This window comes from Nicotiana tabacum, chromosome 22 (assembly GCF_000715075.1).
Source record: "Nicotiana tabacum cultivar K326 chromosome 22, ASM71507v2, whole genome shotgun sequence".
Classification (NCBI taxonomy): Eukaryota; Viridiplantae; Streptophyta; class Magnoliopsida; order Solanales; family Solanaceae; genus Nicotiana; species Nicotiana tabacum.
Genome location: NC_134101.1, coordinates 44609338 through 44681426, shown reverse-complemented (window position 1 = coordinate 44681426; position 72089 = coordinate 44609338). Strand labels below are relative to the sequence as shown.

Sequence of the window (72089 nt, the reverse complement as noted above, 5' to 3'; positions counted from 1 at the left end):
ATATTAGGGTTAGGGGTCGGATTTAGGACAGTTAAAGGGGAGGGGAACCCCTCCCTTTAGAGACGGGTCTCTAAGGTTAGGGGAAACGTCACTAGCACCTAATTTTTGACTATATTTGAATTTTTATCACTTTATACTATGTAATTACTTTTTGATATTTAATATATATATATATATATATATATATATATATAGCTTTGTTATATTTTTTTATATAGAGTAAAAAATAAAAATAATTTAAAAGGTCAAATTATTACTATTAATATTATTTTTATCTTTTATCTTTATTTTTAAAATAAAATAGATTAAAAACGAATTTTTTTTAATTTTAGGATGGGAATAAAATAATAGAAAAATTAAAAGCATGGAATAAAAAAGTAAAAATAAAAGTAGGTGGAAATTATTTATTTTTTTAAAGTAAAAGAAAGTGAAAAATTTTAAAAATAAAAGTAAAAGAATGTGAAAATTTAAAAAATAAAAAGTAAAAGAAGTTTTAATTAAAAAATAAAAATAAAGGTAGCTGATTTTTTTTTAAAAAAAGTAAAAAAAGGTGAGATAGGTGAAAATAAAAAAAAAGGAAAGTAAAATAAGTGAAAAATAAAAAAAGTAAAAATTGGGATCAGGTTGCACGCTGCAGCAGGTATTGTATAGCGCTGAGTGATTGAGTGTGGTGAGCACAGTGAGAGAGAATGCGAGACAATGAGATTGAGTACTCTAAGAGAGTGTGAGTACATGAGTGCAATCTATGAGATACACTGCATTGACATGCACACATGACATATATGCATAAAGATGTATTTTTCTCATGTTGTACGGTATCACATTATTCATGATTTCTCACACACGTTGACAGATGGGCATAGTGATGCATTTATTTTACACTGGTTATCTGGGAAAGAAAATGAGATATTTTATTTATTATTGAAAGGATTTTGAAAAAATTAATGTTCTCAAATTATTCATATTTTTGGCAACTTCGACAAACGATTTGGGTTTTCACTGATGTATTTGAAAGGAAGAACTATTATTTTTGAAATCATGATTTGGCTGAGCATTTTATCTCTGTGTTTCTTATGGTATTATTTGCTTCATGTTGTTATGGACTGTTGTGGACTAGTGATTTTGGACCCGACCTTGGTAGAAGCTCGTCATTACTTTCAACCTAAGGCTAGGTTTGTTATTTACTCAATACATGGGGTCGGTTGTACTGATACTGCACTTTTGCACATTGCGTGCAGATATTGGTTGTCGTTGTGGCTGTGTTCGATGGTTTCCGGATTTGAAGATGTACCTACGTTCCTGTTGTAGCTGTCTCTTGTTCAGTGTAGACTTAGATTTATAAAATCTCTTTTTATGTATTATTCAAACAAACTATATATTTATTTCATTTCCACTTTGTATACTCTATTCTTAGAAGCTCATGATTTGTACTACCAGTTCTTGGGGAAATGTATTGGTTTTAGATATTTTCTTTTAAATAATTGTCATTGTAATTGAATAGTTGGTAATTGGCTTACCTAACGGGTTGGGTTAGGTGCCATCACGACTAGTTGGATTTTGGGTCGTGACAGTTTCGGGGTACACCATTCCCGACCTTTTATTGCTTTCAATAAAGAAGTAGTTTAGAATTTTGTTACAATAACTCACGAAACTTTCCTAGTGCAAACTGGTGCAGAAAAATTTCGTTCATTCGTTTGTTTGTTTTGGTGTATGAGTAGATTTTACCTCGAGGCACAGGGTTCGAGATGACCAAAAGAAGAAGTCTCAATTCAAAATAAAAAAAAAGAAAAAATAGGTGAATCCAAAATGCAAAAGCAGTTGAAAAGATGTGGAATGCTCAAGACATGACTGAAGCCACGAGCATTGGAGTCCTGTTTTGATTAGAAGAAGCTATACAGCAATGAACTAGCACTTACAGCTAGCGAGCATCAAGGTTTAGATTAGAGTCTAAACGAAGAACTAGTCAAGACTCAAGATCAAGTTTCAAAAGACTCATAGATAGGAATCTTGTAACTCATAGCTAATAGGCTTGTTTAGTTTCTTTTTTTATAATAGCAGGACCGCGGACCGGAGCCTCGACAGAACCTCACTCGACTCCTCAACTCATCATTCCACCATTCTCATTGAACTACACGTGACTTGATTCCCCTATAACCCGGGATATGTACGTTGTCCAAAACCAAGACTCGGTTGCACTTTATCTTTTATTTCTTTTCCTTTTGAATAACGGTTTGGTCAAAAATTAGTCACATGGCTCACCTAATCTTTGTCTGAAAACTCTTCATGTTTTCAAGCAAAGAGGGGCAGCTCTGAGCACCTAATTTTTGACTATATTTGAATTTTTACCACCTTCTACTATGTAATTATTTTTAGAAATTTAATATATATATTTTTAGCTTTGTTATATTTTTTTTTATATAGGGTAAGAATTAAAAATAATTTAAAAGGTCAAATTATTACTATTAGTATTATTTTTATTTTTTATCTTTATTTTTAAAATAAAATAGATTAAAAAACGAAAAAATTATTATTTTTTAATTTTCGGATGGGGATAAAATAATAAAAAAAATTAAAAGTATGGAATAAAAAAGTAAAAGTAAAAGTAGGTGGAAATTACTTTTTAAAAAAAGTAAAAGAAAGTGAAAAATAAAAAAATAAAAGTAAAAGAATGTGGAAATTTAAAAAATTAAAAGTAAAAGAAGTTTTAATTAAAAAAATAAAAGTAAATATAGCTGATTTTTTTTAAAAAAAAGTAAAAGAAAGTAGAAATTAAAAAAAAGAAAAGTAAGATAGGTGAAAATTAAAAAAAAGAGTAAAATAAGTGAAAAATTTTAAAAAGTAAAGGAAAGTGAGAATTATTTTCTTAAAAAAAAGACGAAAAATGGGAAGTGAAAAATTTTTTTAATTAAAAAATAATAAAATAAAAAATAAAAAATTGAAACAATTTCGATTTTTTTTCTATAAATAGAAGAGAAATGCGAGGAGAGAGGGGGAGGGAGAAGGAGAAAAAAAGAAGGGAGGAGAGAATTGAGAGAAATTATTTTTTCTTCTTCTACGCTAAGGGAATTTCTACTCGTGTCATTCTGTCTTCGTCTTTCTTTCAAACAATCCAGCAAGTCATCACCCCAAAACCCAACAAAAATACTTCATAACATCCTTTTTTACACGCCAAAAAGTAGAGTCAATAGTCGAGGTCGAGGATTCCGTTGGAGCTCTGTTCACTAGGTTTGATGTTATTCGTCGCTTATGCTTGTTCGATGTTCGTCTGAATTATTGTACATGTTCTTGGAGACTCATTTAATTGGAAATTTTGCATTAAAGCTCTATTATTTTTATCTTATTTCATGTGATTTTATTTATTTGCCTTTAAACTTTATAAATAATAATGTAAGTTAGTCCTTAAATGCTATATGCTTAATCATGTTTTTGGAAATATGGTATTCAAACTTGCTTTAAAGTTGGGAAGATTTGGACCCTAATGAGTTTGGGTTTCAATTGTTGGGTTGTAGGTTATTGGTATATGATGGTTTATTTATTCAAATATCTAAAATCATACACTTCTTCCACAAGTAATTCCATAATTCATGGCCTTCATAATAATCTCAAACTTAGGAAAGAAATAAATCATGAATACGCTAGAATGCTTTAGGCGTACTCATAATTAATTGAATAATCTTGATTATGTATACATTCGTGTGACATAATTACGATTCCCAAAACTAAAATCATGATATGCGTTCGCGCAACTTTGGGCGAAACAACCTTAAATATAATAAAAATGCTATTAATTGCGTGCACGTACACGTGACATGATTTGGCACAATAAACAAAACGGATTCACACATTCACATGATTCGTTTCAAAGATAATTTCATATTTTAATATAAAAGCGGACAGATAAAACATGAAAACTAATAAATCACAGTTTATCTAAAATAAATTCAAGCCTAGTTGTAGTCAATAAAGCGACCGTGCTAAAACCACGGGACTCGGGGAATGCCTTACACCTTCTTTCCGGTCAACAGAATTCCTTACCCGGACTTTATTTACGCAGACCAATAATAATAGAGTCAAACCTTCCTTTAACTAGGGATTCAAAAAAAAGGTGACTTGGAACACCCAAAAAATCAATTCCAAGTGGCGACTATGTAAATAAAATAATCCATATTCAAATTTGTCACTTTAATTGGAAAACTCCTTTAACCCACAACAATCCATAACACATACATCTTTTTGAGGGGTATAAAAGGGGTGTGACAGTGCCGGACCCTTGGATCAAAGAAGTGAAGGGCAACGATTTATCGTTACTAAAACGACGTAGTTTTGGTTATTAGGAGTTGGATCGGACTGGGAGTTGGTGGGGATTGGGCTGGGTTGAAGTGGGACTAGGCCTCTGAAATACCTGCCCAGTTGTGAATGAAGAGCAAATGACCTCTTTTCCTTTCTTTCCTTTCCTTTTTTTTTTGATTTTTAATTTATAAACAAAATACTTAGCATAATAAATTAAATCTTAACTCAAGTCTAATTTGTAAAATTAACCTATTTACCTATTTTCTAACACTTAACTAATCAATTAATTTTAAAATGTGCACTAATAAAAGAAAATCCTTAATTCAAGACTAAAAATCTAAAAATGTAACTAAATGCTATGCCAAGAAGAATTGAACATTTTTATGGTATTCTTTTTTATGATTTTAAGATATTAAATATGCAACTAAATGCAAACAATAATTAACAAAAAAATCCTAGAAATTCTATAAAAAAAATTAAAAATTAGAAAATTTTATTTTTTGTGGACTTTGTAGGAATGTTTTTGTAGGGCAAAATTATGTGCTCATATATATATATATATATATATATATATATATATATATATATATATATATATATATATATATATATATAATGAATGAAATAGGTGTAACCAAATGTCATGTGTTGTGCGTACGGTTCTTTGAGGAACTTCCCGAAATGTATTCCATATATTCTTGGATTCTTCAGACAGATTAAGGCAAAATGATCTATTTGTCTTTACTTGGACATTTTTGGTTGTGTACAGTGTACTATACAGCCATAATTATCTCTCATAGTTCCATTAAATGTAACAATCAGAATTTATTAAATATTTGACAAAGACCAAAAAGTGCTCACTTTTAACAAACTTAGAGGACAAAAATTACTCAGGAATATATTTAAGCGACCAGTTAAACCTACCCCTAAATGTAAGTGACAGTTTTTTTTTCATTTTCTCACATCTTATGCATCTTGTTAGCAAACATAAGCAATAAGAGAGTTAATGCAAGATCATTAAGAACCAAAACATAGAAGCATGTCTATAACCAAAAAGTTCCTTTGTACATATTTACATTTTATAGTGATTAATTTTTGATGTACTCCATGTTATAGCAGGCCTCGCCCCATCGGGGTTTCCATGAATCGTAATACCTTCATTGTTAGGATCGGGAATCCGGATAGTGCGGAATATAGCCAAATAACGGTATAATGGCAATAACAAAGACAATGGAAGTTGATAACAATGACAATTAAAGTAGATAAAGAAGACACAAATTTAACGTGGTTCGGTCAAAGTGATTTACTATAACAATAAGAGTACAAAAGAGAGTGCAAAATTAGAGTAAATACTCTAATTAATCCCAAATACCCTAAGACAATAACTTCACAAGATCACTCTAAAGAAAGGGTTCACACAAGTGCTTCCCAACACTAACTCTCATACAAAACACTCTTAATAAAGGAAGAAAGGAAGAAACAAGAATTGAAGACAAGTCTTGTTGGTGTGTCTAAAATGAACTAATTGCCTTCCCTTTTATAGGCAAAAAAGTCTTGGCCTCTTAGATGTAAAAAAAGAGATACAACTTGTGCAAATGATGTCCACCACATAATGCAATATTTTTGGGTCCCAAAGAATATTGCCAACAAAATCTATACTTTGCAAAGATGCTTATGCTTATGTAGATGGACTCCATTAGCCAAAATATTGGCCATAATTATAAATCTCCACATTGGCCTAATTTTGGCTAATATAGTAAATTTGTTCCACCTTCTCCGCAAAAGTCCCAATGGGCATATGTAAAAATTTAATGCCATCAAAATCAGACAAGTTGTCTGATACCGAAACTGTACTAGGGCCTATAACAGTGGAGCCCAATAAAGTATACAACGAACCAAATCTGTTTGCTTTCATGATCACAAGAGCATTTTTAAAAAAAATTAAAACTCCACCTTCACTAGTGAATTTGCACCCAAGGGATTCTAAAGTGCCCAAAGATATGAGATTTTTCTTCAACTCAAGAACATATCTAACATCGGTGAGAGTTCTCACCACATCATCGTGCATTCTGACCCGAATTGTACCTTTGTCAATAACGTTACAAATAACATTGTTACCTAGTTGGACAACTCCACCTGCAACTGAATCATATGTAGAAAACAAGTCCCTGCTAGGACACATATAATATGAACAACCAGAATCTAAAATCCACTCATTGTCTAATCTGAAACTAGTTTCAGTTGCTAGAAATATAGTTCCCTCAATCTCATCAGTTGCTACACTAGATTCGGCGATGTCAGTATTTTTGTGCTCATTTTTTCTTTCTTTATGCTTTTCTTTATTTTTCAGTTTATAGCATTCAGAGATATTGTGACCTTTCTTATGACAATAGCGACACTCTAAATTATTGTATCTGGAATTGGAGTCGGATTTTCCCCTAACAAACAAGCCAACTCCCGCTTGAGTTCCACTAGCTTCCCCAGTAATATCACTATCTATCTGTTCTTTTAATTTTAAGATAGATTTAATATCCTTATAAGAGATATTATCCTTTACATAAAGCATATTATCTCTTATATACTTAAAAGATGGGGGTAGAGAACAAAGCAGTAACACGACTTGATTCTCATCTTTAATTTCAGCATCTATATTACTCAAATCCATAAGAATGAAATCAAAGGTGTCAAGATGAGAGAGAATAGAGGTACATTCACCCATACGAATTGTATAAAGTTTCTGCTTCGGGTAAAGTCTATTTTCCACCGTCTGCTTCATATATAAGGTTTTCAATTTTTTCCACATGCCTTTGGCTGTGGTTTCTACAGAAACTTCACTTAAAACCTCATTTGAGAGATTTAAAATGATAACTGCTTTTGCCCTTTTGTCTATGACGGCAAACTCCTCATCCATCATTTTATCTGGCTTCTTCTCCTTTACTTGCAATGTCAAGTCTAAACCATCCTGAATTAGGATAGCTTCCATCTTTAATTGTCACATTCCGAAGTTTGCACTTCAGTCAAATTTCTCAACATAGGTCTTTGTTAAAGTCATTTTGGCTATCGAAACTAACCCGGTTAGATCCGGCTCTGATACCAATTTGTTAGGATCGGTAACCCGGGTAGTGCGGAATATAGCCGAATAACGATATAATAGCAATAACAAAGACAATGAAAGTTGATAACAACGACAATTAAAGTAGATAAAGAAGACATAAATTTAAAGTGGTTCGGTCAAAGTGACCTATGTCCACAAGCGGATAGGAGCAATTTACTATAACAATAAGAGTACAAAAGAGAATACAAAATTAGAGTAAACACTCTAATTAATCCCAAATACCCTAAGAGAAGAACCTCACAAGATCACTCCAAAGAAAGGGTTCACACAGGTGCTTCCCAACACTAACTCTAATACAAAACACTCTTAATAAAGGAAGAAACAAGAATTGAAGACAAGTCCTGTTGGTGTGTCTAAAATGTAATTGCCTTCCTTTTTATAGGCAAAAAAGTCTTGGCTTATTAGGTGTAAAAAAAGAGATACAACTTGTGCAAATGATGTCCACCACATAATGCAATATTTTTGGGTCCCAAAGAATATTGCCAACAAAGTCTACACTTTGCAAAGATGCTTATGCTTGTGTGAGATGGACTCCATTAGCCAAAATATTGGCCATAATTACATTCATCCACTTGGGCAATTTTAACACACTAGTGCTAAAATGTGCACTTTGTTTTTATTTTTAAACAATAAAATGTACTCCCTTCAACTTCAAGCACTACAATAATTAATCATATATGATACATATAAGTCCAGTATCAAATCAGTTGGGTTTTCTACTCCACATAATTGGAGAAAGAATTATATTACAAATGCATCCGAAATGCAAGTTGAGTTGTGATGCAATGGCGGCAAATGATGTAGCAGTGGAACATTCAGTTTTTCCAGTTAGAAAAATATTGTTATTAAGGAAGAACGGAAGGTGCAATCATACGGGTGTTGTATGATTCACAGTGTCGACATTTCTGCCCGATAATGTGGAAGAATACTTCGGTTGTATCATTACAGTCATTACATAGAATCCAAACCTGCAAAGTAATCAGTTTACATGAATTCAGCATAGTTGATGTAAGAAGCAAATATGTGCCGAGGATGACAAAAATTGAAGCCTAAGGTAGTTCACTTCGATTATTTTTTATAGTATAAAATTATAAATATAACAAGTCCGCATTTATCATCTCAGCTTCATATATGCTAAAAAGATGCATTAAGGGGCTGCAGAACCTTAAACACCGACTGCATCCCTGTTGAGCCCTCTGGAATAGACTGTCAAAACAGTTAAAGGCCACCAAATATATATATGGGGTTAAGAAAAAACCAGAAGTACCTTCTTGTATCTAAGATCGTCAGGCATGATTGTCTCTTCAATCTGAAAGAGAAGATTTGGAAGTTGAGGCAGGATATGAGTTCTAGGTGTACAAGATTCTTGAAAACAAGTTAAACATAACACTATTTTCAAGTTGATGCATTAGTACTCTACTCCCTAGGAAATGAAATATCCTCTACTGTCATATAACTATAGGGGAGCTAAAGCTAAAGTCCACTTAACACTGCTGTAGTAATATTTTCAAGACTTTGACTCTTGATTATGAATGCATGCAATAAGGTCAATGAATACTCCAGAAATAACTTCTTCTCTTTTCCATTTTTCTTTTTCTTTTCTTGTGAGAAGAGGGGAGTTAGGAATTTATCTACAAGAACAGAACATTTATTCAACAGAAACCAACCAAAGTAACTAGGAGTCTCGCAAGATAAAATGATAAGCAAAAAAAATACATGGAAATGAGTACCATCCCAATAACCATAAGTTCATCTTGGGAGATACAAGTTTAATAACACCATTTTGTTCCAGCACAAACTTTGTTAACTGATACTAGAAAACCAAAAAGGTTTTGAAGCACTTCCAAACATTTGCAAGCATGCTAAACCTGTTCTAAGGTTTGAGCCCTTTTGAAGTGACAGAAAATTTTGAAATATGCTTAGGAAGAGTAATTAACCTTTGCTAAGCTTTCATGCCTGCAGAGAATTTCTACAAAAAAGACATGAATCCTCAAGAAATTGATTCCTATCAACCTCAAACAGTTATAATTGCAAAACTAATGCCAGAGGCGGACTCAGAATTTGAAGGTCGCGGGTGCACTTTTGGATTCAACCAAAATCTTCTTTGTATATACGGTTCCCACTACTAATATATCACTATTTTCTAAGAACATATACATGTATACATGGAATTTTTGCTGAACTTTACGGGTGCCAATGATCCCTCACTTGACTAATGCTCTACCTACTATATAAGTTTGACCATTAAGAAATAACAACTATTTGAGCTTGTTTAAAAAAAAAAAGGTAATTGGCCATGCACAATTCGTTAAGCATGGGTTTTTTACATGATAATATGCATCCTCTGGAAATTGGACTCGACCGACCTCCTAGAGTTTAATATGCACCAGCTCGAAGAACCTACCTCCTCATCCATTCTTCTCCAAGCTCTGGACATATCTATGATTGATCTGGAACATATGGGACAGCAGCATCTGAGTTCCAGATAGAATGAAAGTCAGATAACATAAAATTTTCCCTTTTATGTAATGAGGACTAAACGAACAGTAGAAATAAATAAAATAAACTGATTACTTGTCACGCTTTATCATCTCGTGATAGCACTCAGTGTGCATCGTGTGCCCACATTTCAGTACTGTTGTGTCCTTAAGAGAATCAAAGAGATACTGCATTTCAAAGATTATGGCAGCATGAATGAAAAGAATTGGCGGTAGAATCCACAGCAAAAGAATACACTTAATATACAATACCTCATAACAAATAGGACAATGATGCCGCATGGAGTTCTCTACACATGAGTGGTTATTACGTAAACTAATTGAATAGCAAGAGCCTACAGAATGCACGGCATAAGGTGAATTAGCAATAGCATTTGCAGCAATGAAATCATAAAGATAGAAGTGGCGACACCATAATTTGAATGCCTCTTGTTGAGAGAATACCAAAAAGAGAAGGAAGAAAAGTAAAAGTTCTGAGTCTAGCTGGAAAATTTCCTTGCAAGAGAAACAAACTTGAAAAGCTTTAGTATTTTCTCCATCTTTATCTTCTCTGCTTGCACTGTACAACCAACTAATGGAGATTAACAACAACAACCCAGTATAATCTCACTAGTGGAGTCTGAGGAGGGTAATGTGTACGTAGACCTTACCCCTACCCTGGGGTAGAGAGATTGTTTCCGATAGACCATCGGCTCCCTCCCTCCAAAAACTCTCCACCTTGCTCTTGGGGTGACTCGAACTCACAACCTCTTGGTTGGAAGTGGAGGGTGCTTACCACTAGAGCAACCCACTCTTGTCCAAAACATACTTAAATGGAGTTTCACAACGAGAACTCTAGCAAATACTGGGACAAAACTCCAATATTCCACACTTCGAAAGGGAGAAAAAGACAGAATGAAAATATATAAGAACACCAAAATATGTTTGTGGCAATGGTGTTTCAACTAGTATCAAGTGTATAAATAAAATCTGTAACATTTACGGTGATAATTTTCTAGTAGTGTATACAATAAAGCAAAGAATACAAAGTTCCATGCTTCTAATCTACAAGCACGCTCCCAAATAAAGAAACTGGATTAAATGTTAGATGTACAACCTGAACCAACGAATAGTAGCTATAGAGTAATATATAGACAATATGGTTGTTCTTAAGACGATGATCTGAGCAAAAGATAAATTAATCACTGCACTGCCCCATGATTTTAATCACTAGTAATTCTTTCTTCATTCCCACAGGACAAGTCAATAATTAGGAATGAATAAAGAACAGTGTAAAGGATAAGATCCAATGAACTCCCGTAGTTAGAGAATCACATATACCTTCACGCTTTAGCAAAAGACGAAAAATCAAAGAAACATATAACAAATTTAAGAAAAACAGAGAAGAAAATTTCCATGGAGCCTCAAGTTACAATAATAGGAAATTGTAATGCGCACCACATCTATTGCAGTGAAAAAAGTTCTCATTGCCACCAACTCTGCGCAAAAGATAATATTCTAATTAGCAGACGTCCAAGCACCAAAGTATTAGTATCAGATAAAGCTACCAATGCACGGAGATATATTGTAGTATTTTACACTGACCTGCAGATTCCACAATCATCACAATGAAACTGCCCTTTGTCTAACTGAAACAATGGAATTATAGAAATAAGTACATCGAAAAGATAATTTCTAAAAATGTCAAAATCCTAAAGAACTATGGGCATTGAACTAATATAAGGATTAGGGATAATAATGAATTTCGTTCAGTAGAACCACAGGATAATTACATCATCATCATAGAATTTGCACACTTCACAGAAGTATTCTCCCATATTTACACCACAATTTGTACAAACACGAGCAACCTAAATTGGAAACAAGAAATACATTAGATCATCAATTCAAATAGCACCAAATAAGAAGAAATAGACTATATTCAAATCAAGAGACGCACCGGCTGTTCTGTATCACAAACTGAGCAAATGACCTGAAGTGCAAAATGAACACATAACTCATGTAAGAATTTCTAAAGCTTAATATAGAAGAAAAATAAGAAGCAAATACAATGGAAGAAAAATAACTACTAGTATGCGATTATTACCTGCTTGACATCATTTCGAACTAACTCATGTCGATCAAATACATTGTGCAACGAGCTCTAATGAAATAAACACGGCGCAAATGTGACAAACTATCATCAGATATATAATACAGCATTCACCAGTGAGTAAATTTAAGACTCCAAAAGCGATAGTCTAATAAAGTTACCGTAGCTTCATTGTGACAATGGCGACAGTCAAAGACTTCATTGCAACAAGGTGCCCTGATCCTGCATCTTCTCCTGTAGTGCTTGCATCTATATCGCATATATAGCCACGAATCATCAATTAAATTAATCAGGATACCATGTGACTTTAAGACAAACAAATATTACAGCTTATAAATCTGTTGTTAAAAAATACACACATTAAGCATGCATAAATATACATTTTGTTTTTCGTACCCATAACCCATTTTACCAAAATCAAGCCGTTCATTGCAGGAGTCTTCCATATTTGCAGTGAAACGTACACCCACCACCCCCAAATGTTAATCTAGCTGAAGGAGAATTGACAGAGGAATAGGTGGGGTGGGGGGTCTAAGAGGAGACAAAAGGGGATAGGCTCAAAACCCAACATTCAATCAAACTGAAAATGCCATCTCCTAAATGAGAAGGACCTTTATATGCAGGGATATAATTATTGAGACTACCCAATTCAAATATTGCAATAATAATACCATAAATGGAAATAAGCAAATATCCAAAAGGGGGTGGGGAGAGGATAAGGTAGTTAATTGGCTCGCGGGGTATGGGAGACAAAACGACAAGCACCGTTAATTGGCGAATAGTGAAACCAAACTCGAGGGAAAATAAAGGACGTTATAACGCTGTTATGGGCATTTAAACAAACAGTTTTGATACGCAAAGCCACTGACCAAGGTAGTTGGTTGACAGTTGACATTCCCCTAGTGAAAAATGCTTACCCGCGCACCAATTTCAACATTTAACAGTTATATATAAATTAAAATAACTATTCAATTTATTTAATCATATTTAAATAAAAAAAAATTGTGTCCTGCACCATTAGTTTGACGTAAACATAAATGTGTTATAAGAAAAATCAAATTATGGTGGATGTCTACTCTTCCTCCATGATCTTCTCAAATGCTTAATGACATATTCAATGACATATTTTTCTTCACTTTTCATGCCTATATAAAGGCCTTGTAATAGATAGGAAAATATACACAATTGAAGAAGAAAATCTCTTCTTTCTCTCTATCTCCATTTCTTGTTCATGTTTTACTAAATTGCTTTTATTTCATAACAACATGTCTTGTTCATGTTTTACTAAGTTGCTTTTATTTTATAACACGTTATCAGCACGAATTGCTCATTTCATGATCTTTTACGTCAAGACTATGTAAATTATAAGCAGGCAATGAAATCAAGTACAATAAAAAATGTCTTGAATGATAATACAAAGATAAGTTTTACATCCATCTAAACACATTCATACTTTCATATCTTTGCATTAACTTTATGTGCAGTGTTTAGTAAAAATATTTTTTTCAATTGTATCCAGTGAAATAAAGAACTGAAAAGGTATATCTTTATTTGCTACATCTCTTATAGGACAAAGATAATATTCCAATGTATATCCAATGTATAATATTCCAATAGATAATTATTAAGGTAATTTAGTAATAATATTTTTACCATAACACGATGTATTTCATTGAAAGCAAAATTGGCATATATCCTAATAAAATACATCATGTTATGCCAACGCATTATCTATCAACACATTATGGCCTAACATGCCTTTATATGGGTAAAGCATTGGGTTTGAGTCCTAATGACCTAGCATGCCTTTATATGGGTAAGACATTGGGTTTGAGTCCTAATGCACCATATTGATAATAATAATAACTAAAGAAAAAATAATATAATTTTCATGAAAAAGCATGAAGCTTGTCCCACTTGATTTGCTCCATTCTTGAAGTGAATGTGATAGCAGTGCATGATAAGTCTAAATAAAGATAAGTGGTTGACCAATGAATGTGGGCGTGTGAAAGGCCAAAATAATAATAGTTATCACTATGGTAATTATAAAAGAGAGAAATTCTTTGAAGAGAATGTGACTTGTGATAAACATTGAGATTGCATACTCATTCCTGAAAGTGAATGTGGAAATATATATATGATAAAGATTATGCATAATAATGTACTTGTGCATAGTTGGATAAATACTACAACTCACCTCTAAGGGAGGTTTGAGATAAAGAAAAATAATGAATATTATTGTATAGTTACATGAATATATCATTGGTCGCATGCATGTGATACGCCAAAAAAATATTTTGTCATGCCTTATGAAAGTTATTAAAAGCAAAATTAAAGCAAGAAATTATTTTGCTTGTGATGATTTTGAACATGACAATTATTATGATATGATTCTCTTTGTGAAGGAGACATTCATTATATGGATGGTGTGACAAAAGATCTTGTAGTACAAAAGCAGTTAAGAGTTCTGAAAGAACTAATTTGTTACTACCCGGATGAATTAAATTGTTCATGACATTAATATTGTAGTAAGTATCAAAAGAAATATTTTGATTTACAAATATATTAGCCAAAATGGTTGGCATATTGAGACTATAAATGAAAAGAAGATTGAATATCTCTATAATCATACCGGGTAAATATGAAAGGTTACCTGACTTTTCTTCTATTTGTACTATACAAGTATAAGCATGATGATGCAATCACAAGCCACAAGTAAACTAGAGGTTTACTGAAATAAATATTAGTTGGCATGACCGGTTGACCATCTCGGTTCAATTATGATGCGAAAAAATTAATTGAGAATTATATTGGCATATATTGAAGAAATATAAGATTCTTCAAGAATTTTCTTGTGCTGCTTATTCTCATGATATACCAGTTAAGGTTGGGATTGAATCCTTTGAAATCTGGAACGAATAAAAGGTGATAAATATATGGGCCGAGTCACCTTCCATGTGGACCGTTTACTATTATATGATTTTAATAGATGCATCTATTATATGGTCACATGTGCATTTGTTATCAACTTGTAGTTTGGCTTTTGCAAGATTGATTGCTCAAATTATTAGAGCACAGTTCCAGAATATAAATTATGATGATTTATCTTGATAATACTGGTTTAAATCCAAATTGGTTTAGCAGAAATTGTATGCCTCCAATTATATCTAAACGATGGGTTATGAGAACAAAATTGCCAAAATAAATTTTGGTATATGATGTATTATTTAATATACAACAGCACTTGTACGCATCTAGCCAAGTTATGATAAGTTCTCCCTATCACAATCGGTTCAGGGTCAGGAACCAAATAATTTTCATCTAGAAATATGAATGTGCTATATGATTTAATTATTCCACCACAATGCACAAAGATTGATCCCCAAATAAGGCTAGGGATATGAGTTGGTGATCTTAATAATAAGGGAGAAAATGGGAAGCTGAAAAAGTAATGCATGTAATGAATTATTATGAGTACATCGAGATCCTCGCACGAGAAAATGTGAACTTGAAGTTCAAGTGATAATTCATTTGTAAAATATTGCCAGACGTATTTGCTGACCCAAAGCTAAATGTCATATTCAGCTGCTAATGCTCCAAATAAAATAAAGTTCACAATGAATAGAGTCCATGGCATACATAAAGCATAATAGACTAATCGGTTCCAAAGATAAAACTCCTTGAAGAAGGAGAGGAGCAAATGTTCAAGATGGTCATAATAAGGAGTCAAGTGCTCTAGAAGAGCACCACGACATAACACTTCATAAGACCTCATGGGAGAGGTTCAGGTACCTGAAAATAATAAGATAAAGAGATCTCAATAAGTTATGTCTTTATTGGGTAATAGTAGAACCGATATAAAATGATCGTCGACGATATTGTTAATATAATGTAGCGCTCAATATTATTAATATTGACGAGGATCTTGAGATCAAATCTGTCATGAAATTTAGACAGATAAATGATTGGCCAAATGAAAAATACGCAATGAAAATTGATTTCACCTAAAAAATATGAAGTTGGACGGATAGTCCCAACACCTGAAAGTATAAAGACAGTGGAGGTATAAATGTGTTCTTGTGCGGAAAAAAAAAGGTCAAGTCGATAGACATAAAGACGACTTGTGTCACAAGAAGATTTGTAAATATCCTGGCATTGATTATATAGAGACATGTTCTCTTGTGGTGGATGTCGCCATTTCAGGTTTTAATCTGGCAATACAAGAAAAACGTGATATGCGTATAATGAAAATCATTGAAGGATTTAAATTGTTCTGAAGCATATTAAGATTTTCAAGAAATTTATTAAATAAAGTTTCAAAAATCCTTATACGGATTGAAACAATCAGGGCGCATGTGGTATAATCGCCTGAGTGAGTACCTGTTGAAAGAAGAGTACAAGAATGATTCAATTTGTTCTTGTGTCTTTATAAAAAGATCTGGATCTAAATTTGTTATAATCACCGTGTATGTTGATGATTTAAATATCATTGGAACTCCCTGGGAGCTTCCTAAAGTAGTAGACTATTTAAATAAAGGATTTGAAATGAAAGATCTTGGAAAGATAAAATTTTGTCTTGGTCTACAAATTGAGTATATGAAAGATGAAATTTTTGTCCATCAATCAACATACACTAAAATGATTTTAAAACGATTTTATATGGATAAAGCACATCCATTCCGACCTCATGAAAATAATAAAGAGCTTTTTGGTCCCGATATACCATATCTTAGTGCAATTGGTGCACTAATATATCTTTCTAACATTACAAGGTCTGACATAACTTTTTCAGTTAATGTCTTAACAAGATATAGCTCTACTCCTACAAGGAGACATTGGAATGGAATCAAACACATACTGCGGTATCTAAAAGGGACTACCGCTATGGGATTATTTTATGGCAATGATTGCAGTTCTGATCTTGTTGGTTATGCCGATGCTGGGTATTTATGACCCACAAAAGGTTTGATCTCAACCAGGCTATGTGTTTACATATGGAGGCACTGTCATATCTTGGCGATCGACTAAGCAATCAATCGTGGCTACTTCATCTAATCATGCTGAGATAATTGCTATTCATGAAGCAAGTCGAGAATGTGTATGGTTGAGGTCTATAATACACCTTATTCGAAACAAATGTGGTTTGAAGTGTGACAAACTACCCACAATTTTGTATGAAGACAATGCAACATGCGTAGCCCAATTGAAGGGAGGATTCATAAAAGAGGATATGACAAAGCACATTTCACCAAAATTATTTTTCACACATGATCTTCAAAAGAATGGTGATATCAATGTGCAATAGATCCGTTCAAGTGATAATATGGCTGATTTGTTCACCAAATCTCTACCGACGTCAACCTTCAAGAAACTAGTGTACAAGATTGGGATGCGAAGGTTCAAGGATGTGAATTGATGCTCTCATCAGGGGGAGTTAATACGCGTTGTACTCTTTTTTTCTTACAAGGTTTTGTCCCACTGAGTTTTCCTTACAAGGTTTTTAACGAGTCAACCAAAAGGCGTATTACTAAACATGTGTACTCTTTTTCCTTCACTAGGATTTTTTTGCCATAGGGTTTTTTCCTAATAAGGTTTTAACGAGGCACATTATCTATGGACATCCAAGGGGGAGTGTTATAAGAAAAATCAAATTATGGTGGATGTCTACTCTTCCTCCATGATCTTCTCAAATGCTTAATGACATATTCAATGACATATTTCTATGCTTAATGACATATTCAATGACATATTTTTCTTCACTTTTCATGCCTATATAAAGGCCTTGTAATAGATAGGAAAATATACACAATTGAAGAAGAAAATCTCTTCTTTCTCTCTATCTCCATTTCTTGTTCATGTTTTACTAAATTGCTTTTATTTCATAACAACATGTCTTGTTCATGTTTTACTAAGTTGCTTTTATTTTATAACACGTTATCAGCACGAATTGCTCATTTCATGATCTTCTACGTCAAGACTATGTAAATTAACCAACTTCGACAAACACATGCATAAATACCGTAGGAAAATTCTGATCATACTAAATAATTATAGCATGCAATTTTCCAAATTTATGATAAACTAACTTGGAGCTGTATTAATATATACTTTCAATTGTAATTTCGTTACCTCTATTTCTGAGTTGAACAGTAACAGTTTTCATTAGTGTACCACTGGATTGCGTGATGGATGAAATGGAATTCAGATTTGAGCATTGTTTCCGTTTCTTAAATTGTGTTTAGTTCATTACAATTTACAATAGTGAAGTTTTTATTGTTATTTACATGAGTGATATGTACATATAAGATAAAAATGAACTATATATATGATTTCCCCAGCGTAGGACCAAACTGCACAATTGACTGGGTAACAGCTCCAATTTAAGACCTCTCCAATCTTGGGGAAGCCAAGTAATGATCCCAAGAAACCTCTATACCGATCTCCCTTGCTCATTAGATTCCACATTCATCCTCAAAACAGAAGCAGGAATATCTCTGGATAGGATGACATTTCCGTCAACATCTACTGTGCCATGTGCAGCAAGACCACGATCCATCACAATTCTGCAGAATCCTGGATCCTCCTCGCCTCCTAATCTTACACCATAATATCTCAGATGATCCATAATACTGTTACCAGCCACTGACCTGGGAGTATTTTAGAAAATTAGCATACAGGGCAACATCTCTAAGCAAAATTCAGTAAGTTTTCCACTACAGAAAAGACGATGAGAAAGAGGCTGTCCAGCCTCTTCTTTGGTAACGTAACTGAACATGTTTCACATTGTATTATAGCGTCTGGCTATGAGATACTCAAAATCAATAATTAAGTAAGAAGAAATAATTAACTTCTGTGAGCATCCTTCTGAACTACTATCTCCGAACTGAATCGTAAGACCTATATCAGTTCAGGAGGGTTGACTTGAATAATCTTCAGTTTTACCATTGAAGGTTGTGTATTATTTTTGAAATATGAAAGTAATAGTTTTATAAACTAAATTAAACTACACCAATCACCAATAATTGAATAAAAGAATGATAAAGAGTAATTAAAAGATCAAGGTGAATGAAGAATGTCGACTACCAGATATATAGCAGTTAGGTCAAACAAAATAGGAATGAGGTAATCCCTTTTAAGGATTAGCTTCAGAACCATCTGACAACAGTAAAACAATTATTTTATTTTTCTTAGAAACAACAAGTAAGCTCCCTACAAATGTGATTGTTCAAAAGAGAAAAAACACCCTTCACTTTTCTTTCCTAATTTAGTAGGACAAAGTATCAACTCTTTTACAACTTAGCTTTCATCTTTATCCTTTCTGTCCCTTTTTTTTCGTTCCAGGTGAACTTTTTTGTGCTAGTGCTTCACAGGCACTTTACAGTTTTATTCTTCACAATTTTGTAGAATGAACACTCCCCTTTTTCTAAAAGATTGTAAGTAAGTAAATAGATTTCAGCAACAAGAGTGTGCTGAGAACACTGTTTTTGAGTTTTGACTAAAGAAAGAGAAACAATATCCATATTTTGACAATGACGCAGTGTGCCCATATCTAATAACTTGTTATAATCATTTCTCCTCTGTTTTTATCTAACCAGCATGAACTATCTTTACTATATACCGATTTGCAGATGTCTCATAAATTATAAGCCCGAGAGAAGTTACCTGCTACAAGAAGGGTCTTCCCCAGAATCATCACAGACCTTTTCAACTGTATAAGCAAGAATTCCAAGGCCAACGTTATGGAGCCAGACCTGCAATATCAGTGATTCCAATTAAAAGAAAAAAAGCCAAGAATTAATTTATGACAACAACCATTAAATTGATGAAACTTACAAAACGAATGACAGCTTACTTTCAATTTATTTGAGCAGAAAATGGAATTGCAAACAACAGACAACATAAAAATATATAATAATCTTTAAAAGGATAGCAAGAGTTCAAGCACAAGTCAACACTCTTCTGCTTGTTACACTGTTATCTTCAAAACATATATTTGCACTTTTGAATAGCCAAATCACTTACTCAAGACTTTCACTAAAGAGCTATCTCATTCCTTAAAACTTTTCCAGGTACTGAAATGATATAGCTAGATTTCATGCAGTTAATAAGGCAGAAAATATTTGAGTTATGCTTGTAAAACAGTTACCTCTGTAGGAAAATGATGATAAGTTTTTTGAGGGAAATACTGATAGTACGGGGGCAGATGAGGCACAATATCATGTTCATGTGTGACACGAATCGTGTTTGGCACCCGTTTGCTATAGTAGGACACAAAAGCAGCATTGCCAATTCGAGGTTGTCCAAATGTCATAACTGAAACATTCTGCGAGCCAAGATTTACCTGGAATAAACATACATAAATAAATCAATAGAACTCCACTAGCCATTTTTTCTTTTCTTATAGGTTCTTGTTATGTCACAAGATCCATCGAACAATGTGTACAATTCCACCTTTTCTAATTATAAGTACAAGCATCCACAATTGATCAATTAAAAAAAAAGTAATACAGAGAAAACACATCGTTTCAAGTCATAATTCATAAGCAAAGTAGGAAATTGAGACATGTAAATATTCCTAAGGGAGTGCAAAAGCAATAATGATTACAAGGGTATTCTATAACCAGAGCTATCAAATTGGAAAAGCAAGTCAAAATATATGGACGACAAGAAGTTATAGTATAAAGTAGCAGCAAGTTTTTAAAACATACTGTGAGATCCAATCCACAAAAAGCAGCCATGGCCCCTCCCATTGAATGCCCTGTCACCATAATAGGAATGTCTCCATACAGCTTTTTTGCTGTTTTAACAGCACTTAGCACTCCAGGGCGTAATGTTGTATTGTGGTAAGCAGAATAAAATCCATGATGCACCTGTAAGATGCAAAACTGACTATAATCTTCCTGCAGAAACGAAGGTTAATACAAAAATCAGAAGCAGAAGAGATTTAAATGTTGTACACTCACCATTGCATCTTCTGTTCCAGGATAATCTATATCAAGCTGCTTCCAGTATAGATCCTCAATCCAATTCTGTATGCTGTATCCAAAAAGTTAGCACGTGAACTTAGTTATCAGTATGTTGAATATGCATACGACACAGTGCAACTTTCTACATGAGCAGATCGACCAGTGGATATCCGTTTAAGCATAATCACACAACATGATCAAAGAGAATCTCTTGAGCAACACTTCACAACTTAGACCTGAAGGGTCTAGTCAACTTACCAGTCTCTCCACATAAAATACTACATAGATTCCCGCATAACTTGTGCAGGTATTATTTATGAGGAAAACAAAAAGAAGCAACCAAAAATTAATGTTGATTTTTATGTGGAGATTAAATCTCCTCAAATCCCAACCAAACATGTATAAACAAAAGCTGCTTTTTTTTAGGAGATTATATCTCGTAACACCCCAGCCAAACGACCCCCAAAAGTTTTTCCTTTCAAGAAAAATGGTTTTGAGCTGGAGTAATGTAGGATCACTAGTATATATTCTTAAGATATCCATCTCAATAAATTAGTCTGGCTTCTTATCTGCAAAATAAGACATATTCTATTCACCATATAGCCAAATTAAACATATGAGTATGGTTCAGTAGAATGAAACCTGGTTCCTTGAGTGCCTCGGAAAGCAATTACAATGGCATTAAGATCTGGAGCCACTCCCACAAATGCCTGCAATGGATATGAATAATTAAAACCAAACTAGTTCCTCTGAGTGAGAGCAAAACATGCTTTTGCACTATTTGATATTCACCTGTAGACATCGCTTCACATCAACAATGAGCTCTATAATTTGAAACCCCTGCATAGGATGACGGCTTGGACAAATTAATCATATAAGAAAAATACACCATGAAATTTACATAAAGCTTCTCTTCAACCTGAAGAATATATACACAACAAGCCGAATAAAATACCTTCGTCAAATCATCACATCTTGGGCATGTCCAAGTAAATAGTTCTGTCAAATCTGAGATATAGACCTACAAAAAAGAGGTCATTTTGTTAAACTCTAGGTGACAGCAATCCAGCAAGAAAGTCACAAGAATGGATATAATGTTCCCCTGTTAAAATAGCCTGAACTGGTAAAGTATGGAATATATTAAATGCAAATCACATACAGCAAAGATGAGTAAGAAGAGTTCAAGGAATATAGAAGTTATAACTACACAGAAAGAAATTGGAAAAATTGGGATTTCGGTCCCTCTTTTATTGACAAAGTCCACTTTTGGCCATCATGATATCCAGCTAAGCACATCAACCATTTATCGAAAAGAAGTAAGTGATTAACCTTCAATTAAAAGATTTCTGCCCTCTATCCTACTCATTTATTCAAAATATAACCAAAACTGACCGTTGCAGCATATTCCACTAATATGGTTGCAAGCGTATGATTGTAGATTGTCCTTCGATCCTCCACTTTGAGTTCTACAACCAAAAAGAAACTTAACTGTGAGTAGCTATCTATGAATATGTTATCATAACCAACGGTGTCAATTATCACTTTACAAATATAATGCAGTTGTGGAATAATTTATTGTCACGCACAAAAATTACATTGAAATAAATAGCAAACAAGTGATGCCTGTACAATCCTATCTAGGTACCCATTGTTACCTCGTCATTTTAATTTCTCTTTGGAACATTTGAGTGCTTTATTTGGAGCTTTCATATCCATTTGTCCGTAGCCATAGCTCAAAGTATCCATAGACGCCACTATGTATCTGTTGATCCATAGTGGAAATTACTTTTTCCATCTCGGTAACTCAACCCAACAATAAGCTTACAAAGTATAAGCAATATGCCCAGTGTCTCAGCTGAAATATCCATATATGGAGGTTTAAACTTGTATCTCGGCCGAAATAGCAGTCTTGGTCATAAGCTTCATTAAATTGTTGTCTTCCTCTTGCATCCTAAAACATTCCTAGCCCATTCTTTTTCCAAGTCATGAAATAGTCTCGTCTTGGTTAAAAATGCATTACCAAGGCTCAAAGAGAACAAACTCAAGTATCTCCAATTTATGCCTGAGGATTACTAAAATGTGTGTTGATCTCAATTTTCAGGCCAGGAAGTCCATGAATGAGCAACAAAGGGAAATGTAAACCAATGTTAACTTGGGTCTATAGCAACTGTTCGAGGGGGTCTTGATAAGAGTTTATATATCAATTCGGTAATAATCAAGAGGGTGCGCAAGAAAGAAAAGAGATGATGTTAGTAGAGGAACTATTGAGCTTGTCTTGTCCTTAGTCCTTACAGTTGACTAATGTTACTGAATCGAGTTACTTGGTTTATGCAACAACTAATTTGTTTCTAAGGATGTTCTGTAGTTCAATAAAGAATTTTCTTAGAATAGTCACTTTGTAATTTATTGTAAGACCATATGTTCATATCTGTAAGGGGTCATTTGGTATGATCTGCAGAGCGGTGAAATTTCCTCAAAATTTCTAGAAGCAGCAAAATCTTGTAAACTATCCCTTTCTTTTAACGAACGCCATTTAGTTAGAGAAAAGGGACCTCAGCTTACAAATACATATGGACTCAGGGATTGCCCATCAAGATATCTTTCTTCTCATGGAGAATACGCAAAAATAATCTTGGGATAAAAATTTAGTACAGCCTTGTCCCCTGTTTGGTTACGTTATCCCATGATTAAAATTAGTACCGGGATAACTTACACCTGCCAGATCGTGGAATAGTAATCCCAGGATAAAGCAGTAAAATTGACAATCCCAAAATTAATACTCCACTACATACCAAACAATCAATAAGAAATAATACCAGGATAATTAATCCTAACATAACTAATACAGTATAAATTATCCCTGCATAACTAACCCTAGCATAACTTGTCTTCAAACCAAACGACCCCTAACATATCTCTTTTTTTCTTATCTAACGAGATATCCAGTATCCAATTTTTTTATTTTTGTTTTGAAGTATTTCCCACTGTAATACATCTAGTACTGCATGTGATTTGCTTGAAAAAATAGTTGTGAGAATCTACCTACTTTAAAGTGTTTTGTTTAATTCTTCAGAAGAAGAAAAAAATGAAGTCTGTATACAGTTAAAATGTATGTATTGGTTAATACGCTGCAACAGATGTAGAACAGAATCCTACTACCATGTCTGACAGTACGACTTTGAATTATGCTAATTTCAAATATCATAGCCTTATCTTGTGCATTAATATTGATTATTGGTGTGTACAATACTTTTGAAATAAAAGGCGATCATTTTATACATTAAGACCGAAGGTTTTCTTGTCAAAACAAAATCTAATCTCAGCTTCCATAACAAAAGCACAGTACATAGAAACTCAGTTCCATCTTCAATCAATATACTAACAATCCCTAAAATATAATCCGAAGATACTATGAGCTCCCTTAATTCCTATTAGACATAATTGTATTACATATACAGTCCAATTAGATGTATTGCAACTCACAACATTAGCATTTTAAAAATTCAAATCAACACAGGTAGTATAGGAGTAGCAATTATGATTACCTCTACCAGTTGAATAGGCAATTAAGCAGGTGATTATAACCATCTTTAATAAAGTTCTTCCATCCATAACCTCTAGAAGCTAAATTCTGGAAAAATTTTAGATGCAGGGAAGATAAGAAGGAACGAACAAGGAAGAAAGGTCAAATATTTTGGCCTCAATATTTTATGTCCAGTAGGCGTTAGGTGCTTTCGTGCACTCGTGGATTTCCCCCTTTATAAATAAGGGTCGCCTTTGGAAAACGCCGTGATGCGGTGGTTAAACAGAGTGTTTGCTCGCCGTTAACGTCTTCGTGATATCGCTTTGCCAGGGTCGGATCGGTCTTTCCCTGCCTGTGCACGTTAGTTTACCCCACGTGAAAACGTTTTGCTTGGCCAAGTTAGCTTTTTGAAAATATACTTTTTGCTCGAAAATAAATTATGTTTAACTAATTAGTTTATGAGCAACAATTAATGTTTGATCTCGTGATTCTAAATATATATATTTTTTCAAAAAAATATTTTGTGAATAAACTATTTTTTCTGCTTTTTAAAATCTGCTTCTGTTTTTTTACTCAAAAGTAGGGGTGTACAAATCGAACCGGAAAACCGTACCAAACCGAAAAGTCAAACCAAGCCTATTAAAAAATCCGACTAGGTTTGGTTTGGTTTGATTTGGTTGGTATTGAGTAAAAAAAATTGAATCAAACCGACATATAAATATATAATTTTTGTATATACTTTTAAGATTTTATATAGAATTTTCTTTAAAAAATGTCTAAAAATATTTGGGATTCTCTTGCGGGATATAATATTTAAGGGCAAAATTTATTTATAGCCACACTCGGGCCAAACTTAAAACATCTAGTAGCCAAAAATTATAATATACATTTTATAGGCTAAAAATAATTCAGCGGCTAGCCACCAAATTTGACAAACTAGAGTTTGTCGGAATGGACAGCTGCCCACCGATATTGACAAACAGAGGATTTAACTATGTCCTTTCTCTTTCCCCTGTTTTCTCATCAGTTGGAGAAAGGAAAATTTATAAGAAAAAATATGTTTTTCTTCAATAAATTTCCTATTTTTCCCAAAAAATTCAAATATCCCACAAAATAAGAATGATCAACAAGATGATCGGAGCAGAAGGGGGTGGAAGACGTAGTTTTATTTGAGAATTATAAAGATGTTTGCTTTATTGGTTAAAGGTAAAATCTTGCAGAAAGATATCTTGGGGTTTTATGAATTTTCTGGTGAAATCTTGAGGCTTGTTCTGCTTTTCAGTAAAATAAGTAGCTGGGGAGTTCTGCTTTTCAGAATTTTGCTCTCTTTATTTGTTTGTTTAACCGTGAAGCACGGCAATTAACTAGAGGACACGTATAACCATTTACATTATTTTTCATTTGCAAGAATTGTGATTTTTAGTGTCAATAAATAATACTCCCAATGAAAATATTAGAAGTATGAATTAAGGAGAATTACATCAATCACCAATGTTGTCAATTGGCAAATTTTGTGAGGGACCAAACAATTATTTTCTTGACAAGCTATAATCTTTTTTGGCTTACATGGTTTCATCAAATTATAAAGAAGAGGAAATTTATGAAAAAGAAGAATATAATTCTGGTTATAACTTTTAAATTCAGATATGCAATTGGTCATTTGATTTTTCAATTATGTCTTGGTAAGTGGTAGTGTACAAGGCAGGAATGTGGTGGAAAGTATATACAAAATAGACTGTCAATATACAAAAAATATTCAAAATAGACTATCACTGTACAATTTATATACAATAGACTGTCACTATACAAAATATATACAAAAAATATACTAAATAAACTGTCACTATACAAAATATATACAATAGACCGTCACTATACAAAATATGTACTAAATAGACTGTCAATATACAATTTATATACAATAGATTGTGACTATGCAAAATAGACTGTCACTATACAAAATATATACAAAATAGACTGTCACTATACAAAAAATATACAAAATAGACTGTCACTATATAAAAAATATATAAAATAGACTGTCACTATACAAAAAATATACAAAATAGACTGTCAATATACAAAAAATATACAAAATAGATATTTCGGGTTATTAGATGCAATAAGTTTGAACCGAAGGGCCATTTCGCGTAAGTGGGTAAAAACATGGGTTATTAAAAATTTGAGAGGCTATAGAGGGTGGTTTTCTCAATATTTAATAGTATATGAAGTGTTTCATATCTATTAACCTTAAATAATAGGTTGTACGACCACTTTCTCATCAAGTGTTACTGAAATGCGTCAATCTCTTTATTCTTCTCTATTCATATCAAATGTTAAGATCTATTAAATTTTTATATATTTTTCGAATGTGAAGTGATTATTATTATTTAGGTATCATATTGATTTTTATGTTTAATTACTAAATTCGGATAACCTTGAAAGTGTACATCAACAAAAACTTATTGTCACGCGACTAAAAAAATAACTATTATGTGTTACTAAAAAATTCTTCCATGAGAATATTTTAATAGATAATATGTTTGTCAAATTTTTATATTTTTACTAAACGTATACTAACTTATAAAAAATTTAACAAAGTAAGATTAAAATAATATTTAAGTAACAAAAAACCCGACAAAACCAAATCAATTCAAACCGATATGGTTGGTTTGATTTGGTTTTGATAAAAAATGAACTAATCCGGTCCATGTACACCCCTACTCTAAAGCATTTTTTTTTACTTCTAAAACTTCGCCAAACATTTTAACTTTGAAAAAAATAATTTTGGTAATATCAAAAATATTTTTGGCCAAAAAGAAAGTTTGGCCAGACATGCTATAAGTTATTACGTATATAATTTTAAACGTTATAATCAATTTTCCTTATTTTGATTCATTTGTAATTAAAATTTAACCAAATCATGAAATCTTCGTAATATTATGAAATGGTTCGTGTGCATAAATTAATGAATTCTAATTTTTGTTACATAGACCTCCTGCGAATCCTTTAATTCTGACAAATCACAATTATGTGAAACTGAAGCATCCTAAATGATAGGAACGAATAGAAATAAGAATTTACTGATCATACTTAGATTAAAAAATCGAAAGATCGAATTGCATTAGAGTTCTTATTAGTTCCAATTTAGCTCATCAATTGAATCAGTTCACGAGCTAAATTTGAACGTCATGTCATGAGTATAATATTTCGTTGCATTTGTTAAAATATTTATTAAAATCTCAACTGTTGAAATTAATTAATTATATATAGAGAGAGAGAAGAGGGATTATTAAATAAGAAAAAAAAAACTCCCCATATGTATGAACTTTATACCCAGAAGCGGATCTAGAAATTGAAGTATATGGGTTTCTACCGCAATTTTAAGTCAATATATTACAATAACCGAATTAAGGAACGAGTATCAATATCCAACATATATTTAGAAAATAACAAAAACACTTGAAGACAACATATGAATATAAACAACATCATTACAATTGCACTGGACGACTAGTCATATTTTGAAAACGATCAATGATCGCATCATTAGGTACACTTTCAAATACTTCATCCTCTATATAACAAACTAAACAATCATTAAAAAATTCATCACCAATTCTGCTTCGCAAGTCATTTTTAACGTGCTTCATCGAAGAAAAAGCTCTTTCTACCGTTGCAGTAGCGACAGGCAATATCAGACTTAACTTTACAAACAAATAAACAAGTCTCCAAGTCATGTGCAAATTTGTTTTAACCAATGTCTTTGAAAGATCTCCAAGTCTCTTCAAGTTAGAGAATTCATTGCCCGCCTCTCGCACATAGTCAATATAGATGTCAAGCTCAAAACTAACATCCTCAAGCATAGAATCAGTGAACTCATTCGGTAGTGTGTAGCAAGTTTCATAATCTTATCTTTATCATAATTTGCAAAAGAATTATCTGGACTCAAACTAGCCATACCAAGAAGTAGATCAGTATTCACTTCATTGAAACGATTGTTAAGCTCCGAAAGTTGCAAATCAATAATAGCATAGAAAACCTCCACACACAAATGATAAAGAATATGTAACACTTGATTTCTTACGCTTTGACTTTCCACGAACATAATCCATATCCATTTCGGGGATCATAATACCATGCTTGACACAAAATAAAGAGACGTCTCTTATCAAAAAATTCCATCTAGAATCTCTCATATCTTGTAATTGTCTCTTTGCGAAACCAACAAGCTTCATTGCACTTATAGTATCTTGATTTTTTTTTTTGCAAAGCCATATTTAAATCATATGTAAGTGCCAATACTTTCAACATTAAATGTAACATATACACAAAGTCATAGGATCTTATGTCATCCACTAGATTTTTTGTCATTGATCTCTCATGATAATTTGAACTGTCAATTGTAAGAACTCCAAGTACATGAACAATTGATGAGAATAAACTAATAAAATTACACACTGTCTTAAAATGAGAACCCCACCGAGTATCACCTGCCCTTTGAAGTCCAAGTTCTTGATTTAAACCGCTTCCTGTATGAACTTCACCAAACACTAGTAATTCCTCTAATTTTTCTGCTTGATCATCTCGAAGCATCTCCCTACGCTTAAAAGAACCTCCAACAATATTTAAAATATTTACAAGAATATCAAAAAATTGTTCGGTCTCATAATATTTTATTGCAACAAGTACAAGAGTTAATTGCAATTGATGAGCAAAACAATGTATGCAATATGCTGAAGGAGTATCATTCATAATCAAAGTTTTAAGACCATTAATTTCTCCTTGCATGTTACTAGCTCCATCATAACCTTGTCCCCGTATTTGAGATTTACTCAATGAATGTTCCAAAAGCAAAGAATAAACTGCTTCTTTTAATGACTTTGTAGATGTATCTTTAACATGAGCAATGCTAAGGAATCGCTCAATAACTTTACCCTTTTTGTTGACATAACGTAAAATAAGCGCCATTTGTTCCTTATGAGAGACATCCTTAGACTCATCAACCAATGTCCCAAAGCAATCCTCGTTCAAGTCTTCAACAACTATTTTTAATGTTTCTTTCGCACAAGAACTCACAATATCTTTTTGTATATTTGGACAAATTATAATATCATTTTTTGGAGCATTTTCTAATACAACTTTCTTTACATTATCCTTCTTATTTGTATACTACTTTAAGAGATCCAAGAAGTTGCCTCTTCTTGTAGAAGTTTCATGTTCATCGTGACCCCGAAAAGGCATTCCTTCTTTCAAAAGATACCTTGCAACATCAATTGAGACATTCAGGCGAACCCGATACTCACTTTTCGTTTTCTCGGATTGCTTATCAAAAGATGTTAAAATAGATTGTGCTTGATTCGATAAATCTAGCATCATCTTGAAACACCAATTATGAATACTATTCACTTTACTCACATGTGCGTTAAACCTCTCTATACCTTTATTCCAAGCCTTAAACCCAACTTTTGTAAAAGAAGCACTTACTTTTTCCCCATATCATCCTATCTCATCTTTAAACATATAACAACATAAGCAAAATGCTATATTTTCTTTAATATTGTATTCTAACCATCCAGAATATGAAGTTTTAAACCATTCCGGATTAAAATGACGCAATTTTTCACCAAAAATTATTTTTGGAAAAATAAAATTGCGAGGCCGACAAAGCTCTTTTTGAATGTAATGTCTTCTCACTCGGTCACGCAGATTAGGAGGAAATTCTGAAATTTATTTTCTTTCACCACGATCAGGTTTAAGAAGATTCTGATCCAATATAATATCTTTGTGTGATGGTTGGAAAGAATTGACATTATCATTAATCACTGGACAGGAAGGAGAGCTTAGCGAAGGAGAACTAGAAGTAGAACATGAAGAGGTTTGCGGCTTGAAAAATTTCTTGATCATATCGAGTCTCACTAAAATGCCCTACAAATCATAAGACACAAATTAAATATTACAGATGAATATAAGAGGAAAATAGTTAAGAAATATTATTTTATATAATATAATATAAGAGAAAAATAGTTATAAAAAAAAAATGAAGGAAGGAGAGGACCTACACTGGATCACTGCTTGTCTTTGATAGGCACAGAAGAAAAGTCAAGATTGAAGAAGAACGAAGGTCGAAGAACTAGTGGCTTGCAAGATTGAAGAAGAACGAAACCCTAACTTCTTTTTTTTTTGTTTTGGGGACATTTTGATGTGATTGTTTCTTTTTAGGTTCACTTTAGTCATCTATTATTATTTAAAAAATAGACTAAAGTGGAAGTTGTACTAACTTGACAGAAAGGGAGCAATATTTGTGTGTTTGATGTTTTTCCTTAGTGGAAGTACTGCTCAAAAACTTTGGTTTTTATCTATTTAATAAAAAAGACTTATGGGGACTCGAACTTGCATCAGCAAGAAGGGAAGCGAGCCACATCCGGGTTTCAAGATTTACCACTGGACCAGAAATGCATTTTGGAACTGGGTTCCCATATAATTATTGTTATATATTCAATAGATTTCTTAATACAAATATAGGATCTACACAAAAGCTATTGGGTTCCCGGTAACCCATACATAATACTGTATGTTAGCCCCTGTTTATACCTACTTGGTTCATTAGGTATAAAAATAATGTTGCTATTGCTAAGCCTAATCTTTAATTAAAAGTCTGCCAATAGTTATTATAAGTGGATACATGCCAATTTTCTGTGAAAATAGCATGAGCTAGTTAGTTTTTGGATTGGTAATCGAAAAATAGCAAACGTTAGCAAAGTCATTGAAAAATAGTCATTGTTTTGCTGAAAGTTCCGGCATAATATGCTGGATTATGGAGCTACTGCGTATAAACTTCTAGCATATTATGTTGTAACTCCAACACACGAAAAGTTCTAGCGTAATATGAAATTCCAGCACATTATGCCCGAATCTCATATGTAAAAAATTCGAACTCCAACATATTATGCTGGAAATTTTCTGGATTTTAAGGGTGTTTTTGTTCAGATTTTATCATTACATGAAAAAGTGACTAAATTTCGATTATTTTTGAAACTATAGGTATTTTCAATTACCAGTTATAAATATGGCTATTTCTATTTCCCCCTAATTTCCCTTCATAAATGACACCAAGTAGCCATTATAAAGGCATGCTATTTAGAAATTAGTCAATGTATTCTAAATTTCAGTTTTTTAGTTCGATTTCTCGGGACACAAATATCCTAAGTTATAATGAGATTAAGTTTTTTAGTTCAAATTTTCAGGACAAAATAAGTATTGGCTAATCCTTAAATAGCAGCTCAAGAAAGGCTGTTTGTGCACTTCCCCTTTTTTCTGGCTTCTTTCTCAATTGGACTAAAGCCCATTCTAAGTTGGCATACGTGGCTCAGCCCATAAACCTATCGGCGCTAAATTGCAGATCACCCACAAGTGGCGGGAAGTTTCATTTCCTAATGTAATGTGCTCAACAGTCGGCACGTTACCTCAAATTATCAAAAAGGAAAAAATCTGCTGATTTGGTTCCTTCACCAAGCCGCTACTTATATATTCCGAACCTAGAAAACTCTCTAGTTAGACGGCGAGTTCCCCTTTAGATTCAGGTGAGAAACCCCCGAATAGGAGCCATGGGTAAACACTCGAGATCCAAATCCTCGTCGTCGGAGCCTCCATCGGATAGTTCGGAGGAGGAACAAGTCCAGGATCAGGTCAATGAGGAAGAAGACGAAGAGGAGCTCGAGGCCGTCGCGAGGACTGCTGAGGACTCCGACGAGGAGGACAATGACGCCGCCACCGACGTGGCAGACCAAGACGATGGGGATAATGAGGTATGTTAATTAATTGTTGGTATTAGGGTTTCTTTTCTTAGGTTTTGGTGGGTCTGCCGAATTAATGCCTGATAACATGTCTCATTCTACTAATGTGTGGGCATGCTAGGGTTTTATTAGACTGAAGTTGTTTTTTCAAGCATAAATGCACATTCTTCAAATGATGTATAAGTTTGAGCAGCTTTCATGTTTTGACAAGCTTTAAGGCTATTTATTTTTTAAGTGACCTGGTTATGCTATGCTACCTGTAGGAAGAGGTTGCAGCCAATGAAATATCCAAGCGCGAAAAGGCCAGGTTGAAAGAGATGGAGAGGATCAAGAAGAAGAAAATACAAGAAATGTTGGATTCACAGAATGCTGCCATTGATGCTGACATGGTATCTCATTCAGAATATTTGTTGCTGGACCTTTTGTGTTCTGTTTTAGTTAAGAGTTTGTTCAATGCTGACGTATCTGTGGCAGGACAACAAGGGAAAGGGGCGACTGAAGTATCTCTTGCAGCAAACTGAGCTATTTGCACATTTTGCCAAAAGCGAGCAGTCTACCTCTCAAAAGAAGACAAAGGGAAGGTATGAGTAACTTCCTATGAGTAACTTAGTTTGATCCTTTTTTTGTTGTTAGCTTTGCTGAATTTGCAGCTGATCCCAGAGACTTATAAAGCTTGATTACCCAGAGCAATGCGTTTTGGCTAATCAGCTAGAATTTCTTTGTTATTTTATGTTAAGGTGCATGGAGTGAGCGATATGGATCTGAGGTTCAAGCGAGAAGAAAAATATATTAAAGTCTTTTATGTTTAGCTATTTGATACTTATTTACAATAGAATGATATCTTCGTTGCCTATTAGTGGGAGTTAATGTGCAAGTGTTCTCGCAGCATGAAATCAACATTGCATACATAGACATAGCTATTTTGGTATCTTCCTAAGGACTTTCATTTTGTTTGCTTGTTTGTTAAGTTGCTTGCTTTTCTTGATGTAAAACGATGCTGATACATTGACGGGCTTCATTGATTCCTTATGTAAATAAACAAGCTTGATTCCTTTTTTCTGCATGTTCTGCACCTTCCTGGTGTTTTACTTTGAATAAAACACGCTCCTTAATCATAAAAAGGATACAGTTAAATACTGAAACTCAGAACGTCGAAAAATACAACTTGGTTTTAGATTTGGCTGCTACCATGTGGTTTCAGATGATTATTTGTGTGGACGTGATTCACGCAATATGTTTTATGTTGTGTCAAATAAAGGCGAAAGTTTATGCATTAAACGGAGGTACTTCTGCATGTGGATTCTTTATGAGCCAATTTGATGACCTTTTCTTTCTCCAGGGGTCGTCATGCATCAAAAGTAACTGAAGAGGAAGAAGATGAAGAGTATCTCAAAGATGAAGAAGACGGACTTTCTGGGAATACACGATTGGTGGCACAACCCTCCTGTAAGATATAAGGGTGTTTGGACGGGCTTAAAAGCTTTAAGTTATTTTTAGCTTGTTTTAGTGTTTGGCAAACCTAAAAAGGTGCTTAAAAGGACTTGGCTTTTAGGCTAAAACAAGCTAAAAACAACAAGTTGGGTTTTGCTCAACTCATCACTTTTTAGCTTTACAACTATCTATGTTTGACCAAGTGTTTTACTATTCTATCCCTTATAATGTTCTATAATTCCTAAAATAGCCTTCAAAACAAAAGGCCTAATTCATACATTTCTTTTCCCTTCTTTCTTTCCTCCACCTTTCTTCCATCTCTACCATTTCACCAATCTCGAGGTTTGGTATGTAGGAAATTACATTTTTTGTGAGTTGGATTTTGCTCGGTTTCTTTGATTTGATATTGTTCCTTAGGATTTAGGATTAAAAAATTAAATAAAAAAGAGTTCCAAAAGCTCTGACCCACTTCTGCGCAAACTCGAACAATATGGTTCTGCTCTTCATATCTCCAAACTTTGCTGTGTATTTTTAACTTTTGTGGCTCTATATGAAGCTGACAGAGACCTTGTAGGCCTCGAAATGTTTTCATTCCTAAAGATTTAATTATTTAGTAAATTTCCTTAATATTGGCATCTATTGAAGAACCACATGAATTGAAACTATTTCAGAGTTTATATTGTTTGATTACCATTATGTATTGCTTGTAAGTTAACTTGAGCATGAAGTAAATGATATATTTTTTAATGAGCTTGCTTTTCTCTAGTTAATTAGACATAAATTAAGCGTAAAAAAGGAGAAAAAAGAATGTAAAGAGATTTAATATATACATGCCAACAACAACAACAACAAATCCAGTATATTCCCACAGGTGGGGTTTGGGGAGGATAGTGTGTAGACAGACCTTACCTTTACCTAGTGAAGGTAGAGAGGCTGTTTCCAATAGACTCCCCGGCTCAGAAAAGGTGAGAAGGAGAAGAAGCAGAAGAGGAAGAAGAAGAAAAAGAAAGAAAAGGCCAATCTTAACATATATGTCATGTAAAATAGGGACATTCAATTTAAAAAGAAGGGCGAGGCCAATAGTTGTTTCTTTAATCACAATTTAAACTCCCCGTCTCCCCCCAAAACACCTTTTAGTTCTTTGTATCTTTCTTTGAAAACTTTCGCATATCTTTCAACCTCCTCCTCAATTTTCCCTTCCATTTCAGCAGCAATACTTTTTAAGTCATTACGACCATACTTCTCACAAGCCCTGATAAAGGTATTGAAGTCTCTTCTACTCCATGTTGAAAATCCCTGGATATCACACTTGTCAACCTCCGACAACAATAAAGGTAATTATAATCCTAGGATGAGTTAATAGAAACACTTACCTCTTCCAATAGTCGCCCCTTCTCCTCCTGCTCTACAGCTGTTAAAGGCGGCTCTCCTGAATCTTCAGGTTCTTCCACCTCTATAGTGTCTTTAACCTGATCTTCTGGTGTGTTTGCTGGAATAAGTAACAAATATATACATGAAATTACACAAATTATACTAGTGCATAAACCATAAAAATATTGTATTTGAACAATTTAGAATTAAAAATATGTAGTATCAGCTCCTTCTTGTGTTAACAGATTTAAGGACATGCACTAATTTTAATGGAAAAAGCTGCTTTTTAGCACTTTTTTATCACAACTTATTTTCAACTACAACACTTCTATCCAAATACGTAACTAACTGCATATTCATAAAACCAGCTCCAACACTTAAAAAGTGCTTTTAAGCACATAATGTTTAAAAGTTGATGCACATGTATTTGTCATATGATGTTGTTACTAAACCGTGTAAAATGAAGTTGTTACTAATTTGGGAGATCCATCTTGAGAAGGCTGAGATCAGGTACACGAGCCTAGGTCCTACTTATAAGAAGTTGTTCAATTTATCATCCTATAAGGTGTATAGTTTGTGTAGCTCCATTCAAGGCTCTTTAGTCAAGTTGTCATTACAAGTAATAGTGCTTTGTTATACATGTGAGTAACGGATGCATGGCTGCACAGAAACTGTAGTCATCATTTCAAGTGCTACCTAGGAAGAATTCATGATGTTTTTGTTTGCACTTTATTCTATATAAGGTGGCTAAGGAAATAAGCTGGGTTCAGAAGGGTGGAGGTTTATCAATACCTCTGATCACCTTAGGGTTATTGAGCATCATTATGGACAAATGTGAATTTTAAAGAAAACCAAACTAGTGAGGTTTCACGTATTGAATTCTCCTGTACTTTCTTCTATATGAAGCCTGGTAGCCTGCTCAAAGCTCTAAACTTAAGTGCATTTGGGAAAAAACGTCATATTAAACAGTTGAAGTTGTAAATGCATTGGATAAATGTTTTTATCTCAGACAAATTCTCTGTTAATGCTTTCATTTCTTTCTTCTTTAAGCATCCAACGATCACATCCATAAATACTTTGTCAGGTATTCAAGGGAAGATGAGGGATTATCAACTCGCTGGTTTGAACTGGCTGATACGACTGTATGAGAATGGAATAAATGGAATACTTGCTGATGAAATGGTTAGTATGGTCATGTGGTATTGAGATGCTCCTTTCTCCCTACATTTTGTAATTATGACTTCAAGGAGAAGCATCATCATTTAATCCTCATATTATTGCATAGGGTCTTGGTAAGACATTGCAAACTATCTCCTTGCTGGGCTATCTACGTGAATTTAGAGGAATAACTGGTCCTCATATGGTTGTTGCTCCAAAATCGACTCTTGGCAATTGGATGAACGAAATCAAACGTTTCTGTCCTGTTTTACGTGCTGTTAAGTTCCTTGGAGATCCTGATGAAAGGGTAAGCAACAACTTATACCATCGTTCTTTTGCTTTCCTCTGATGAAAGGGTAAGCAACAACTTATATTGGTTCTTTTGCTTTCCTCTTTTGCACATTGCATTGCTTGTTCAGACTAGTCTTTTATATTTTATTTACAGAGATACATACGTGAGGAGTTACTTGTTGCGGGGAAGTTTGACGTGTGTGTCACAAGCTTTGAGATGGTTATCAAAGAGAAGTCTGCTTTACGGCGCTTTAGTTGGCGTTACATCATAATTGATGAGGCACATAGGATCAAGAATGAAAATTCTCTTCTTTCAAAAACAATGAGGCTCTACAACACTAATTATAGACTACTTATCACGGGGACACCACTTCAGGTGATGCTTTTTTTATTATTTTCCTCGCATGTAGGCTGAAATTCCTGATTTACTTGACCCTTTTATTTCTGCATCATTTTTTCCAATCTCCTTAAATGCAAATTACTTATCTGAAATTTCAAACTAATATGATATAATGATACTCCAACCTTTCATATTTCAAATACTGCTCCAACCAAAGAATTACTTAAACTATTTTCCAACTACTAATGATAAATAACCTGAGTAATACCTTTGATTTTTAATTTTTAGCTAGTCAAGCTTTATTTCCTATTTTTATAAATCAGTTTCCAATCTATTTGTTGTATCTTTGCTGCAATGCCAATGAGCATGTTATCTTAATAGTCCCCGGTGTGCATATATATGTCTGCATTCCAGCCTAATTGATGTGTGAATTCTATGATATTACACAGAATAATCTTCACGAACTCTGGGCGCTTCTGAACTTTCTGCTGCCTGAGATCTTTAGCTCAGCTGAGACTTTTGATGAGTGGTTCCAGATTTCTGGTGAAAATGACCAGCAGGAGGTGGTCCAACAGCTTCATAAGGTGTGTTGATTTCTAGTACGTAGTAGTTTCTATAATAGAGACCAAGCAGTATCTCTGATACATGCAGTCCCCCCCCCCCCCCAACCACTCACCCAAAAAGGTATAGAACAAGGTTATGGTTGAAGGGATGAAGACAGAACAACAGTTACCCTATGACCTTGCTGCAGATGTAATTTCTGTATTTTGAGACATCAATGTCCCACTCGCAAATATCTTGCTTTGAACTTTGAGGGAGAAGTCTTGTACCTGAGTTTTCAACTTTGGCTACTTGGTCAGGTCCTCCGTCCATTCCTTCTTAGGAGGCTGAAGTCTGATGTGGAGAAAGGCCTGCCTCCCAAAAAAGAAACAATTCTTAAGGTTGGTATGTCCCAGATGCAGAAGCAGTACTACAAGGCTCTGCTGCAGAAAGATCTTGAGGTTGTCAATTCTGGAGGAGAGCGCAAGCGTCTTCTCAATATAGCAATGCAGCTACGTAAATGCTGTAATCATCCATATCTTTTCCAAGGTGCTGAGCCAGGACCTCCATATACAACAGGAGAGCATCTCGTAGAAAATGCTGGTAATATTTTGATTCCTTTGGATGCATCTGGGTTGTTGGTTTCTATTTACAGTTTCTGCAGCAGCTTTTTACAACTTATAATTCATATGCTTGATGTAGGGAAAATGGTTCTTCTAGATAAGTTGCTTCCTAAATTGAAGGAACGTGGCTCAAGGGTCTTAATATTTTCACAGGTTTCCCCCTCTAATTTTCTTTGGTTTTGTTGCGCCTATCCGAAGTTTCAACAGCTTTCTGGATGCTCAGTTTTCGGACTTAACCCTTTCTTTTGATTTTCTAATTCAGATGACAAGGCTATTGGACATCCTTGAAGACTACTTGATGTACAAAGGTCACCAATATTGTCGGATTGATGGAAATACTGGTGGTGAGGATCGTGATGCTTCTATTGAGGCTTTTAACAAACCAGGGAGTGAAAAATTTGCATTCTTATTGTCAACCAGAGCTGGTGGTCTTGGTATCAATCTTGCTACAGCAGATGTTGTTATTCTTTATGATAGTGATTGGTGAGGATCTCCTATATTGTAGGTTTTGTCAACCCAGGAAAGAGGACGGTATCTGAATCTTATCTTTGCATTATTGAAACTGCAGGAATCCACAGGCTGATTTGCAGGCTCAGGACCGAGCCCATAGGATTGGTCAGAAGAAGGAAGTCCAAGTATTCCGCTTCTGCACTGAGGTTCGATTTCTTTCCCTGATGTGTTAATGCACTGAAAAGATGCTGCTTTGGGATCTTCTGGTGATGTAGTGAGACGTGCTTTTCAAATTATTCATTCAGTATACCATTGAGGAAAAGGTGATTGAAAGGGCTTACAAGAAGCTAGCACTTGATGCATTGGTTATCCAGCAGGGGCGGCTAGCTGAGCAGAAAGGTGAGGTTATCTTTGCATAAATTTCCTTCTCTCTATAGTGTTTGAGATGCATATGAAATCACTGACTGTTAGTATCATGTGATGCATAACACAGCTGTTAATAAGGATGAGCTGCTGCAAATGGTGCGATTTGGTGCTGAAATGGTTTTCAGTTCCAAAGATAGCACCATTACTGATGAGGATATAGATAGAATAATTGCTAAAGGAGAAGAGGCAAAAGCTGAACTTGATGCCAAGATGAAGAAGTTTACAGAAGATGCTATCAAGTTTAAGATGGATGACAGTATGCACTTTGCTTCCTGATCATTTCTGTTTGTCTCTTGCAATTTGTTGTGCTGCTTTAGTTATAAGATTGCTGACTTTATGCAGCTGCTGATTTGTATGACTTTGGTGAAGAGGAGGTAACAACACTTGTTCAGTTTTCTGGTGACTCCTTGCTTTGTTAGCTACTTTTCTGTGTGTTTCACTTGCCTTTCTGCCTTTGTTTTGTGTCAATGAAGGATAAAAACAAGGTGGATTTCAAGAAAATTATCAGCGACAATTGGGTAGAACCTTCAAAAAGAGAAAGAAAGCGCAAGTATGCTTCTTTTGTTGCTGAATTTTACCTTTTATGTACTGAAGCTTAGTTTATCATCAGTTAAAACATGACTCTCCTTTGCTGTTAGCTACTCAGAGTCTGAATACTTCAAGCAGACCATGCGTCAGAGCGCCCCTGCAAGACCTAAAGAGCCTCGGATCCCTCGGATGCCTCAGCTGTAAGTCCGTGTTTGCACATTTTTCTACTTTTCTGTACTACTTTTGTTCTCTCCTGATTCTGTTGGGCCATACATAATAGCATTTAGAAATGAAGGTTCTGTGACTCTATTTCTCTGGCAACCTCATTACTTTTTCTCCTAACGACAGTTCTGGTTATACTTATCATTTGTAGGCACGATTTTCAGTTCTTCAATACACAGAGACTGAGTGAGTTGTATGAGAAGGAAGTGCGCTATCTTATGGTTGGTTAAGCTTTGTATTTCTCAAGTTTTTCCATTGCTACCCTTTCATGTGCTTTTTTGTTGGATTATATATTTGTTACTTATTCCAGCAAACACACCAGAAGAATCAGGTTAAAGACACTATAGAGGTGGAAGAACCTGAAGGTTTGAGACTTATATTTCCATTTAAAAGAACTTCATTTTTTTTTTTCATTTCTGTAAAATTTTAGGTCTGCTTCTTCTGAATATGTCTTCAAAATTGTTTCATGTATATAGATGCAGGAGAGCCTTTAACGGCTGTAGAGCAGGAGGAGAAGGAGCGACTATTGGAAGAGGTAAGTGTTTCTACTAACTCATCCTGGGATTATAATTACCTTTATTGTTGTCGGAGGTTGACAAGTCTGATATCTAGGGATTTTCAACATGGAGTAGAAGAGACTTCAATACCTTTATCAGGTCTTGTGAGAAGTATGGTCGCAATGACTTAAAAAGTATTGCTGCTGAAATGGAAGGGAAAACTGAGGAGGAGGTTGAAAGATACGCGAAAGTTTTCAAAGAAAGATACAAAGAACTAAATGGTAAGTGGTTTTTTCCAGACCCCACCCGTTGGAATATACTGGGTTTGTAAACAAGTATGCTTCACCCTTCTTTTTAAATTGAATGTCCCTGTTTTACATGACATGTTTGTTAAGATTGGCCTTTTCTTTCTGCTTCTTCTTCTTCTCTCCTTTATGAGCCGGGTTTCTATTAGAAACAACTTCTCTACCTTCACTAGGTAGGGGTAAGGTATGTGTATACACTACCCTCCCAGACCCCACCCGTTGGAATATACTGGGTTTGTAAACAAGTATGCTTCACCCTTCTTTTTAAATTGAATGTCCCTGTTTTACATGACATGTTTGTTAAGATTGGCCTTTTCTTTCTGCTTCTTCTTCTTCTCCTTCTCCTTCATCTTCTTCTCTTCTCACCTTTTCTCAGCCGAGGGTCTATTAGAAACAGCCTCTCTACCTTCACTAGGTAGGGGTAAGGTATGTGTATACACTACCCTCCCAGACCCCACCTGTGGAAATATACTGGGTTTGTTGTTAAGATTGGATAATGATTAGTGTTACCAGTGTTGTGAAGAGCGTGAAGCGAGGAAAAGCGACAACCCCCATTTCGCTTAAAGCGAGAAGCGAAATGCTCACTTTTTTGAAGTGAAGCGTAATTTAAAAAAAAAATATTAAAATAAATAATGCACAGACAACACATGTAACTGTAAGCAAATGTTCAATACTTCAATGTAAAAACTAAAGAGTAGCATCAATTAAAGCACAAAATGAGCATCATATTCTTCTACAAGATTGTCAAATTCTTGTATTCCACTATCATTATTATATTACTCGTCATCTTCTTCAACTTCTTCTTCATCAACTAGGGACAAAGTAGCTGCTTCTTTTCCCTTCCTCTGTGAACTTGAAGTTGAGGTACTCCTCCTCAAACCATAAATCCTCTCCCCAATTCCACGTGCCTCCGCAACATCACCCCAAGTGAAATCAGAAGTTTCTTCAAATACTTTTTCATCTGCATGATCTTCCGAGACTCCAGTTAGCCATTCATTAGCATCATCGATGTTGTCCAAACTAATTGGATCAATTACATTGCGAGCGTTGTAACGACTCCTCATTGAGACTAGATCATTGAGACGCTTCAAGGTTAGTTTGTTCCTCGTTTTGGTATGAATCTGCAAATAATAAGTAATTAGTAAGATTATGATAACAACAATAATAACCCAGTATAATCCCACCAGCGGGGTCTGGGGAGGGTAGTGTGTACGCAGACCTTACCCCTACCCTTGGGTAGAGAGGTTGTTTCCGATAGATCCCCGGCTCCCTCCCTCCAAGAACTACCCACCTTGCTTTTGGGGTGACTCGAACTCACTACCTCTTGGTTGGAAGTGGAGGGTGCTTACCACTAGAGCAACCCACTCTTGTCAAAAATTTAATTATCTCAATATACTAAATCTTTTTTCTTAGTTTTTACATGTTCAAACACGCTCCAATTCCTTTCACACCCGGATGAGCTACAGGTTAGACTTAGAACCTTGATGACAAACTTTTGTAATTCTGGAGTGGAATGGCCATATTGCTTCCACCATTCAACTGTAGAAGTAGAACAAATATTCAAAGCATAATATTGATGAAGAAATAACTTATTAACTATAAAGCAACATATAAGCACTCGCTCACCTGGTGACTTTATACATTCAATGTATCCCTTCCACAATTCTTCATCTCCTAGAATCCTCTCTTCATTGTCATAAAACAGTTCCGGGTTCAAAACAAGTCCAGCTGCATGCAAAGGGCGATGAATCTTACCGTCCCACCTTTTATCTATGATCTCAAAGACTCTTTTGTATTTTCTTTGATCACTAAAAGAGTTTTGAATAGCCTCCTTTGCCCTATCCATTGCTTCGTAAAGGTAGTCCATTGGTGGCCTTTGCTCCCCATCCGCCAAACAAAGCACTTTAACTAAAGGACCACCAATCTTCAATGCATGAACCACATTGTTCCAGAATGAAGTAGAAAGTATAATATCTGCATATTCTCTCCCTCGAGCTTCCCTTCCATAGGCACTGATAGTGTACTCATCTGAAACAAACTTCTTTAAATTGCTTTTTTGCTCATACATCCTATGCAAAGTCAAGAAGAGGGAAGAATATACATGTTGCTGCTGAATCTCTGTTGAAGTTGAAAAGGGAACCCTAGTCGCCTCTTTAGAATCTCTGTTGCTGCTGGTCGTGTTTTAATAAAAGAACACTGAACGCCTTTCTTTTTTAATTAAATAGACTGGCAGCTATTTAAAACAGAAAAGCGCTCGCTTCGGTCGCTTCGCTTCGTCGCTTCTCGCTTTTTAGCGGGAAGCGCACGCTTTTGTCTACCTGATCCTCTTCATATAGCAGAGGCGGTTAAAGGGTCGCTTCGTCTTGCTTTAAGCGAGGACGCGACCGCTTTTCACAACCCTGAGTGTTACAAGTATTTGGAACATGTGAGAGGACATGAAACTCTTTTGACGCAATTTTTGGTTTATGTTCTTGGAAAACAGTTTTCTGAAGTAGTTTCTGGAAATCTTCTTTGAATATTGATGTGTGATTGCATTTTTCCTGGAAACAGAATGAAGTTTGGATTGGAATCTTGTTGAACTAGAAAGTTAAAATTGCAGCGTATCATTTTATAAAACTATAATTACAAGCCATTTTTTTTAAAAAAGAAAAAAACTATAACTACAAGCCTGCCACATAATTAATTCCATCTCCATTGTGAATATTGTAGCAATTCATTAGGACTACATGCATTAGACTAACAATACAATGTACAATAGCAATATAAAAACTGGAACTAACAAAAGGTTAATATAATTTTAGTCCTTGAAAGAATAGAATAAGATACAACCAGTGTTTTTGAGAGCGAGAAGCGCAAAAAAGCGACAGGGGCTCGCCTCGCTTCAAAAACGAGGCGCAAAGCGAAGCGCACGCTTCATTGAAGTGAAGCGCAATTCTTAAAAAACATAATGTAAACCTTGCAAAGACACAATATAAATAATCAAAGAGTTCAATTTATATATAAGAAAGAAACATAATCAAATAAACTGAAAATAATAATTATTTAACTTTATAAATTGAAATACACATACAAATTAATAAATAAAGGCTAAAATACTAAATAAAAAGAATAAAAGGAAAAATAAATCGTGCTTGCCCCAGCTGTGAGCAGACGCCTGGACGGGAACAAGAAGAAGAAAGAAGAAAGAAAAAAAGGAGAAGGAGAAGGAGAAGAAGAAGAAAGAAGAAAAAAAGAAGAAAAATTACCCGGAGTATTGGAGGAGGTTTCTGGCGACTTGAACCCTAGCAGTACTCAACAACAATTGATTTTGGGAAGAAGAGAGAAATGGTCTTTACTTTGGTCTTAGGGATATGTTTTGTATAATAAAAAAACAGACCCAAACTTTTTCTTTTAAAAAAACTGACCTCTTTGAACAGAAGCGAGCGATTCTGCGCTTCTCGCTTCAAGGTCGCTTCGCGCTTTTTCGACTGAAGCGAGCGCTTCGTGTGGTCGAGTCGCCTCAGGCATGGAAAAGCGAGCAGCCATCGCTTTGCATCGCTTCTCGCTTAAAGCGATCGCTTCGTCGCTTTTTAAAACACTGGATACAACAACAACAAACTCAGTATAATCCCACATATAGATTGTGGGGTCTGGGGAGGGTAGTGTGTACGCAGACCTTACCCCTACCTGGAGAGGTAGAGGCTGTTTCTGATAGACCCTTGGCTCAAGAAAATGTGATAAGGAAGAAAAGGGAAGAAGTAAAGAAGAGGGAGACAAAAGACAATAAGGAAAAAAAGGGAGAAAAAGTAGCATCAAATAGTAACAATCAGGGAGCAATAATTTTCAGTAATAGGGGAGAAAAAGTAGTATCAAATAGTAACAGTCAGGGAGCAACAATTTCCAGTAGCAGTTTTCAAACAAACAACAATGGACGTGGTAGCTAAGTACCAGATACACTAACAATCTAAAAGAAAGTATCTCTCAACCAACAACAAGGATACTACTAGTACTACTGGTAAACCTAGGAGGAAGTCACAATTACTTGTCAACCCATCACCTTAATCTTCGACCTACATACCTTCCTATCGCTAGTTATGTCCTCGGTTAGGTGAAGCACCGACATGTCCTGCCTAATTACCTCTTCCCAATATTTCTTTAGCCTACCCCTGCCTTTCCTCAAGCCTGCCATGTTCAACCTCTCACACCTCCTGACCGGGACATCTATGTCTGTCCTCCTCACATGCCCAAACCATCGCAGCCTCGATTCCCGCACTTGTCTTCCACGGATGCCACTCCCACCTTGTCCCTAATAATTTCATTCCTAATCTTGTCTTTCCTGGTATGTCCACACATCCATCTCAACATACTCATTTCAGCTACGCTCATCTTCTGGACATGTGACTTCTTGACGGGCCAACACTCAGCCCCATACAACATAGCCGGTCTAACCACCACCCTGTATAACTTGCCCTTAAGTCTAGACGACACATTCTTGTCGCATAAAACCCCCGAAGCTAGCCTCCATCTCATCCAACCCGCTCCAATGCAGTGAGGAACATCCTCGTCAATCTCCTCGTCGCCTTGGATTATAGACCCAAGATACTTGAAACTATCTCTTTTGGGAATGACTTGAGTATCAATCTTTACTTTCACTTATTCTTCATGCCTCTCGTTGCTGAACTTGCACTCCAAGTATTCAGTTTTCGACCTACTCAACTTGAAACCTTTGGACTCCAGCGTCTGTCGCCACACTTCCAACCTAGCGTTAACACCCCCTCGCGTCTCGTCAATCAGTACTATGTCATCAACAAATAACATACACCATGGCATCCTCCCTTGTATGTGTCGCGTCAGCACATCCAACGCTAGGGCAAACAGAAACGGGCCAAGGGCAGATTCCTGATACAACCCCATCTCTACAGGGAAATATTCCGAGTCTCCTCCCGCAGTCCTCACTCAAGTCTTAGCACCTTCGTACATGTACTTAATCACTCTAATGTACGCTACCGGGACTCCACTAACCTCCAAACATCTCCATAGCACCTCCCTTGGGACTTTGTCATAAGCCTTATCAAGGTCAATGAAAACCATGTGCAAGTCCTTTTTCCTCTCTCTATACTGCTCCACCAATCGTCGCACAAGGTGAGTGGCTTAAAAAAGTATTTTGGTCATAATAAAAAGGAGGAAAACTAGATGAAATTATATTTTTATAAAAGGAAGGGTCAAAGTGATAATGTTGACAAGTTTATGCAAATTGGGGAAGAAAAGGGTTATTTCTTGGTTTTGGTTCAGATTAGAGCAGATATTTTAGTTATCTTTGTGTTTCCAAAACCCAAAAATTGAATTTGAAACCAAATAACTTTGTTTGGGTTTGATTTTTGAAAATGTCTTCCAATCCAAACACCACTGAAAAGAAAACTTGTACTGCATAGAGTAAGTGGGTCCCATGCAACTGTTTTGTACTATCATTTTCTTGAGTAGGAACTTTTTTTAAAAGAAAGTGAACACTGTTTAGGACAAGTAAGAGTATCAGTAGTAATTTGGGATGTGAGCGTATTTAAAGGTTTGTAATATTTATTTTCTTCAGTTTATGTGCTCTGCTAATTTATGTCGCAAAAGTAGGATAGAAAATTCACTAGGAAGATCTTGATAGTTGGAGAAATATAATTATTTATGAGTTAATATTTGCATACATTTCATGTTGAGCATGTAGGTTTTGGAGAACTGTAGTTTAGTTTAATGGATATGATGCTTGCAGATTATGACAGGATTATTAAGAACATTGAAAGAGGAGAGGCTAGAATTTCACGGAGAGATGAGATTATGAAAGCAATTGGTAAGAAGTTGGATCGATACAAAAATCCATGGTTGGAATTGAAGATCCAGTATGGTCAGAACAAAGGGAAGCTGTATAACGAGGAGTGTGATCGTTTCATGGTGAGTGGACTGAAATTCAGGGGTGAACTTTTAGGATTTAATCCACTATCAGGAAAATGATTATATAGGTTATTTCTATAGATATGTATGGTTCACAAGCTCGGCTATGGAAATTGGGATGAGCTGAAGGCTGCATTTCGCTCATCACCCTTGTTCCGGTTTGATTGGTTTGTGAAGTCTCGTACCACTCAAGAACTTGCCAGAAGATGCGATGCACTTATTCGGTTGATTGAGAGGGAAAATCAAGAATTTGATGAGAGGGAGAGGCAGGCACGCAAAGAAAAGAAGCTTGCGAAGGTTAAACTATCAACCTCTTAACTCATTCTTGGAGGTAAATATGTCTGATACTAAAAATGAATTTATATCAACAGAACATGACTCCATCAAAGCGCACCTTGGCAAGACAGGCAGCTGAAAGCCCTCCTACTTCGAAGAAGCGGAAGTAATTTTCAATGGATGGCTATGTCATCTCGGCAAGTATTTCTTCTTTGAACTTATTGTTGCACCATTTACAAATTCTTTAAAAGAGTATCATTTTTGTCTAACCATGGTTTGTTCCCCTTTGCAGGGAAGTAGGAAATGAGAGTAAAAACGAGCACTTATTTATTTCGTGATCTAATCATCTGGTACTTAATTAAGAACGTTATGCAATTAGATCCTCTGGTATTTTTTGTTTTTTTTTGGGGGTGGGGGGAGAGGGGGTGGGGTGGGGGTGGAATCTGGTATTTATGCAGAACGTCATCAGATGTTCTATCCTTTTGGTATGACAATCATCAACTCAGGGACATTGAGATTCCGTCCGTGACAATATCAGACCGGCGGAAGAAAGATTGGATTGCAATTTGTTAGTCCATTGGTAAATGCAAGTCCATTAGCCTAGTCCCGTAGCTGTAATTCTGCATTCCGATGGAGGCACCTTGATAATTTACTGTTTTTAACTGGTTGGTACCTGACTGGTACGGTAGCACTTGTGAAGTGACGAATCTACAAGTTGTTCTCAATGATGGCTAGTAATGATATCTTTTTATTAACTAGTGAATTTAATTGCGCGTCAGTTAAAAAAACCCTAAACTATCTCACTTTAATAAATATATTGATTTTTAAATCCGAATAGATAATACTTCATGTTTCTAACTATTTCATCAGTAACTTAGGTTTATATTTTGATCTAATGTCACTCGAGAGTTCTTGAATTTGAGGGGAAAATTGAATTTGAGGGGAGAATTGATCTCTTTATATGCAGATGGCTAACAAATTTTAAGAAAGTTCTTTATTTGTATAGTATTTAACTTTTTCCTACCATTTGTGAGTTTTCAAAATGCTTTCATAAGTTTTTATTATTGAAAAAATCTAAAAAAAAGAGGTTGTCTTGGCAGCTCTTGTGGACACCATACAGATTGGCTTGTCTATAATTGACAGTATATATAAGAGTATTTACATCCAAGAAGAGTAAAGTAGCGGTAAATAAAACAACCCATAAACTTGAAGTACTAAAAAACATTCAAATGCACATTAGGGTTGATTAAGCTTGCTACCTCATTTTCAAAGTTAAATAAATAGCGCTTTCTAATTTATAATTTCATAATCTTAGCTTGCCAAAGCTTTTGAACAATACCCATAAAAGCGATGATGTAGAGACATTGGGATACGTGAGCTTCACATTTCTGGTGGACAACCATGTCTTTCCCTCAATTCCTTCTAGAAAGAGAAAACTCTAGCATTATCCATTTATGACCAAATTTATTTGGAAACTGGTCACTGCACAATCCTATCGATAGAAATAACAAAAAGGTATCAGAAAGAATAATATAATGATATAAATTTAAACATATCACAAATTTAATATGATATAAAAAGGAACTAAAGTTTCAATGTTTAACTTTTGGGATTCTTTAAACTAGGAATTTTTATATTCCTATACACTATTTGAAATTTTATTCCCTACTCAAGTTTCAATTTAATTACATCCTATATACAAATTTACCAATTATATACATTTTAGGAATTAAATGAGTATCCCTTTATATTAGGAATCAATTATTTCTCATCCTTATTCTCTCTCCCTCATGCTCTCTCTCTCTCTCTCTCTCTCTCTCTCTCTCTCTCTCTCTCTCTCTCTCTCTCTCTCTCTCTATATATATATATATATATATATATATATATATATATATATATATATATATACAGTAATGTAGAGCAAAGGAAAAGAAAGCAGCAATTCCATCATTGACAGCCATTAAAAAGGTTTGAAGCTTTGAATTCGAATTTGGGTTTTCAAAAACCATTATTTGTTTGAATTGGGTGTTGTTGCAAACAATTGGGAATTCTCTCTACGTCTCTCTCTATCCCTCTATCCCTAATTCCAGTAATGTAGAGCAAAGAAAAAGAGAGCAGCAATTCCATCATTGACATCCATTAAAAAGTTTTGAAACTTTGAATTCGAATTTGGGTTTTCAAAAATCATTATTTATTTGGATTGGATGTTGTTGCAAACAATTGAGAATATTGTTTGGAGTTTATATCTCAATTTTGAGAGTGTTTTGGTGAAAATTAGACTTGATATTGGCTGAATTTCAGATTGAAACTCAAAGAAGAAGAAGAAGAAGACATAATATACATTATACTTACGAAATTGTAGTAAAATTGTAGAAAAATTGTATTCTGTTGTTTATATTTTTTTTTTATTTAATTATTGTATGAAAGTTGAATACAATATTTAAATATATATAACTGAGTAGAAATAATATATGAAAGTTGTAGATAAGTTGTATAATATATAATTAGTTGTATGAAATTTGTTTTTACTATGTATAAATCAGATACAAAATATACAAAAGACATTGTATAAAATTTGTATAAAAATTATATTTAAGTGGTATGATATTGTAGTTGTATATAACTGGGTAGAAATAATGTATGAAAATTATAGATAAGTTGTAGATAAATTGTATAATATATAATTAGTTGTATGAAATTTATTTTTACTATATATAAATCAGATACAAAATATACAAAGGACATATTGTATAAAATTTATATAAAAATATCAAATATTGAACGAAATGCGTTTTTCCATCGGACCTACTATAAACCCAAATCTCGAACAATTTTCCTGAGGATAATTTGTCTTGTTGAACCCAAATCTCTCATGTCAAATGACTTGTGTCTGTATTATTTAGTAGTGTATTACTCTTGCATCAGCCTTATAATATCTATAGCTTTCTCAGTGTGACTAGTGGATCAATGTTTGTGCAAGTCACAACAGAACAATAAAACCAAAAGTTGGTATGAGTAGATACAAGTTATTAATGATTGTATATAAACTTCCAAAAATTGGGCTAAGAAAAAAAGTAAGTAAACTGGGAAGATCCAGAGAGTGGTTATTTCAAATGTGATGTCGTAGGAAAGAGAATAGGAGAAAAAAAGGAAAAAGGTGTAATTACATTCCTTGATTGAAGTCACTAATAATGGATTGAGATCCTTTTAAGATGGAATGTATATATTTTGTAGATAAAACTTGTGTAGGTCGGATAAATAACAAAACATGGATAATTTTGATATTAAAGTTTCAAATAGTGTATAGGAATGAAAAAGTCCCTAAAATAATTAAGGTAAAAGAAAAAGTATATATATGGAATAATATCTATATCTATCTATTTATATCTATATTATTATAAAAGTACGAATAATTTATGCTAAATGTTGAACGACTAAAATATCATCGAAATATTAATTGACTTTTATGACCTTAAATATTTATATAATTTAAGGATATAATTGTAAATCATCTAAGGCTGGAATTCTTTTTCGATTTAAACTACATATACGCCGACCTTACAAAGTTGGTTTTTGGTAAAATTCTTTTGAGACTTTATCGTTTTAGACTATTCTCTTTAATTAGACCTTAAGTTTTGGATCATATCAATTGTTATCACAACATTCGAAGTATTGATCTTTTTTTTTTCTTCTTTTTTACTTACTTTTTCTGAAGTAGTTTATGTTCGATAAACTTTTATTGTCTAAAAATGTCCTTGAAATATTATCGATTTTTATGATCTTAAATATTTGTATAATTTAAGGATGTAATTGTAAATTATTTAACTCTAAAATTCTTTTATGATTTAAACTACGCATACGCCGACCCTACGAAGTTGATTTTGGTTAAAATTCTTTTAATTGGACTTTATCCAACATACGAAGTATTAATATTTTTTGTTGTCATTTTATTTTTAATTATTATTAACTTATTTCAGATTTCTCAAGTAATTTATGTTCGATAAAATTTTATTGACTAAAATTAAAAAATAAACATGTAATTGTATCAAGATAAATAATTGATAAAGATCAATGGAATGTTTTCTGCTTTCATGGGAAGAGGAGACATGAGGCTGACGGGTATCTTATAGAACATATCTTAACCTTTGTTTTTAATCTATCATTAAAAGAGATTTAAGCATAATAATAGAAAATAACCAAATCAAGTTTCAGCCTTTTGAATTTACGAAAACACATATGGATAATTCAGACCTATATTGACAATTACTGGAGCAAGTTGTAATGGAGCGAATCTGCTTGATTAGATACATGAGGCCTTTGCGTTTGCATCGCACGAACATAGAACCTAGTTATATTAAAAGCACAAAGGCCCTTAACGAAATGTCGTTCGTTGTATAGTTCACACTGGACAAAATAGTCATTTGATTAATTTTTTATATTTAGAAATAGTCATTTAATTATTTTTCTAACATTTAGGACTTTAAATTCAACTAAATTTTGTGTATTAAATCTTTCCTTGTTTGAACCATGTAATGTATACTATTTTTAAAAGAAATATAATAACAAATTGAACGGTAATTCTTTCCAAACATTTTAGGCAAAAATTTTTGCACTTCAATTCCTTTAACGTTTGGGATTCTTTACTTTCCATAGAGGAAAACGATTCTTCAAATTGGTCTTTTTCATGAGTAATATTTGGCGTGAATTTGGAACTTCAATAGGCAGAACACAATTTCAATTTGATAGACATCACTATTCTATTATTAGTAAATACTGAATTAAACGCAAAGGCCTAAATATTTTAGGTTAAATTTTCGAGCAATTTTAACTTCTTTTAGGTTTAGAAAATACATTAAATTCCACAAGAATTTATAAATCTAATAAAAATATTCTACACATCGACATAAGAAAATTCTTTACGTTTGTAACTGAAGTTAACTTTCACAAGAATTTATAAATCTATATTATATTAAAAGCACGAAAATCCTTAGTGAAATGTCATTCGTCTTTTTACCCTTTAAACATAGAGTTCACGTTGGACAATATAGTAATTTAAGTATTTCATTAATATTTAAAAATATTCATTTAATTAATTTAGTTTTTTCCCTGTTATTAACAATCTTGGAATGTTTAGGAGATTATTTGGTCAATTTTGCTTGAATTATTTGTTATTAAACTTTGCCTTAACTATTTGGTTAAATTTTTATTGACGTTTCTTACACAAGGAAAGTTAATATTTTTTTTCCTAAACTTTCACTCTTATTAAATGACGCTATCTCTATGAGACTTGGTTAGATTCCCTTTACTCTTAGGAGTAGTAAATGACTTATTATGTTAGCCTTAATTATTTGGTAAAAGTTTTCTTCACGTTTCTTACGCAAGGAAAGTTATAGGGAATCAGACTTGGTTAAATTCCATTGTGTACCATAATACTTCTATAAAAGAAGCTACAATGTCACAATTTAATTGTCAAACTTCGCTATATTCCAACATCGCGATTTCAACTTTTGTTTCTTTTACTAATATCAACATCTTTTGCTATTTCATATTTTGCAAGCACATTTGCATGCACCAGTTTTTAGTGTTGCATCGAGAATTTATCTTTAGTGTTGCATCAAGAAATTTTTATTGTATATTTTTTTGTTTCATGTTTTGGACTTGGCTAATTTCACATCTCACGTAATTTACAAATTTAATACAGGTCATTGAACAATTGTAATTCATCGCAAAAAATCATTTAGATATCCAATCGAAGTCTTATTACTTAAATATTAGTATTATTTTTTTTTTGTTGTATAATTAATAATACTTATTGCTATGCCATCTCAAGTTGCTTATTTTGAAAAAATTTAAAACTAAACTATCTCCTTTAATTATGTGTAATATTAATACTATATGATTTACAATTGTGTTATTGCAATTGCCATGCGCGAATCACTCAGATTTCAACAATTACATTCGTTAAGGTAAACAATCTTCCTTATACCATAAAAATAATCAATTATTGAATTAGTCACTTTGATAACTTATAGAACTCTTATGCATGCTTTATTTGAGGCACACCTGCAATGGCCAATGAAAAAGAATTGTCAGACCAATGTGTCCCAATTAATAGTCTAAGAGCATCTGATTCATATTTAGTAATACGAGTCTTAGTGTTTGGGAGTGGAATAGTAAAATAGTTCAACAATAAAATAAATCAAGGCACCCGAAAAATTATGACATTAGTTGATGTTATTATTTTATATCAATATTTTATTTCATGCCTTTTCACATTATAGTTTTAACCATTAGATTAACTTTAAGTGAAACTTTTTACAGGGAAGAAAAATTCACGCTACACTTTTCAATGGTTATATTGAGAAGTAGGAAAATCATTTACAACAAACAAGATCTGTTACCTCATAAACGGACGCATCAATAGTGCTAATCCTATTTTTCAATCAGTGCACAAAGAGCTTGAGATTGGATTTAAGGAGAATACTTTAGTTAAAGAAAGCAACAATCACTTTTCGATCATTAATTTTTCAAATAATTTTATTTTATTCGATGAGGCATCAAAGTGCACAAATGGAACAATTCCCGTAATCTTTCACTAAATATATAAACAATATTTTACTTCTATTCGCCTTATTAATTTTTTAGTAATATACATATATTTATTTTAATATTCTTTCTAGATATAGTTGGGATTTTAGTGGATGTTAAACCCTCTGTGGGAGAAGGTACAAAAAAATGAAGGGAGATATCGTGGCACGCTGATTACATTAAAAAGACTACACGCTTGTAACGACCCGACTGGTCATTTTGAGTTTTAGCACGTCGTTCAACAGTTTGAGTCCATGAGTATCTTCACTTCAGGTATTATGACTGGTACACGTAGTCGGAATTGAAATTCCGGAAGTTCAAAGTTGATTTGAAAAGAAAATTCTCATTTCGGAAACTTTAAGTTGGAAGAATTGACTAAGGTTGGATTTTTTGAGTAAACGATCTTGGAATCGGTATTTGAAGGTTCCAACAGGTTCGTATGATGAATTCGAACTTGGGCGTATGTCCGGATCAGGTTTTGGATGACCCAGGAGCGTTTTGGCGCATATTGTGGAAGTTGGCATTTTGGAAGAATTTCATAAATTTGGGTTAAAGTGCATTTCAATATTATCAGTGTCCGTTTGGATTCCGAGTCTGGGAATAGCTCCGTATGGTGATTCCGGTATTGGGAGCGCGTCCGGAAGTGGATTCAACGATCCGTAGGTCATTTTGGAGTCATTTGGCTAAAGATAGAAATTTAAAACTTTTTGAGAAGTTTGACCGGAAGTGGATTTTTTGATATCAGGGTCGGAATTCGATTTTGAAAGTTGGAGTAGGTCCATAATGTCAAATGTGTGTAAAATTTGAGGATAATCGGACGTGATTTGATAGGTTTCGGCATCGATTGTAGAAGTTGAAGTTTCAAAATTTATTAAATTTGAATTGGGGTACGATTCATGATTTCGATATTGTTTGATGTGATTTGAGGTCTCGAGCAGGTTTGTGTTATGTTATGGGACTGGTTGGTATGATTGAACGGGGTCACGAGGACCTTGGGTGTGTTTCGAGGTGGTTTCAGATTAGGGCCGTTCATTTGGATCGGATATCCGAAATTCGAATCCTTCTTCGCGAACGCGAAGGAAGTCCTACGTTCGCGAAGAGGAAAATTGTGGGGATGTTGAGATTGGCCTTCGCGAACGCGAAGGTTGAGACGCAAACGCGGTGAAGAACTTGAGGAACCTATGTGAACGCGAGTTTTGAATCGCGAACGCGTAGAAGGAAAGAGGGGGCTGGGCCTGGAGCCATTTAGTCTTCGTGAACGTGGAGCTCCAACCGCGAACGCGAAGAAGTGGAGTTTGAATCTTCGCGAACGCGAAGAAGTGGAGTTTGAATCTTCGCGAACGCGAGGCTTGGATCACGAACGCGAAGAGGAAAATTGAAGGCCGTTCAGGTTTGGCCTTCGCGAACACGAGGGGATTTTCGCGTTCGCGAAGGAGGGTCGGACTGGGCAGTGAGTTGTTTTAAAATAGGATTTTTGGCCATTTTCACTTCATTTCCTCCATGGGAGCCGGTCTTAGAGAGATTATAGAGCTCCATATTCACCATCTATGTCAAGGTAAGTGATTCTCACCTATTGTAAGTTAAGTACTTGGATTATATATGGATTTTGACATGAAAATTTGTAGAAATTTAGATTTTTGAAGAAAAACCTAGAATTTGGTATTTTGGATTTTGACCACGAATTTGGGCATGGAATTGGAAATAAATCATATATTTGAGTTTATAAGGTTATGGATAATGATTATCTTCAAAAATGTTCGGAATCTGGGCACGTGGGCTCGAGGGTGATTTTATCGACTTTTCGAACGGAGTTGGGAATGGTTGTAAATTGAATTGTTATGAATATTAGAGTATATTTTTATTGGTTTGCACATTGTTTGGCTAGTTTTGGAGCGTTGTGCATCATTTTGAGTTGTTTGAAGGTCTCATAAGCCGGTTATGGAACTTCGGAGCGAGGTAAGTCTCCTTTCTAACTTTGTAAGAGGGAATTTACCCCATAAGTAAAATAAATCACTGTGTGCTCCTATTTGTAGGGCTACGTACGCACGAGGTGACGAGAGTCCGTGTATAACTACTACTATGCCTAAGTTCGGGTAGTCTAGGACCCAAAAGTATGCTTTACTTATAATATTTGAAATCTTGTTGTCAATTTAAAATGCTTAAATCATATCGAACTGTGTCAATAAATTTCTAAAAGGCTAGATATCGTTTTCTTGACTTTTAAAAGGAGAAATTGCCTTTTCCTTGGATAATTGCCCCTTGATGAATTCTTGATTGATTATTTGAATGTGTTATATTTTGTGAAACGGGCCGAACGCCTCAGTAGATTAAATAGATGTATCTATGGTTCGCGCCATTCGACCCTCTGGCAGTGAACATTTTAAATTTTTATTGGATCGGGCTATACGACCTCGACATGATTTGCGCGTGCTTGTATTGCTTGCCCTGAAATTTATGGCAATTGATATGGCCTCACTGGCCGGAGACATAAATTGTTAAAAGATGAAGAATAATTTAAGAGATTTCTTAATTATAAAAGAATTGCTTACTTATTTTAACAAATTGAGCTTGCAATCATTCATATAATCCATACGTAATTATATCATTGATATCCTATTTATAACCCATAGTAAGTGTCGAAGTCGACCCTTCGTCACTACTTCTTTGGGGTTAGGCGGGATACTTACTGGGTACGTGTTGAGTTACGTATTCATACTACATTTGCTGCATAATTTTGTGCAGGTACCCATATATTTAGCGGCCTTGTGGGCGCAGAGGCGCGAGTATGGCGGGGAATTAGGTGAGCTGCATTTTATACGACGCATCACAGCCACTAGAGTCTCCTTCAGAGTATTGTATTTTCTTCCCTGTCCAAGTTATATTCCAGATAGTTATTGTATTTTATTTTAAATTTCTAGAAAAGGCTCATGCACTTGTGACACCGGGTTCTGGGATGATTATGGGATGTTCACTATTGGAAATGGAAAAAATTATTATTTATTATGTAAATTCATCTTTTACTAGATAAATTGAAGTAAATTTACGATTTCAAAAATATTAAAATGAGGATTTAATTAACTATTTAGTGTTGGCTTGCTTGACAGTGGAGTCTAGCGCCATCACGACCTTTATAAATTTTGGATCGTGACAACATGGTATCATAGCACTAGGTTCACTTAGGTCTCATGAGTCATGAGCAAGTCTAGTAGAGTCTTGCGATGTGGGAAAATGGCTCACAGATGCGGAAGGGGCGGGCTGCTGAGAACCGCAAGAGCGAAAAGATTTGCGCACCTGCGAAGAGAGTAGCGCATGTGCGAGAATGTTGGTCGAGCTGGAGCCGCACCTGCGGTGGGATTTCTGCAGGTGCGGGACCGCAGATGCGGCCATGGCACCGCAGGTGCAAACGTCGGGGCTGGGCAGTGTGTTCTTTAAAAACGAGGGCTTGGCTCATTTTCACCCCATTTTCTCCATGAGAGCCGGTCTTGGAGCGAGTTTGGAGCTCATTCTTCGTCATCAATGCCAAGGTAAGTGATTCCCACTTATTATAAGTTAAATACGTGGTTTGTAAAAGGATTATAACATGGAAATTAGTATAAATTGTGGAGTTTTTGGTAGAAGATCTAGAATTTGGTATTTTTGGATTTTGACCACGAAATTGGGCATGGAATTGAGAATAAACTATATATTTGAGTTCGTGAGGTTTTGGATAAAGTTTATCGTCGAATGTTTTTGGAATCCGGGCACGTGGGCCCGAGGGTGATTTTTATCGACTTTTCGATCGGGGCTAGAAATTGTTATAAATTGGATTATATTGAGTATTTAAGTATATATTAATGGATTTGCATAATCATTGGCTAGTTTTGGAGCGTTGTGCATCGACTCAAGTTGTTTGAAGGGCCCGGAAGCCGGTTATGGAACTTCGGAGCAAGGTAAGTCTCCTTTCTAACCTTGTAAGAGGGAATTAACCCCATAGGTGAACTAAATTATTGTGTGCTTCTATTTGTGGGGGATACGTACGCACGAGGTGATGAGAGTCCGTACATAGCTACTAGCTATGCCTATATCCGGGTAGTTTTAGGCTCACATCATACCTTGTGGATATTATTATTGATTTATATTTATTGTCTGCTTTGAGAGGGAGCGAAATTGAGTTTGCTTATTAAATATTTTGAAAGGAGTTGAAATTGAAGAACGTAAAATTTAAAAGGTTTCATTTGAACTTCGTAATTTCGAAAAGGATTGAGTAATGCTATAATATCTTAAGAAATCTATGTGTAACCGCGTCACATGTATGTTTCGCGAGCGGGGGTAATTTTCTTAAAAAGCTACAAGCTGAATTTTCCTTATTTTGAAAAGAATCAAGAAAGAGATATGATTTTAATGTTAAATTTATATTTGACCGCGTCGCAAGTATGATCCGCGAGCGGGGAGATTTTTTAAATTTATATTTGACCGCGTCGCACATATAATTCACGAGCGGGGTATTTCCTTCTACCACTCATATGGGATCAGGCCGTTCGCCTTGGCATGATTTATGTACCTGACTCTCGTGGGAGCGGGCCGTTCGTCTCGGCAGGTTAATAGATGCATCTATGGTTCGCGCCGTTCGACCCTCGCCAGTGCACAATTTACTTTTATGTTGGATCGGGCCGTACGCCTCGGCATTTCCTATATATATATTATCCTCATGGAATCGTGCGTAACATTTGGCAAGAAGCCAGTGTATCTGAGGGTTTTTCCCTGATTTGAATTATGACAACCTTTTTGATGAAATTCACTATATATATATATATATATATATATATATATATATATATATATATATATATGCTCCTATTGCGGAGGGAACTTACTAGTTGAGAGCTTGAGTAAATTGTAAAGAGAAAAATTATACCACGTATTTTATACTTGTTTGTTTCATATATTTACTCTATCTCATATTTATTCACTTCTTTACTGTACCTGATATTATTGGACCACTAATAAGTGTCGAAGTCAATCCCTCGTCACTACTTCTTCGGAGTTAGGCGAGATACTTACTGGGTACGCGTTGATTTACGTACTCATGCTACACTTGCTGTACATTTTTGTGCAGGTACACATATGTTTAGCGGCCTTGTGGGCACAGAGGCGCGATTATGGCAGGGACTTAGGTGAGCTACATTCTTTACGACGATCCGCAGCCAACAGAGTCTCCCTCAGAGTATTGTATTTTCTTTTCTGTCCAAATTTGTATCTCGGACAGTTATTGTATTCTATTTTGTCTTCCTAGTTGATACTCATGCACTTGTGACACCGAATTTTGGGATGATTATGAGTTGTGCTGTATTGGAATTTTTTGAAGATATTATTATTTATTTTGTAAGTTTCATCTCTTACGATTGAAATTGAAGGAAAATATGATTTCAAAAGTAACAAAAATGAGAACCCATTTAAGTATTCATTGTTGGCTTGCCCGACAGTGGTGTTCGGCGCCATCACGACCTTTATGGATTTTGGGTCGTGACAATATGGTATTAGAGCACTAGGTTCACTTAGGTCTCACGAGTCATGAGCAAGTCTAGTAGAGTCTGGTGGATCGGTACAGAGACGTCTGTACTTATCTTCGAAAGGCTACAACGCTGTAAGGAACACTTCCCTTCTTAATTCCTCATCATGCGATTTGATTCCTTTGAGTCTTATGCCTTCATTTCCTTCCCATTTAATCTTATGCGATGTGAAGTGCTTGTTATAAATCAGGAATTTGAGGAATTGTAATGGTACTACAGATGTGGTGCAGGATGTTTCTCCCTGCGTAATTGCTTTGGATGATTATTGTCGTCTTGTGAAAGGTCGTTCTGTCGTTTCAGCTCAGTATCAGTATTACCTAAGGTTCGAGATTTGGCTTTTATTATCATGAGGATTCGTGCGTTACTATCGCACAGTGTTTGTGTAATGGTATGATGCTTGTATATGCCTTGGAACAATGAATGACTTGGAAAGGGGTTTACTCAGTGCATGACTCAGAGGGTTCAGTATTTAGTTTCGGCGGAGGAAACGCAATTGGTCTATGAAGGTTCAGGTATGGGTTGATAGAGCAATAAGACTTGGTATTTTCAAGCGTGGTAGAATTTGATCTGCGAGATGGTGCCAAAGAAGCGGTTGTCAGAGGTAGCGGAGTGTAACATTTTCAGAATCAGATGGATATTTTTAATGTTGATGGGCTCGAGGAAGATGATCTTCGGAAAGGTTTAAAGTTAGTAGTGATCTATTGGTTCAAGTGCTACGGAGATAAATATTGATTTGAGGCAATAACTGGGTAGCGAAGGATAAGGAAGGGCAGGTGAGAGGGTGTCTTGCAGTGGTTAGGTTTCCAGAAAGCTAAGTGTGAGAAACAGGAGTCGAGTAATGTATTATCTCAGGATACAACATGACTCTGGATTGGAATGTATTATCTCATCTTTAGTTCATGTCCATGAGGAGTGAACAGACTTGTATAGCTGGTGAATGAGCGCGGGCTCAGGGTGGTTTATTGGTTTCATAGTAATAGTACTCGGCGCAACGTTGTTGGAGGATGTCGATATGGAATTTCCACAGGAGGGATATCTCCTGTGATCAGGTTAGCGGTTGCATGGTGTTGATGGGGTTTTTACGAAAGAATTCTACTGGCTATCCAGTAAGAAGTCAAATATGTGAATGTGGCTAGTAATTCAAAGTGTTCATGAAAGGTTTAACAGAAAGATTTTAAGGTTCAGTATTTATTTTCGGCGGAGGAAAGGCAATTGGCTTATGAAGGTTCAGGTATGGGTTGATGGAGCAATGATACTTGGTATTTTTGAGCGTGGTAGAATTTGATCTGCGAGATGGTGCCAGAGAAGCGGTTGTCAGAGGTAGCGGAGTGTAAAAATTTCGGAATCAGATGGATATTTTTAATGTTGATGGGCTCGAGGAAGATGATCTTCGTAAAGGTTTAAAGTTAGTAGCAATATATTGGTTCAAGTGCTACGGAGATAGATAATGATTTGAGGCAATAACTGGGTAGCGAAGGATAAGGAAGGGCAGGTGAGAGGGTGTCTTGCGGTGGTTAGGTTTCCAGAAAGCTAAGTGTGAGAAACAGGAGTCGAGTAATTGCTTAAGGAGGGAGTTTGACCAAAGTGGGAGAGTGGCAGAGTAGCATATGGGTTTTGCGGTAGGATGACTACGCATCATGAGAAAAGTTTAGAGTGATTTGGGATCCAGGGTGGACAGTGACGGGGTCTACGGACTCAATTTGGAATATTAGCTATTAGGCAGAGATTTGATGTAACAGAGATGAGTTACTTGATATGAAGAAGGATACAACGTGACTCTAGATTAGAATGTATTATCTCATCTTTAGTTGATGTCCATGAGGAGTGAACAGACTTGTATAGCTGGTGAATGAGCGCGGGCTCAGGGTGGTTTATTGGTTTCATGGTAATAGTACTCGGTGCAAAGTTGTTGGAGGATGTCGATATGGAATTTCCATAGGAGGGATATCTCATGTGAGCAGGTTAGCGGTTGCGTGGTGTTGATGGGGGTTTTTACGAAAGAATTCTACTGGCTATCCAGTAAGAGGTCAAATATGTAAATATGGCTAGTAATTCAGAGAGTTCATGAAAGGTTTAATAGAAAGATTTCGAGGAATTTGGCGGGTGATTACGACTAAGGAAAGAAAACATCAGTGGTAATTTGAGCAAATGATTTGAGGAATGTGTGCTGTCTTTGGCCTTATCGGTTCGTGTTCAGGTTTTTGGAAATACTCAGAGTTTATGCAGAGCCGTGGAGTTGATTACATTCGGGACCAAGTCAGAGTGGGTGACTCGCAATAATGGTTCTAGTGGGTTCAAAAATTCAGAGTGCGGTGCCTAAGGATTTCGAGCCAATAGTATGGTTGAGTATCGAGCTTTTGCAGATTATGAAAAGGGGCTTGGGGTGTTCTATATTACCTTCAGTCTGCGGTGTAGTATTGGAGGAATGAGAGAAAATAACTTCGGACTCATAGAGGAATTATCAGAATGGGTGTACCAGTTGAAGATGCGAATATGCGCACATGGAGGGTATGAGATAGTTTGTGGGATTTGAGACAGCATTTTCGTGATTCAAGGCCACTCAGGATGAATGCAGATTGAGTTCGTTATATGTTGACTGGAGTTATTATTATTTCTAAGACAAGTTAAGGATAAGTTAGAAGAAGTCAGATCGGTTAGCCATGGTTGAATTGGCATGATGGTGGCAGTGATCAGTTCCTCCAGCATAATTATATTATGCATGTGATTTGTGGCGGGACGTGCGAGGCTTGATGGCCACCGTAATTGATTGTATTTGGATGCATTCGAGTATTATGGTCTGTTATGTGTAGGCAGATCCCGAAAAGGTTATGGTGGTTTAGACCACTACTTGAGGATTTGTGTGTTCTATGGTTATGAGAATTCAGTCATGTGTTGCAATGATTCTCCTGAAACGAGTAAAGTGAAAGGTTTCTACAAAGTGAAGTGTGTATCCTATTAGTGGTTTAGGAGCTATGATGCAATTCTTGGGTCCGCGCGTATTGGTAAATAGGTGCAGTGAACGACATAAAATTTGAAAGATTAGGGATTGAGGTTGCAGTTCGGTATTGACAAGGATGTCACGAGCTCGGATGAGCAGGGAAAGGAATTTATATGTTTAGAATAAGCTGGTATTGTCTCCAGCGTCACCTAAGATCAGTGTCCTGTGTAAGAGGCTTTGCATACTGATTGCGGATTCTTGTTATGCCTTACAACATTAGTGTGACTGGTGGTATGGATGTGCAGATTTGTTACCTGGTGCGGAAGGTCGTAGGAGCGTGTCCCACAGAAAAATTGTCTAAGAGTGGCATGTTGTCACTTGATTGAGTGAAGATTGACCCCAAGTATGAAGATTGTGGTAATATCGCTGATTCGAGAATTTATGCCTGGAGGGCGCTCGGTTTGCTTGGTTGTGGACCGTGGAAGTTTGTTCCGGTTATGATGGCTGTTCTTGTATGTTATGGGAAAAAGGGTTATTATGGATCCTTGAAAGGTTATTAGCCTAGTATGGTGCGATCAGAATCGGCTTGAAGTCCGTGGATGGATTTAAATATGAATATGGGCTCTGTATCAGGCCGGATATGTTCATTTTAGCATAGCGCTCCTTATGGAGGAGTATTCGGTCGTTGGATGTCGTTTCTTTGTCGGCTATTTCATGTAATACTATATTGTGCCATGTGAGTTGTGAAACGGCTTGGTAAATTTCTTATGTGTTGAGGTTCCGCATAGCGATGTTGTTATGTGAGCAGGATGTCTCTCGAGATTCAAATCATATATCATACCTTAGTTGTGCTTGAGTTTTGTAGCATGTGGCGCTATCTATCTCCCCAGGTATGGTATTATGCACTTAGCGTGCTTGTGGCTGATATTCTGGTATTTTGTAGTAATGAGCATTCTAGCTCGGTAAGTATCTCTTTATGTAGAATTTATGTGTGGATCGGGTGGCACGCCACCACGGGTATGTTGTTTGGATCGGGTTGCACGCCGCAACAGTGGGATGTTGATTACAGTCCCCTATATCTATTTTTGTGTCTTTTGTTTTTCATTTTCTGGGGAAGGTTCATAACACCTTTTCGATTGTCTAATTAGTTGTGTGGGTTGAGTAGTCCCTTCTAGAGTTCATTTTCCTTATGTATCACGTCGAGTTTGTAGCGTATTGGCACATTGTGGCATTACATGAGACTTTTGGCAGCGTCTGAGGTGGCTTATTGCCTGAACAACTTATACTGGGTGAGGTGAGATTATTGGATCCGGGATCAGTGCGATCGGATTATATGAAGTATAGTAAAGAGCAAATACCATTATTTGGTTCATAATGAGGTGATGATTCTAGTCAAGAGAAGAGGTTCAATGGTTTGTTGACTCGACAATTGGTTATGAATTTCTACACATCTCTTCCGTCGTGGTGGTATTGCCAGAGTTGAAACAAGACTTATATGTGTCTTGAGGTGTATTGTGAGCATCAGATTCGTGAGATTTCGGCTATTATGATCAGATAATGTTATTATGGCCATGTGAATGTTGCGGTGCATGGTGTGAATTCAGCAAAGGTATGCAGTCATGTTCTGGTACATCGTGTGGTGATTGATACGATGTTCGTATGTGGGAAGCCGACCTGGCAGAGAATTTCGGATGTTGGAACTGGGCTCTAAGGCTTATTTGCCTAAATAAAAGAGAATATCTTCATATTTGATCAAGCTAATGTGCTCAACTGAGTTGTAGTAGCACGGGTAGGTGCACGAGGTGTTAAACAGTGATTTCGGACAACTCCAGCGCAGTTCTTAGCACGTTCGAGGACGAACGTATGTTTAAGTGGGAGAGAATATAACGACCCTACCGATCATTTTGAGATCTAGCGCGTCGTTCAACAGTTTGAGGCCATGAGCAACTTCACTTCAGGTATTATGACTTGTACGCGTATTCGGAATTGAGATTCAGGGAGTTCAGAGTTGATTTGGAAAGAAAATTCTCATTTCGGAAGCTTTAAGTTATAAGAATTGATTAAGTTTGGATTTTTGAGTAAACGATCTCGAAATCAGGATTTGAAGGTTCCAACAGGTTCGTATGATGAGTTCGGACTTGGGCGTATGTCCGGGTCAAGTTTTGGATGACCCGGGAGCATTTCGACACCTATTGTGGAAGTTGGCATTTTGGAAGAATTTCATAAATTTTGGTTGAAGTGCATTTCAATGTTATCAATATCCATTTGGGATTCCGAGTCTGGGAATAGCTCCGTATGGTGATTCTGGTATTAGGAGCGCGTCCGAAAGTGGATTCATAGGTCCGTAGGTCATTTTGGAGTTATTTGGCTAAAATTAGAAATTTGAAGGTTTTTGAGAAGTTTGACGAGAAGTGGACTTTTTGATATCGGAATCGGAATCCGATTTCGGAAGTTGAGTAGGTCCGTAATGTCTAATGTGACTTGTGTAAATTTGAGGACAATTGGACGTGATTTGATAGGTTTCGGCATCGATTGTAGATGTTAAAGATTCAAAGTTCATTAAGTTTGAATTGGGGTGCGATTCATGATTTTGACATTGTTTGATGTGATTTGAAGGCTCGACTAAGTTCGTAATGTGTTTTGGGATGTGTTGGTATAATTGTTTAAGGTCCCGAGGGCCCTGGGTGGATTCCGGGTGGTTAACGGATCGAATTTGGAATTTGAAGAAGGACTGAAGCAGCTGAGCATCTGGTGTAACCGCACCAGCATGAAGAGGGCCGCAGGACTGAGCCCGCAGGTGCGGCAAAATGGATCGCAGAAGCGGAAGGGGCGGGCTGCTGAGAACCGCAGGAGCAGAAAGACTTGCGCACCTGCGAAGGCGCATGTGTGAAGAGAGTAGCGCAGGTGCATGAATGTTGGGCCGAGCTGGATCCGCACCTGCGATGGGATTTCCGCAGGTGCGGGACCGTAGATGCGGCCATGGCACCGCAGGTTCGAACGTCGGGGCTGGGTAGTGTGTTCTTTAAAAACGAGGGCTTGGCTCATTTTCACCCCATTTTCTCCATGAGAGCCGGTCTTGGAGCGAGTTTGGAGATTATTCTTCGTCATCAATGCTAAGGTAAGTGATTCCCACTTATTATAAGTTAAATACATGGTCTGTATAAGGATTTAAGCATGGAAATTAGTATAAATTGTAGAGTTTTTGGTAGAAGACCTAGAATTTTGTATTTTTGGATTTTGACCACAAAATTGGGCATAGAATTGAGAATAAACTATATATTTGAGTTCGTGAGGTTTTGGGTAAAGTTTATCTTCGAAAATATTTGAAATCCGGGCACGTGGACCCGAGGGTGATTTTTATCGACTTTTCGATCGGGGTTAGAAATTATTATAAATTGGATTATATTGAGTATTTAAGTATATATTAATGGGTTTGCATAATCATTGGCTAGTTTTGGAGCATTGTGCATCGACTCAAGTTGTTTGAAGGGCCCGAAATCCGGTTATGGAACTTCGGAGAAAGGCATGTCTCCTTTCCCACCTTGTAAGAGGGAATTAACCCCATAGGTGAACTAAATTATTGTGTGCTTCTATTTGTGGGGGCTACGTACGCATGAGGTGACGAGAGTCCGTACGTAGCTACTAGCTATGCCTATGTCCGGGTAGTTTTAGGCTCACATCATGCCTCGTGGATATTATTATTGATTTATGTTTATTGTCTGCCTTGAGAGGGAGCGAGATTGAGTTTGCTTATTAAATGTTTTAAAAAGAGTTGAAATTGAAGAACGTAAAATTTAAAAGTTTTTATTTGAACTTCGTAATTTCGAAAAGGATTGAGTAATGCTATAATACCTTAAGAAATCTATGTGTAACCGCGTCGCATGTATGTTTCGTGAGCGGGGGTAATTTCCTTAAAAAGTTATAAGCTGAATTTTCCTTATTTTGAAAAGAATCAAGAAAGAGATATAATTTTAATGTTAAATTTATATTTGACCGCCTCGCAAGTATTATCCGCGAGCGGAGAGATTCCTTAAATTTATATTTGACCGCGTTGCACGTATGATTCGCGAGCGGGGTATTTTTTTCTACCACTCTTATGGGATCGGGCCGTTCGCTTTGGCAGGATTTATGTACCAGACTCCCATGGGAGTAGGCCGTTCGCCTTGGCAGGTTAATAGATGCATCTGTGGTTCGGGCCGTTCGACCCTCGACAGTGCATAGTTTACTTTTATGTGGGATCGTGTGGCACGCCGTCCACTTATATATATATATATATATATATATATATATATATATATATATATATATATATATATATATATCCTCATGGAATCGTGCGTAATATTTGGCAAGAAGCCAGTATATCTGAGGGTTTTTCCCTAATTTGAATTATGACAACCTTTTTGATGAAATCCACTATATATATATGCTCCTATTACGGAGGAAACTTTCTAGTTGAGAGCTTGAGTAAATTATAAAGAGGAAAATTGTACCACGTATTTTATACTTGTTTGTTTCATATATTTACTCTGTCTCATATTTATTCACTTCTTTACTGTACCTGATATTATTGGACCACTAGTAAGTGTAGAAGTCAATCCCTCGTCACTACTTCTTCGGGGTTAGGCGAGATACTTACTGGGTACGCGTTGATTTACGTACTCATGCTACACTTGCTGCATATTTTTGTGCAGGTACACATATGTTTAGAGGCCTTGTGGGCGCAGAGGCACGATTATGGCAGGGACTTAGGTGAGCTGCATTCTTTATGACGATCTGCAGCCAACGGAGTCTCACTCAGAATATTGTATTTTCTTTTCTGTCCAAATTTGTATCCCGGACAGTTATTGTCTTTTATTTTGTCTTCCTAGTTGATGCTCATGCACTTGTGACACCGGATTTTGGGATGATTATGAGTTGTGCTGTATTGGAATTTTTTAAATATATTATTATTTATTTTGTAAGCTTCATCTTTTACGATTTAAATTGAAGGAAAATATGATTTCAAAAGTAACAAAATTGAGAACCCATTTAAGTATTCATTGTTGGCTTGCCTGACAGTGGTGTCCGACGCCATCACGACCTTTATGGATTTTGGATCGTGACAAGAAGGAATATATATATTTGTTTATTTATAATATTTTAGATATTGCTTCAGTCTTTTGATTAACTTACTCCCTTTTCTCTGTCCAAGTACATAACCATGCAACTCAAATCTATATTTGGATGTAGCCGGATGTTATCATTTTATGAAAGCAAGACTCTCAGTGAAATAAAATTGAAAAGTATATTCTAAGTAAATTTAGTTTTAAAATTTTAATTTCGGTGAGAAATCTTTCAACAAACACATAATGTTTACCTTTTAAATCTAAATCCTATTGAATTCCAATATCTTCTTGTTTGTCTTTTTGCACCAAATATTAAAATGATGTCTGTTTTCCAACAATAATATAGGTTGCTAGGTAGAGGAATGTGAAAAATAAGTAAATAAGCATGATAATGCAATAGTTTATTAGAAAGGAGAAAGTGCCCGCAACTGTAGTGGAATTGAGAGTCTAGGGCTTTAAAACTTAATATATTTTGTGATTTTGTTGTATGGTGTGATAGTTTGGTGATATTATGATGGGTTTGCCAATTGGTATTTGTAATGACCCGACTTGTCGTTTTAAGAATTTACATTTTATTCGGTGGCTTAAGGTCTCGAGCAGCTTTGAAATGTGTATTATGACTTGCGAGGGTGGTCAAGTTTGATTTTCGGATGATTCAGGATTTAATTGAAAGAACAATTCTTGTTTTGGAAGCTTAAGTTGAAATAATTGATCGGATGGTGAATTATGTATAAATGATCCTGAAATAGAGTTTTGATGATTCCAATAACTCCGCATGGTGATTTTGGACTTAGGAGCATGCCCGGAAAATTATTTGGAAGTCCGAAGTAAAAGTTTGCTTGAAATGGCGAAAGTTAAATTTTTGGAAAGTTTGACCGGGGAGTTGACTTTTTGATATCGGAGTCGGAATCCAATTCTGAAAATTTTTATAGATCTATTATGTCATATATGACTTGTGTGAAAAATTTGAGGTCAATCGGAATTGAATTGATAGGTTTCGGCATCGAATTTAGAAGTTAAAAATTCTTAAGAAACTTAAGCTTGAATTGGGGTATGATTCGTGGTTTTAGCGTTGTTTTATATAATTTGTGATTTCAACTAAGTTCGTATGATATTTTAGGAATTGTTGGTGTATTGGGTTGAGGTCCCGAGGGCCTCGGTTGAGTTTCAGATCAATTTTAACTGCTAATTTATTTTTTACAGCAACGTGCGAAATTTCTAATGCGCAGAGTTAATTTTGGAAGCTTATATCTCGAAATCTATATGGAATCTGGAAATTATCAAAACATGAAAGTTGTAGATCTTTGATTTTAGTTTCCAGAATGATGAACCATTTATCATTCGGATATTTTTTCAAAAGGTTATGATCGATTGACTGAAGCTGGTACTGCAGATTTTGGCTACAACAGTGTGCATCGCCAGGAATTTCTGCTACACAGGGCTGACTTTGGGAGCTTATATCTCACAATCTATAAAGAGTTGGACAATGAGCAAAACATAAAAGTTGTAGCCCTTTGTATCTAGTTTGCAGAAATTTAAACTGTTTGGTAGTTGGAGTTAAATACAAGAAGTTATGATTGATACACTATAAGCTATCGGGAAAGAGTTTTGGAAGAGTTCGATGTTTTCAGCATAAGCATGTAATGATCTAAAGGTCTATTTTTAGTTCTAGAGATCAAAATTCGATTTTGAGACTTTCGAAATTTTGATAATGAATTATAAGAGTGATCTGAAAAGTTTGGTCTAATTTCAACGAGTCACGATTGGGTTTTTAGCGCAAAACATGTGTTAATTATTTAACGAGCGAAATTGGTATCGCATTAAGCAAATAAGATCCGAATTGAGTTTCGATTAAACAACTAGGTGTCACGACCCAAAATCCCATCATAGGCATTGTGATTGCACTTAGTCTCTAAGACTAGGTAAGCCGATTGCAATAATAATTCGAGCTATTTTTTTATATATATAAACCAATAGTGAAAATAATTACAAATATAACAACCTTCCAAGACTGGTAATATTGAGTCACGAACTCTAACTGAATACATGAAATGATCTCAAGGATCGAATACTCAATATTGTTTGATTAATAATTAACAGTACAATAAAATGAAAAGACTTCAAGGGACTGCGACAACTAAGCAGTTTTACCTTGAATCTTTGCGATCACAATTTAACTCTGTCCGAGTCCGATAGCTCCAATACCTGGCTCTACAGGAAAATGTGCAGAAGTATAATATGAGTACACCACAGTCGATACCCAATAAGTATCAAGACTAATCTCAGTGGAGTAGTGACGAGGTACAGTCGAGACACTCACTAGTCTAATAACCTGTGCAATATAGTATACAAAAATAATAGAAAACAAATAACAATGATGGTAACAATAATCAACCAGTGATATACATAGCAGGGCGACAAGAACACCATAAATATTGCGTAACAAATAATGAATACAAGTACAACCAATTAATCAAGTCCTTCCAATATAAATCTTTTGCCTATATGTTTTTCAAATAGAAATCTTCAGGATATAATACTTTCAAATAAATCTCTTTCAAATCTCTTTCCTTCAAATAAATATTTTTCAAATAAATCTCTTTCGAATAAAAGTCACCCTGTGACACATCATTTCAAAATCATAAAATACGGGTCTCAGCCCACTTTCATATTTTCACGGCACTTCATGCCAATTTCTCTATCACAATCGCATGGACAACTCATGTGCCAAATATCATCATCATTTAGCCACGACAACTCGTGCTCACATTTCATATCACAATTGCATGGATAGTTCACGTGCCAATATCATTATTTTTTTACTCACGGCACCTCGTGCCCACATTTTATTTCATAATCCGCCTAGCAATAACCACATGCTCCCAATTTCAACATAGATCAGACTATTATCAATTTACCAACAACAATACAAATTGCATAAGGTATAAAAATAAACACAAGCAAAATCACAACATCACATAAAAATTACCAATGCAATAACCCCACATCATCACATATCATCCCTGACTATAGCCACCCTTTTCTCTCCTATAACCACCCATATCTCTCCTATACTAGCCTCCCTTATTTCTCAGCCCTAACAATATCAATAGCCTCCCTGTCACGACCCAAAATTTGACCTGTCGTGATGGCGCCTATCTCAATACTAGGCAAGCCGATAACTTCAATAACCCACGATTTCCTTTAAGTTTGAAAAACATAATATTTAAATACAATACAAAATCCCACAAATACTAATACAACAATCCCCAAAACCTGGTGTCACTGAGTTCATGAGTATCTATATATTACAATTCTGGAGAATACAGTCTATAATAATCTGAGACCAAATACAATAAACAAAACGATAGGGAAAGAGAGACAAGGTCTGCGAAACATGACAACTACCTCTGAATCTCAGAAAAATCGACTGTGTGAAAGAATCAACACCCACTGTATTCAGGATTACCTCGATCTGCACACGAAGTGCAGGGTATAGTATGAGTACAACCAACTCAGTAAGTAACAATAATAAATAAAGAACTGAAAGTAGTGACGAGCTACTCAGCTAAGTCCAAATACAATAATTTCCAATATAAATGAGTAGTCATGCTCTCATGTTCAACATTTAAGATTTTCACTGAAATTTCATATCAAGTTTGACCAAAACAAAAAATATTTTTTTTCCTGAAATTTCCAAAATAGTGATATATGACAGCTGAAATGCAACAAATAATGAAATCAATGCATCCTCTAAGAGTAACAGTCACTCAGTCCTCCCATTCACTCTAACCTCACAGTCACTCTTTCCTCACAGTCACTCTTTTCTTACAGTCACTCATCACTCGACACTCGCACTCAGTAGGTACCTGCGCTCACTTGGGGTGTGTACAGACTCCGGAGGGGCTCATTCCGCCCAAGCACTATATCAAGCCAATCATGGCATAAATCAATAAAAACATGTTGCGGCGTGCAACCCGATCCATAAATATCCTAATAATTAGGCCCTCAATCTCACTCAGTCATCAACCTCTCCAATCTCTCGTGCTCTCAGAAATCATGATAATCAGCCCAAAATTTATGATATGATGTTTTAATAAATAGCAACAGAGACTGAGATATGATATGAAATGAATAAACATGACTGAATATGAAACTGCAATTGAACATATAATTCAACCACATAAATGACCCTAGTGGGTAACAATAATAAAAACATATGTCTAAACAGGATTTTTTAATACGAGTCTCAGCTCAATTTTCCCTATCACGTAGAGAATGTACGGATATCAATAGATAATTCAACTATACAATTCCATGGAATTTTATCAAGTCACAATTCCTACAGTGCACGCCCATACGCCCGTCACATAGCATGTGCGTCACCTCAAAACCAATCACATAACACATAATCCGGGGTTTCATACCCTCAGGACCAAATTTAAAACTGTTACTTACCTCAAACCGTGAAATTCTTATTCTGCCAAGCCTTTGCCTCATTAATTGGCCTCCAAACACCTCAAATCCAGCCACAAATAATTCAATTCACTCAATAAAATTTATTGAAATTAATTCCATAAGTAAAAATACAAATTTCCATAAAAATCTGAAATTTAACTAAAACGTCGTCCGTGGGATGGGACCCACGTCTCGAAATCTGACGAAACTCACAAAATCTGATAACCCATTCAATTACGAGTTCAACCATACTAATTTCACTCAAATTCGACTCTGAATCAGTGTTCAATTCCAAAAATTCGTTTTATAAAATTTCTACAATTTTTTCCAAATTTTTATCTCAAAATACTGATTACATGATGAAAACAATGATATATTCATGTATATTAACCAAATCTAAGTTAGAATCACTTACCCCGATAAATTTCTTGAAAAACCCACAAAAATTCGTCTCAAACCGAGCTCCCAAGGTCCAAAAATGAAATAATAACCTAAGCCTCAGTTATATAGTACATTCTCTGAATGTGCGGTCCGCACAATTCTAAGTGCGGCCGCACATCCCAGTTCCTGCGGCCGCACAAAAATTGTGCGGCCGCACTCTCTTGGTGACTGCACTGCTTGACTTTAGTATTTTAGCCATAACTTTTTCTACAGATGTCCAAATACTGACTTCTTTACTATTCTGGAAACTAAATACAAAGGGATATAATTTTTGTTTTTGAATCATCTCAAAATTCCTTGTGGATCAAAAGATATAAGTTTCCGAAATCGGACCATCGAATCTGAGAGTTCCT

General features: G+C 35.3%; 4 protein-coding genes across 5 annotated transcripts; 1 reads left to right on the top strand and 3 right to left on the bottom strand.

Annotated features, from left to right (window-relative positions):
- Nucleotides 1-8055: 8055 nt before the first annotated feature.
- LOC107806262 (E3 ubiquitin-protein ligase MIEL1-like) lies at nt 8056-12588 on the bottom strand. Its single transcript, XM_016630385.2, has 12 exons — nt 12392-12588; nt 12157-12244; nt 11990-12046; nt 11843-11875; nt 11676-11753; nt 11488-11531; nt 11341-11381; nt 10156-10238; nt 9980-10071; nt 9810-9879; nt 8673-8714; nt 8056-8373 (listed from the first exon to the last, which is right to left on the bottom strand). Exons 1-12 carry the CDS (start codon nt 12439-12441, stop codon nt 8251-8253), a joined length of 801 nt encoding a protein of 266 aa, XP_016485871.1. The 5' UTR covers nt 12442-12588; the 3' UTR covers nt 8056-8250.
- Nucleotides 12589-18192: 5604 nt separating this feature from the next.
- Nucleotides 18193-24705, bottom strand: LOC107802955 (lipase-like). The gene is made up of 10 exons (XM_016626543.2): nt 24507-24705; nt 22354-22427; nt 21917-21982; nt 21754-21801; nt 21604-21671; nt 20959-21031; nt 20704-20865; nt 20142-20336; nt 19658-19746; nt 18193-18642 (listed from the first exon to the last, which is right to left on the bottom strand). The coding sequence occupies exons 1-10, from the start codon at nt 24571-24573 to the stop codon at nt 18426-18428; spliced, it is 1059 nt and encodes a 352-aa protein (XP_016482029.1). The 5' UTR covers nt 24574-24705; the 3' UTR covers nt 18193-18425.
- A 3964-nt stretch (nt 24706-28669) lies between these two features.
- Nucleotides 28670-29455, bottom strand: LOC107802939 (uncharacterized). Its single transcript, XM_016626527.2, has one exon. It carries the CDS (start codon nt 29453-29455, stop codon nt 28670-28672), a length of 786 nt encoding a protein of 261 aa, XP_016482013.2.
- A 2434-nt stretch (nt 29456-31889) lies between these two features.
- LOC107802947 (ISWI chromatin-remodeling complex ATPase CHR11) lies at nt 31890-47417 on the top strand. Of its 2 annotated transcripts, none has more exons than XM_075243802.1 (25): nt 31890-32292; nt 32544-32669; nt 32755-32861; nt 33620-33726; nt 36167-36264; nt 36368-36547; nt 36686-36907; nt 37321-37455; nt 37732-38014; nt 38114-38187; nt 38297-38517; nt 38603-38690; nt 38790-38883; nt 38978-39166; nt 39253-39284; nt 39384-39460; nt 39549-39638; nt 39812-39881; nt 39971-40025; nt 40137-40195; nt 40273-40438; nt 46200-46378; nt 46460-46675; nt 46750-46851; nt 46947-47417. In XM_075243802.1, the coding sequence occupies exons 1-24, from the start codon at nt 32092-32094 to the stop codon at nt 46822-46824; spliced, it is 3144 nt and encodes a 1047-aa protein (XP_075099903.1). In that variant the 5' UTR covers nt 31890-32091; the 3' UTR covers nt 46825-46851; nt 46947-47417. The 2 variants fall into 2 exon arrangements, with proteins under 2 accessions (XP_075099903.1, XP_075099904.1); XM_075243803.1 differs by having other exon boundaries at nt 46750-46855.
- Nucleotides 47418-72089: the final 24672 nt, after the last annotated feature.

Coding starts and splice junctions, on each gene's coding strand:
- LOC107806262 (XM_016630385.2), bottom strand. CDS start 12,441: ATGGAAGACTCCTGCAATGAACGGCTTGATTTTGGTAAAATGGGTTAT. Junction 8,715..9,809: donor GGAGAAGAATGGATGAGGAG/GTAGGTTCTTCG, acceptor CTTCTCTTTCAG/ATTGAAGAGACAATCATGCC. Junction 8,374..8,672: donor ACGATCTTAGATACAAGAAG/GTACTTCTGGTT, acceptor ATTACTTTGCAG/GTTTGGATTCTATGTAATGA.
- LOC107802955 (XM_016626543.2), bottom strand. CDS start 24,573: ATGGATGGAAGAACTTTATTAAAGATGGTTATAATCACCTGCTTAATT. Junction 22,428..24,506: donor TGCCTATTCAACTGGTAGAG/GTAATCATAATT, acceptor TTTTGGTTGTAG/AACTCAAAGTGGAGGATCGA. Junction 20,866..20,958: donor CTGGAACAGAAGATGCAATG/GTGAGTGTACAA, acceptor TGCATCTTACAG/GTGCATCATGGATTTTATTC.
- LOC107802939 (XM_016626527.2), bottom strand. CDS start 29,455: ATGGCGCTTATTTTACGTTATGTCAACAAAAAGGGTAAAGTTATTGAG.
- LOC107802947 (XM_075243802.1), top strand. CDS start 32,092: ATGGGTAAACACTCGAGATCCAAATCCTCGTCGTCGGAGCCTCCATCG. Junction 39,882..39,970: donor AGGAAGTGCGCTATCTTATG/GTTGGTTAAGCT, acceptor TACTTATTCCAG/CAAACACACCAGAAGAATCA. Junction 40,026..40,136: donor AGAGGTGGAAGAACCTGAAG/GTTTGAGACTTA, acceptor TCATGTATATAG/ATGCAGGAGAGCCTTTAACG.